The sequence below is a fragment of the Sceloporus undulatus genome, chromosome 3 (genome assembly GCF_019175285.1).
Source record: "Sceloporus undulatus isolate JIND9_A2432 ecotype Alabama chromosome 3, SceUnd_v1.1, whole genome shotgun sequence".
Classification (NCBI taxonomy): Eukaryota; Metazoa; Chordata; class Lepidosauria; order Squamata; family Phrynosomatidae; genus Sceloporus; species Sceloporus undulatus.
In genome coordinates, this window is record NC_056524.1 from 14055265 (window position 1) to 14127353 (window position 72089).

The window sequence follows — 72089 nt, forward strand, 5'->3', positions numbered from 1 at the left end:
TACACCTTTTCACTAATTGGCAAAACCCATCAATAAGCTCCCAATCTCATTGCTATTCCATTACTGCCTTGGTGAAATAGGTCTGATTTGCTGCAGTTCAACTTCTCAGGCAGTCATGTGGGGTAAGTGGCCATGATTCTGCTCCTCTCTTCCTCTCCCCCCTCCTCCTCATAGCAATCTCAGCTACCAACACCTTCCCATGTACACATTTACAAAGCAGCTGGGTTTGGGAAGTGGCTGGGTGCTGTGGTCACTTTCCCACTCCTCTTCCTCCCAGAAGGCAGAGTTTGACAATTCAGAAAACAGATCACACACAATGGACCACCAAAGCACTATCATGGGGAAAGTGTGATATGAAATCCCAAACCAGTATGCTTCCATTCTTAAACTAGCAGGATTTGGCAGGACAGCAGTCTGGTGTGATAATGTCTTTCACAATTGTTGTTGTTGTGTATCTTCAAGTTCTTTCCGATTTATGGTGATCCTGTAATGGAGTTTTCTTGGCAAGTTTCTCAAATCTCTGCAAATCTCAATGCAAACATGGTAATTAAAGTGGAACCATAGTTCTACAACTGCGCGGTGTGAAAGTTCCTGGTTTCAGCAGGGCATACTTTGCCGCAATATCTAAACAGAATAAGCTATAATTTGAATGCAGCTACTGAACATTTTCTAGCAGTGTTTTTCTGGTCCCCTCCCTAAAAGCTTCATATTTTACAGCTCATTATTTCATAAAATAAATTAGCACAATAATGAATGGATACAATACTAGTCAAACTAGGTACTATCAAATGTATAATTAACCTTTTCTTTTTCAGGTGACTACCTGAGGAAATCATGCCCACATCCATATATAATAAAAATAAATGCAGAGCTCTTTGAGCTAAAATTAATATGCTCTGTTTCAGTGCCTCGGTTTTTTTCCTTTTCTTTTGAATCATAGAATCATAGAATCATAGAGCTGGAAGAGACAGACTGTGAAGTCTGAATGCTGTAAAGGAAGTACAGGTTGTTGACATATCCTGTTTTAACTGAACGTCATTACACATGTATACTGAAAAGTAAACACAAAAGTATAATGAAACTATTCGCAGAAAAGTGTGCACAGGATTGCAGCCTGCTGGAGTCATTAATATTTCACTACTGTACTTTCAATAAAAGAAACAAAGTAAAGTTCTTGATTTGTTTGAATAGAATATTTAAATTACATTGTGTGCATTTTATTGACTTTCTGTATGAACATAATAATTTAACTCTATTAAATAGGTTTGATTAATTTTCCACCCTGATCAAACATTTCAGTTCAAATAACCCGAGCTACTGGGGGAAAGGTGCATTGCCTTAAACTGCCCCAAATTGGCAGGGAAAGTCCCAATTAATCATTTGCCATCCCACTTTTTCAGACTCTTTAAAAATATCCCAAGTTTTTCTCTCCTCTTCCCACATTCCCCTTTTGCCTTCAGCTTGCCTCAATTGCTGCAAAATTGAATTTATGCTGTTGTTAATTGCCTTTGAGTTGACCTCAATCCATGGCAACCTTATGTATGAGAAACCTCCAAGTCACCCTATCCTCAGTTGTCCTGCTCAGCCCTTGCAGGTTCATGGCCATGGCTTCTCTGAATCTATCCATCTGAAATGTGGTTTTCCTCTTTTCCTATTGCCCTCCACTTTAGAAAACATTCTAGTTGTTGTTGTTGTTGTTGATGATGTTGTGTGCTTTCAAGTCATTTCTGACTTATGTCAACCCTATCATGGGGTTTTCTTGGCAAGCTTTTTCAGATCGGGTTTGCTATGGCCATCTTCTGAGGTGAGAGAGTGTGACTTGCCCAAGGTCAGTGGGTTCCCAAACTGAGCGGGATTTCAACCCTGATCTCAAGAGTCACAATTCAAAGCTCAAGTCACTACGCTGTGCTGGCTCTCAGTCTTTTCTAATCAGTTCTTTTCCCCCCCCTCACAATGTGGTGAAAAGACGACAACCTCATTTTTATCATCTTTGCTTCCAGGGAAAGTTTCAGCCTGATCTGCTCTAGCATCCATCCATTGGTCTTTTTAGCAGTCCATGGTATTCTCAGAACACTTCTCCAGCACCACATCTCACATGAGTAGAAAATAGAATCATAGAGCTGGAAGAAACCCCAAGGGCCATCCAGTTCAACCCCCTGCCATGCAGGAAATCACAAACAAAGCACTTCAATACTCCTTTTCTGTTTCTGTTGATGACATTTCTATTCGACCAATCCAGGAAGCCCATAGTCTTGGTTTTATTTTTTATTTTTCTCTGCCATGTGTCCCCCACATCCAGGTCACAGCCAAGGCCTGGACATACCTTCTCTGCAAAGTTGCTAAAATCCGTCCATTTCTCTCAGCCTCTAATGCCAAGACCCTGGTCCACGCCCTGATGGTCTCGCAATTAGATTATTGTAACCTTCTTCTGGCAGGGCTTCCCCTCTCTCACCTCCATCCATTGATTTCTGTCCAGCATTCAGCTGCACACATTATTACATCCGCTTGCCTCTTTGACCATGTTTCTCCTTCATTATCATCCCTTCCCCTTCCTTATTCAGTATAAGCTCCTGTTGTTGACTTTTAAAGCCCTGCATGGGCTGGCCCCTCCTTATTTATCTGAACTTCTTTCTCTTCACATTCCCATTCGTACCCTCTGTTCTGGTAGTCAATGTCTGCTGTCCCAACCTAGGATTTCCTCTGCCCCGTCCTGGATTCGTCCCTTTACACTTGCTGCCCCTCACTCCTGGAACCTCCTTCTCCCACCAGCCTCATGGGGCATCACTTCTTTAACCGCTTTTCAAAACAGAGTTGAAGACTATATTGTTCAGGAAAGCATTCCCAGGCATTGTGTGATTGTTTATCCGATTGTTATCTGAGATCTGATATTTTATTTGATATTTGATCCTTTTAATTTGTTGTCTGCTTTTTAATCTAATTCTGTCTTGTATTATTATCTATTGTTTTATATGTATTTTCTAGAATGTACGCCATTGGTAGGTTTAATTTTTATCAATTTTATTGTTTGTTTGTACAGTGCTGTGTAAATCTACAGCACTATATAAATAAAGTATAATAATAATAATAACAATAACAACACCCCCAACAGATTGTCATCAAGACTCTGTTTAAAGACCTCCAAATAAGGAGACTCCACCACCTTCCAAGGGAGTGTGTTGCACTGTCAAACAGCTGTTAGAAAGTTCTTCCTAATGTTGAAGTGGAATCTCTTTTCCTGTACAGTAGTTTGAATCCATTACTCATGTCCTAGTCTCTGAAGCAGCAGAAAACAAACTTGCTCCACCATGAATATGACATGCCTTCAAATATTTAAACATGGGCCTGGAACAAACGATTCAAATGCACCATGCTGGCGCCGATTTTAGGGTTAGGTCCTTAACCCTAGTACATGCCAGTGGTGCAATAATGGCAGCGTCCTGTGTACACGGGCACCGCCATTTTGACATAATGGATGCATAGTGTCTGCACATCACGGCACATCCATTACATCATTCTTTTTACTCCGGAGTGATGGCATGTGGTTTGGGGGCTGTGCTGTCCCTCTGGAGTAAAAACAGGCACCTGCAGACCACCGTTTCTTGGCAGTCTGTACTCCCCCATGGCTACCATGTCACATCTCCTTAACCTTTCCTTCTCCATCCTAAACATGCCCAGCTCCCTAAGCTGATCCTCATAGGACATGGTTTCCAGGCATTTCACCATTTTGATCAGAACCGGACAATTTTCCAGATGACATCTGACCAAAGCAGAATAGAGTGGTACTATTACTTCCCTTGATCTAAACACTACATTCCTTTTGACGAAGCTGAGAATTGCATTGGCTTTCTTAGTTGCTGTCTCACATTGCTAACTTATGTTCAGCCTGTGGTCCACTAAGACTCCCAGATCCTTTGCATGTCAGGTGTCCCCCATCCTATATCAGTGCATTTCATTTTTTTCTACCTAAATGTAATACCTTGCATTTCATTGCAGAATGTCAAGATTTTCTACTAATAAAACAACTATCTTTAAGACATCTTCATACATGTTTATTCTTCTTCTTGGAATTCTATCCAGTCCTCCACAGTTTCTGCTTCACTTGCAAAATGTCAGCCTTCCAGGTGGTTTCTCCACAAAATACATTGCATTTAAATGTATATTTTAAAAAGAACAGTAAAGGGGAGCTTGGTAGCCATCAAGGGACAGGCAGACCTCAAAGGAGGACAAGGCACTGCAAAATGTAGGAGATATTAAAGAAAACTGTAGGACATTACAAAATAAAAGATAAAAACACTAATATAAATATAAACTTCATTTCATATGGTTTATTTACAGCTATATTACATATATTGTATTTTATTATATACTCAACCATATTTTTCTGATAAACTTATCTTCATTAAAATGCCTTGTTGGCTTGCAATATACTAATAAAACTCTGAGCAAGACAAATGCTTACAATTGTACTTTACTAGCAACAAACTCCTGACTATATTTAAATCATTGCTTTCATTTGTCTGTTGTGCTAGAATTAAGAAGGAAAATAAAACTTTCAACATTTGCATTGTGTCCTCAAGCAGCCATTGCCTGAAACATTTGCTGTCCTTTTCCCATCCAAGAAATCTCTGAGGTCTTATCTGCTTCTGTAGCTCCCAGGAAAAAGAAGAACCCAGCCTATTCCCCTATTTGCAGTGAGGACAGACAAATTTCTCAGAGGAGAATAGTAAATGTGACTTCTTAGTAATGCTCAAAATCAAGATCATTTTGGAATTCCTCCTAGACAGGTTGAAAGATAGGACATGAACTGGAAAAGGAGGACGTCTGGTCACCCTGTCGAGGGCAGTGTTCATGGGAACCATTTTGCAAACTCCAATAATGCTCCTCTGTTGTTATCAGGTACGAATGACAGATGGCTTTATAAATACTTCCAGTGAACAAAACACTTGGGTTGCCGACCCAATATAGTGCTGGAAGAATAAACTCTATTGAACACAATGGAGATTTACTTCTGAGGAAACATGCGTAGGATTGGGTTGTGTTCATGGGCCACCAATGCAGCCAACACTCCTCAAACTGCATTATCCCAGTGTTACTGTATTTAAACCTTTCCATATGTGTGAGATGCCTCATTTCTTCTCTCTGCTTGCTCGACAGGCCACGCTTCACCAGGTGGCACTGTTATGCATAATTTACTATTTGTAGTAACAACAAGATCATGACAAGTCTTTGGTAGAAAATGAAATGCAAAACTGTGTAAACAACAAGCCAAGAGTTCACTCACAGCTCCGAGAAGATGCTACTATGGAAGTGAGTCACCAAGTGAGTGGGAGTGGGGGAGGCGAAAAAGAGAGATGTTTAATTTCATGAATTTCTAGGGGGCTATCCATGCTGGTCTTTTGCATAAAAACAACAGTCTTGCAGTAGCTTAAGGACTATTACACTGATCATGGCAAACACTTCTGTGGATGCTATCCACTGTTAATCATGCATCTCATGAGCTCAGGGCTGCACCTCAGAGTCATCTCAGGCCCAGAAGTTTCTGGACCAAAACCTGAAACCTAGAAACCATCCCAGTGATTCCATTAAGCATTAATTCAGAGAAGGTAAGGGTATCCAAGAAGAATGAGGTACTATGAACAGTTAAATTTCATATTATATGTGAGCTTTACTAACATCACTGATTGGGGGCATAATCGCTTTGACTGCCAGATGCTGGAATGGCTCAGCAAGAAATGGCTGAGAGACAACAATGATTTTATTAAAACTCTGTTCATATCTAGTGAGGCAATTCCTATGGGCACAGTCAAACATTATTCTTAACTAGATCCTTGAAAGTGATAGGCCTTAAAAGAGCTGTTGATTCACAGTTCCATCCATTTCAATAGGTATCTTCTACACAGGATTAACACTAGAGTTAGCTGTCTGCTCTCAGAGGTGTAGTGGACTCCACAGAGAACAGTCTACAAGTCCAACATCCAACACAAGTTTTAGATCCTACCTTCCATTCTCCACCCCCACCCCCCATGTTTAAACAGAGGAAACAAGACAGTTCATATGGAGAACTCCCACAGCAACAAAGGAGGGCCTCTTTTATTTTAGAATCACATAAAAAATGAAAATACAGCAAGCCATATTCAGAATAGAAAGACGATAAAAAAGTGATTGTCAGGTGAACATTGACTTACCAGGTATTTTGCTCAACAAGAAAGATTCAGAAAGTTTCCCTTTTTAAAAAGGTCACAGTGCAATTATATTGTGTCCTTTATAACTGCATTATATTATACTTTCACATTCCTTCATTTTCCCTTTAAGGCACAGTAAGTTTAGAATTTAAAAAATCATATTAAAAATATTTCTGGCAGAAGTCAAGCATAAAAAGATTGTCCATGCAGTAAAGATCAACACTTATTGTTTATCCTAACTATCTACGAATAGTTGGATTGTAAACATCTGACCTATTTTGTACCTCACTTTCCTTTCATAAAACTCATGTTAAACACAAGATTACTCTATTTCATCACAAGCCATATTAGGTTAGTCTTAAACATTCAGTTCAAAATACACCAAACCAAATATGGCTGGAAATCCAAACCATGGTCTGAGTGTCTAAAGGCATGACATTGTTCAATGTATTTGATTTCATTTTCAATCTGCTCAGCCCTTTCCTTTCATGGCACAATAACCTCCAGAGATTGAACTAATGCAATTGTAATTTGTCTGTTCAGATACAATGCCAAAGAATAAGTATCACAGACCACACACCTGCCATGGCTTCCAACTCTGGCTTTTCAACCTGTCTCATAAAACTACAGTTAAGCCAGTTGAGTGTGATATTCACCCTGAATCACAGTGTCCAAGATCATCCTGCAAATGATATGCTCCAGCACCTGAATAATCAATGTCTATGGAGTCTTCCTCTATAGCTCTGTCAACAGCACCCTGCTTTTAATATCCCTTAGAGCGGTGATGCCCAAAGTGGGTGGTATTGCCCCCCTGGGGTTGCGGAAAGATACAGAGGATGGTAAAGGGGGGCAGCAGGGGAGTAGTGAGGAAAAAGGGGACAAGAGGTCTGTCAGTCAAAGTATTGATGCACAAGAAAGACTTGGGGAACCAGTGGCCTTTAGGACCATGGTGGGGATGAGGGTTGCATTAAACTTGTAGCAAAGGCTGGCATGGGTAAGAGGCAAAGAGGCTGCATGAAGAGGTAAAAGGTTGTATAAAACATGTGACAAAGTCCAACACATGGTTGTTGTTCAGCTGCTGCTTCCAGGGTGACTGGTTGCAAAGGGAGCAGTGACTGATCCCCCAGTTGAGCAGCGATTGAGAAGCCTGTTATCCATGCTGGTCTTTGCCACAAGGCAAGCAAAGCAAGAGATTTCTTGGTCACTGCTCAGCCAGCTACTGAATTAGTGCTTCCAAGATGACCGGGTGCAAAGGAAGAAGCAACCAAGATTTGTGGTTTTTAATTTGCAGTAGAAAGTAGACTGAATATCAAGAAATAGGTGTTGGGGGCACTAGGGTTCTTGCCCAAGAGGAAAGGGGGAGGTAGCCTTAAAATGTTTGGGGACCACTGCCTTAGAACATGCATAGTATATTTAATTTCCCTTGAAAGTTTTGATAAAAGCTCATTCTTTGAAGCTTTAAAAGCACTCAAGTTGCATTCTTTAAATTATAATCATAATTTGTTCCATTTTTTAAAAAAAATATGGACACTTGCTTCATGGGAATTTCCTATCAAATTCTTGCCAAAACTACATTTTAGAAATCGGAGTGGAAGCTACTGCTATGCTTTCAATGGCACATTCATCAGTGCCTCTACGGATCCGGAAGTAACCCTGCTCCCCCCAAGATGATCCCCAGCTGTTTTTCACTATCCAGAAGGGCTCCCCTGTATTTGGATCACTGTCATAACCCACCAGTAAAACAGCATGATTAGTCAATTCAAAAGGATTAAATGGATCCATCAATCCTGTGTGATGGTAGATCCCTTCTTTGTAATGCATGAAGTCATCATATACTTCAAATGAAATAGCCATCGGCCCATGCTTCACAAGTTCCAGTTTCATTAGAGCTTCGTTGCACCCACCATAAAACCCTCCAACATAGTAGTAGTCAGTGGCGTAGTAGTGGTAACAGCTGTGCTTAAAAGTGCAAGGAGAATCCGTGGCTGTGTACGGGAAGCACGCCTCTTCAACCACACCAAAATCCTGAGTGTATTTGCCAGCAATGAGGTAAGGGAAGCCTCCATCACAGCCTAAAAGAAAGACCCAGAAGTTAAGCAGAAGGAGAGGTGAGAAAAATCCTCATATCTCTCATGTGCAACTATGTTAGGGTAGGAGGGACACATTAGCCCCTTGGGAGACCTTAGAGGACTGCAACTCCCAAGGTGCACTTGCTTCCACACAAAATGTGGGGTCCTTTTGCTCCAAATGCCCCCAAACATGCTCTAGGGGGACATGGAGACACTTCATCATGTTTTGGGCATTCCTGGACAAGCCTTTTTTTTAAAGAACACGAAGTGAGAAGAAGTCACTTCATGTTCACTTCTTGGGGTTTTTTTTTTTTTGGTTTGTTTTATAAAGAAAAGATCTCCCAGGCCTAAACTGGCCAGGGATGGGAAATGTGGTGGAAATGTCTCTCACTTCATAGTAGGCATTTCATGGCAAATATATATATATATGGAGAGAGATAAAAATTGAGCAAAAATTAGTTTGACTTAGGGGCCACAAAAAAAGTCTGAGGGATTCATGCAGCCCATAGGCCGTATTTTGCCCATCCTTGTCCTAAAGAAATCAAGCTTTCCAAGGTCTGAGGTAGAGTTTATTGTATATCTGTGCCTCCAAGTCATTTCCAATTTATGGCAAACCTAAGGCCGATTTATGGCAACCTTATCATGGGGCTTTCTTGGCAAGATTTGTTCCAAAAAGATTTGCCATTGCCTTTCCCCAAGGCTGAGAGCAACTAACTTGCCCAGGGTCACCTTGTGGGTTTCATAACCAAGCAAAGAATTGAACCCTGGCCTCCTGAGCTGTAGTCCAACATTCAAACCACTACGCTGTGCTGGATCTCTGTTTCTGAGCTAGAGTACCCATTCTTTAAAACAAAACAGCGCTCTAGATATAAAGTTTAATAATAATAATAATAATAATAATAATAATAATAATAATAATAATAATAATAATAATAATAGGTGTGATCACTTACCTTGAGCATACTCACTGCATGAAACAACCTGCTGGGGGCTCAGTGTTGGAGTCTGTGAATTGTTAGTTTGGATGCGGATCCTAGCTTCCAACATGCCCATAGAAGCAAAGGCATAGCAACTGCCACAGGATGCTGAAAATAAGAGGGAGAATCGTATCAGCTGATGCATGTTCTAGACCCAACATTTCCCACCTCTCTGGGCAAGAACACAATGTTGTGATGGGAGGTAACTGATAGGGCATTTCATGAGAATGAGGAGGTTCACAGAGAGCCAGTGTTATTTAGCTGGGACCTGACAAATCTAGATTAGAGTCTTTACTCAGCCATAACTCTACCAGGTGACCTATGAATAGTCACTCTGTCTCTCAGCCTAACCTATTCTCATGGGCAAAATGTCAGCCAGGTATGCCATCTTGAGTTCCTTGGAGGAAACATGAGATACAAATGTACCTGATCCTTAGGGATGAAAGTAATATTTGCAATTTTTACTCTCCTTGATGGGAAAGGACCTCTTGATAATTTGTGTTACTGTGTCCCAAAAATGCTCAACCCAAGGAAATGCTTGCAATTCATGACCCTTTGTTTGTTTGGATGGGAAAACGTTTTTTGTGTTGAAAACAGTGGGGGTTTTGCACAAATGTATTGAGCTTTTTGCACAAATGTTGGGTTTGCACGATTTTTCTGCATATATGGCATTTTTGTCCAAAAGGCCCTAAATGCAAAGAAACAAAACAAAACAAAACAAAACACCAATAATCAAACCCAAACCCAAAGAAAAAAAGATGTGCAAAATCATCATTTGAAAAACAAAACCACAAACCCTTCAGTAATCGAACCCAGCAGGGAGAAAAAGTTCTTTATCCTTGCCTGACAGAAAGGAATGAACTAAGATTTACGTCCCTAAAAACTGAACAGTTTTTATTTTTTATTAATATTTTTAAGTTTTACAATACAAAATGTTACAGTTTCTTCATATCCAAATATGCTTTAGCACTTTACTTATTTTATACTAAAAACACCTCAGTGCACCCCTTCCCTGGAGCCATTCTCATCCATATAATCCAACCAAAATTTTAATTCATCTCGTGAAGGTAATTTTCTATCTTATTTTCTTAATACTTTTTCAATAATTTTTTTTCCATATTTCATCAAAATCATTTTGTTCCATGATCCTTTTTTCACTTTCAATTTCCATGTTAATTTATCATTAATTGCTATTTGCCAAACTTCTTTATACCAATCCTCCAGTTTGTGAAGTCGAAGGCTTTCATGGCCGGCATCCATAGTTTTTTGTGGTTTTTTCGGGCTATGTGGCCATGTTCTAGCAGAGTTTCTTCTGACGTTTCGCCAGCATCTGTGGCTGGCATCTTCAGAGAATACTTGCCTGGAAAAAGTGGGTCTATATATACTGTGTGAGCCTGGGAATGCAGGAGTGATTTGCATGTGTATTGTTCTGTGCTGATGGCTGGTCTCAGGCTGGGAGGCTAATGCAAAAGAGGATTAATGGCTGCTAATTGGTGATCATTATCTGCTGGGAAAGCCCTTGGAAACCCTTAAAGGAACAAATTTGGTTACTAAATTGGCCACATAATTTTTTATTGTGTTTTAATAGATATTAATGTAACTTGTTTAATCCGGTTTTTTTGGGGGGGGGGGGATTTGGGACATAATTTTGTAAATGCGGATTTTAATGTGTTGTGAGCCACTTTGATTGTCTTGTCACAGAAAAGTGGGATACAAATAAAAGTTTTATTATTTTATTTTATTTTACCAGTCCTGAGGAATAGCAAAATAAGGACTCAGCAAATGCAAATGGGAAACCACTCAGAGTCAGGGGCTTTCCCAGCAGATAATGATCACCAATTAGCAGACATTAATCCTCGTTTGCATTAGCCTGCCAGCCTGAGGCCTGCCATCAGCAACAGAACAATACACATGCAAATCACTCCTGCATTCCCAGGCTCACAGAGTATATATACAGTGGTGCCTCGGGTTACGAATTTAATTCGTTCCGCGGCCGCTTTCGTAACCCGAAAAGCCTTCGTAAGCCGAAATGCCATAGGCGCTAATGGGGAAAAAGCCGCGGCTCTGCCGCGGCTCCATTTAAAATAGCGCCGGAGTTTTTCGTAACCCGAAAAAACTTTCGTAACCCGAAACAATAATTCCCTATGGGATTTTTTCGTATCCCGAAAAATTCGTAACCTGGGTATTTCGTATCCCGAGGTACCACTGTACACCCAACTTTTTTCAGGCAAAGCATTCACTGGCGTTCAGTACCATTTCCAGATCACCTTATAATAATTTTCCTTAATTCGTACCGATAGATTTTTCAAATGTCCTTGTTCCCAAATTTTATTCCATTCATTTTCACAAAATTTACATCCCAATTCTTCTTTCCATATCTCTTTCCAAATATTTTGGTTTATTTTTTCCCTTTGTTCTCTATTAATATTTTATAAATTTTGCTAGTTATTCCTTTCAAATTTTCATTTTCCTTTAATTCCTTTCTGAATTATTTGTTCAAATTGCATATATTTTCCCTTTTCTATATTCTTTTTCTTCCAATTTTTAAACCATTGTTCTATTTGAATGCAATGAAACCATGACATTTTTATTCCTTTAAGTTTTTCTTTTATGTTTTCTCTTCCTATTTTTAATTCTATCCAATTTTCTATTTTATCTATCCTCCTTTCCTTTAATTCTTTATTTAATAGATTCCTTAAGTTCTTTGGGAATGACTTTACCGTTATTATTGGTGTTATTAATGGGTTTTCATTCAATAATTCTTTTTTATATTTGTTCCATATTTCTATTATATTTTTCATAAGTGGGTTCTCAATTTCCTTGATTTCTTTCCTACTAAATGCTTTAAAAAATATTCCCTATTTTAATATTTATTTTTTCTTTTCCTGTTTCTAACCAGTCCGGATCTAATATACACTGGTGCCTCGGGTTACGAAATTAATTCGTTCCGCCATTCCTTTCGTAACCCAAAAATTTTGTAACCCGAAAAGGCTTTCCGTTAGCACTGGAAAGCCTATAGCTGCACTTTGCAGCATTTGAATTTCGCGCCGAAATGAATTTCGTAACCCGAAACAGTTTTTGCCAATCCAACTTTTTCGTATCCCGGAAATTTCGTAACCCGATCATTTCGTATCCCGAGGCACCAGTGTACTTAACATACCTTCTATTACATATCTTAATTGATTAGCCTCATAATATCCCTTTATATTAGGGAGGCCTAACCCTCCCTTTCCCTGGGATCTGTACCAAAACTGTTAATTTATTCTAGTTCTTTTTTCTCCATTACAATATACATTTACTAATTGTTGCCACTTATTTAATTCAGCTTCTGATATTTTTAATGGTATTTTATTATTCTGTATTTTCCCAACATGAGACCCAAGGCTGCTTCTAAAGGCTAAAAACAAGCTTGATAATGAAAAAGTCAAAATACAATTAAGCATACACTATATTAAAAAGACTGATTTTTTTAAAAAAAATATAGAATTGTTTTAAAAACATAGCAATAAAGTTTTTAAAAATACAACACAAACATCTCATAAAAGGCTCCCTGACACCAAAGTCTCACTATCTCAGCCAGCCATTTGGACAATTTTCAATTTTGGAGTATTTCGGATTTCTGGATGAGAGATACTCAGTCTGTATTAGTGAAGAACTTCCAAGCTCTGGAGAAAACCAGGACAAAAGCATGGTGTTATGGAGAATGTGCCACATTGGGATGCCATGAGGGTGGGTTTGGTCCCAGGACTTGAGGTTCCTCATGCTTTAGCTAAGATGTTGGGAAGCTTATCTTTCCAGTGTATGTAGTTTCACTATGACTGCTTTGTAGACCGCTTGCCACCCACCTTACATATTACCAGCTTCTATAAATGTTTAATTTTAGACCCTTCATCCACCCACCATTCAGATTATTGGACTTTCTTCTCCTTTCTTAGCTTTCACTGCAAAGGAGTCTGCATAATTTTCTGACTTTTCAGAGAGACTTAATTTTTTAAAAAGTATCAACTGCTTAGGAACAAGGGAGGTGCATGTGCAACATTCTCCTACGCATGGCAACTTTACACCTACAAATGATCCATTTCGTTCCTCCTCTCTCGCTGTCAGAATTTCCTGTTCAGTAATTCAGCATGCACTTTGGAAAGCAAAAGTAGCACTGTGCATAAATGGGAAGGAGGCCTGCTGCCTAGAGGCAGTTTAATTCTACCTCTCTTTCATGAAAGTCCTATTTTTAAGTACCTTGACCATGGAAACCAAAGAAAAGGCATTGTGATGTTGAGGAGGCATTAAGGAGCCCAACTGCCTCTTGTCATGTCAAAGCAGGTGTAGGTGGCCAAGAATAAAGGTGTTTTTGTTTTAAAGAAACACCTAAAAGAAACATAGCTCAGCTATACAATTTTATTCTCAAAATCTTGCTTATGCAGGATAACAGAGGTGGGTACCATGCAGACTGCAAGCACATCCAGATCTGTCCAAACCCCTTATCTACATAAAGATTTTTAAAAAGTTGAAACACAGTACATTTTAGCCAAAAACATATCATGCCTAGATGTACTGTTTACACATAAATTGCTGTTTTTGTCAACCAGTTTCGTCAACCAATAGAGCAACTTTCCCAAACCCTGAGAAAACCTCAAGTTTCCCCCAACTGTCCAGGTTACCTTATCAATTGATCAAGTTTCAACTTGTACAGAGACACACAAATCCACATTGGTAAGATTTTCTCATATCAAAATAAATTGGTTTCTCAGCATGGCAGTATGCTTATTAACTAACTAGATAATATTGACATTTGGATAGTGGGAGGGGGAAAACAGAGTTATCAGTGGCGATCTAAGCTGATTTATAAAAGCAAAGGTTTTTCTGATGTTCCCTACAAATTCAATTGTGACCAAGTTTAAATTACATTAGAGACCACACGCTCCATGGCCAAACAAGATTGTTGAAAACCATAAAGACTGATTAAAAGGCATAAAGCACTGTTTGAAACAGATGATTCAGAAAGTCTATTCACCTTACAACCAGCTTTGTCTGCCAGAAGGATTCTCCAAGGCTCTATTAGTTACGGTGTGGTAGATCCCAAACAAGAGTTCTCAACAGAGCAAACAAATGCCAAGAAACAAACAAGAATTTACTTCCTCTACAGTAGTTACACAGGCCTGAATCTGCCTATGCTAAATCTGCTAAAGCAGACTTCTTGAATAGTGGATAAACATTTATGCAAACCTGACTGACTAAATGAGTAAGCCCATAGAATGCAGGTCTTATTATTCAATGGGCTTTCATATTATTCATCCTGTGTTCCACATTGTGTTGTTATGTGCCTTCAAGTCAACTTACTTATGGCAACTGTAGCATAGGTTTTCATGGCAAGACTTACACAGAGGATGTTTGCCTGATGCAGCCTGGAATCACACTGGCTTTTTAGCTGCTGCACCACACTGTTGACTCATGTTCAACTTGTGGTCTATTAGGACTCTTAGGTCCCTTTTGCACATAGTCTTGTTAATACAGGTGTCCCCCATCTATTTAGGGTGGCCAGAACAACAGTAACAAACACACTAGGAGAGCAAGCAATAAAATAGCCACTGAGATTCAATGTAAGAAAATGTTAAAAGATGCATACTGAAGCACATGATCTCAACTTCAAAGATATATTGATGGAATTTGAGCTGACAGCAACTGACCAAGAAAGGCTTCTTGCAGTTCTCTTAGAAAACTCTATGGAAATGTTGATGGCTTTAAAAGGGGGTTGGATAGGTTTGTGGAGGACAGAGCCTCCACCATCAGAGGCAAGGCACCTCTGTGTTTCAGTTGCTGGGAGCACAAAATGGAGTGTGCACCAGTTATTTTCATGTCCTCTTGGTGGACATCCCATAGTTCAGTGATGGTGAAACTTTTAGAGACCAAATGTCCATACTCAAAGGCATTCCCGCACGAGGTGTTACTCAGTGCTGGGGATGGGATTTCTGGCAGGAAGAGAGACGCAACTTCTGGGACTTCCACCTTCTGGGGGCACACACCTGTTCCTCCTCTTCCCCCCACCCTCCAGGGCCTTCAGTTACCTCTCCGGAGACAGTGAAAGGCACGGGGGAGCGGGGGGGGGGGGAGAGGAGGAATAGGCAAGTGTCTTTGCTCACCCTCCTGTCTCTCTGCGGGCCCTTAGAAATGGCCAAAGAGGGCACATGTGATATAGGTAATGGATTTGCAGCTATGTGAACAGAATGTTGGACTAGGTAGGCCCTTGGTCTGATTCAACATGGCTCTTCTTATGCTCTTTTTCTCTGTGGATATAAGATAAGTACAAATTATCATAAGACTTGTCCTAGGACATTTCCTTCTCCCAGCAAGAGAAAAGAGAGGAAATAGCCAATATGGTATTGTGAATTCAGTAGGGCTGGGCCACATGAGGTGCATGAGATACACATAGGCTCTACCTGTTTTTATGGCCCTGAATAATTGATCCATTATAGAATTTTGAATATCGGCTTTAAAAAAAAAGAAAAAAAGAAAGAAAGCCTTAAAACAAGGTGCATGAGAAAGGCGTGCCTTATTTACAAGGTGACTGGAGGTCCTGGAAGAGTTAATCAGCTTGTGTAAAAGCTGCATGCTCACTGCATGCATTGTTTTTCCAAGACAAATGCTGGAGGGCTTATTTTATTTTATTTACTACTGATACTGTTAATTTTTGGCAGCATGGGGGGAAAGCTACAGCTGTCTTTAAAACATGATTGGCTGGTTTATGGCATAGTTTAAATCAAACTGCTTTTTAAAAACCCACCCTAATTTTAAAAAATGATTATTTGTTTTTGTTTTTAAAAAAGCCTGTCTACGATTACTATTATCCAACCCTTTTATTGGAACAACAATGACTGTTTGAATTAAAACATTTTCACTTTAACAGTTTATTGGCAGCTGTTCATTGTTAGACCAGTATCCAGTGTCAGTTGCTTCTTTTTAATCACTTGATTTTATAGGGCATAAAAGGCCATTCAGAAACAAATCCTTCAATTAACCTACGTTCAACCAAAACAACTCACTTTAAAAGAGCACTTTTTTAAAAAATAGAGCAATTATCATTTAAGTTAGTGGCTGTAACATCTGAACTGCATTTCACTATTAAATTTTCTGATTTAATCCTATATCAGGCCTACATATTAATAAAAACAAACTAGTTTAAACAATTTTTAAAAGGAAAAAATTACTGGGTTTTTTTGTTTTGTTTTTTGCCAACCCTGCTTTAAAATAAGGTGGATGCTCCCTCGATGCCTTATGTAAGAGCAAATTGTGGCCTCTTTTTCAGTGCTGCCACACCCTGGTAAAATTACGAACAGCAGAAGGCATAGTCTCCAGTGGGTTGACCAGAGGAAGTTGCCTACCTAAGTGAATGTCAATCTAGAACTCGGAAGATCTGAGTGTAAAAACCCTTCATGGCTGTGAATATCAGTGAGTAGCCCTGAGCCAGACAAGCACATGATTTCTCACTGTAGTCTACCTCACAGCTTTGCTTTACTTATACACATCTTGATCAACATTCCCTTCTCCTTTTGTGTCGTGTCTTTTTAGATTGTAAGCCTGAGGGCAGGGAGCCATCTAATTAAAAAGATTGTATGTACAGCTGTGTAAATTTACAGCGCTATATAAATAAAGCTTAATAATAACAATGATAACAAAATCAATAAGAAACCTACCTTGGTTTCGTACTGGGCTGACGTAATTAACACTATTCACATTCCTCCAGTCCCAGGATTTAGGAAGACCAGAAACTTCACTGATCACATCAGCAGTCAAAGGGGCAGGCTTGATCCTACAAGGATAAACACATACAGGGTTTTGCATATTGAAAATCCCACCACCTGTCAAAGGGAACAGCTGGAAGACAGATTGACAGACATTGGCTGCATACTCCCTGCTCTGTACTTTTCCAGTATATATTCATCAGTTTTAAATATGCCAATAAATATGGAGTCTTCCTCCACCATTGTAGAAATGTGGATAAAGATTTGGTCAGTCCATCCATTGCCAGGAGGGCTCCGGCTGGAGGCTAAGGAGCTTTATTAACCGCCCAAGAGACCTTAAAAGGCTGCATACTTTTGCAGAAAAAACTCATACAGGTTGAATATCCCTTATCCAGAATTCCAAAATACTCCAAAATCCAAAATTTTCCACATGGGAGGCAAAGATAGTAACCTTTGCTTTGTGTCTGCTGCACAAAAGTATTCAAAATTGTGTATAAAGTGTAAAAAGTGTATAAAATTACCTTCAGTCTCTGTGTATAAGGTGTATACAAAACATAAATGAATCTGGCCTGAGCAGATGGAGCTCTGACAGTCTCCAGTTACAAGGCTGACAGCTGCTAATGTCAAAAGACTACCTGAGTCCATTCCACTTCAGTATTTATGACTGTGCAACTTTTAGCTTGGGATACCATGGCCAGCATCCTGTTAGCACTGCTTGCTAGTATAAGTCACCTGATACCTGTGTGTGTGTCCTTTTTGGTCACTGCAAAGGTTGGTATTCTCTTCCATGGACAACTCCTCCAGCACAGCCATTTGGTTCCTGGTAGAGAGTAGGGGTGGAGATTGGAGAAGCATCTGCCTATGCCCCTGTTGTCAGATGTGGAATGATTATATCATCTGCTGACACTTGAGAGCTGTGGCAGATCTCAGGAAATTATGGCGCGTTACAGACCGCCCCTTTGGGGCAGCCTGTAGGCGCTCCTTTCCCTGCCGGATCAGGGCCTCAGCTGACTCCTTTCCCTGCTGGATCAGGGCCTCAGCCTCTGGGGCCCCGATCCACCGCTTCAAGCCCCAAGGACACCCGGTGGCAGCAGGGAGGAGGAGAAAGGGGCCGCTTGGCCCCTTTCTCCCTTGCATCGCTGGCGCAGCCGTCTAAAAGCTGCACCAGCAATGCAAATCATGGAAGGAGCTCAGTTTCTAACGCCACAGAAAGGGCGCTCTAGGCACCCTCGCGTGGTACAAAAACGTCACATCCGCGCCACCTCATTTGGAGGCGGCGCATTTGTGACATCGTAATGGCAGCCCCCATGTGGAACGGGCACCACCATTTTGTACGGACTCGATCAGTACTAGGGTTAGGGGCGTCCAGAAGGGACACCCCTTTCTAACCCTAGTACGGACCCAGTCCGTACTATTACACCTGTGCGGAACGGGCCTATGTAATTATTTTGTGTCTCACTATGGGTACACAGCCAGATTCTGCTCTGATTACCCCCCTACCAGACACAAAATAGTTGTTGGGGGAAAGATACTGAAATGGATAAATATAGAGTTTGAGGTATGTATGTGCATTAAGAACAGATATTGTGTAGTACTGGAACTATTATGCTACTATTCCAGAACTATTATTTATCCAGAACTATTACACTAAGCTGTGGCACAACGGATCTCTGCTAATGGATTATTTTTCTTAGTGCTACTCTGGCTGAGTAGGAGAGGGATATTTTTCTTCTGTTAGATCTTAATGTAATATATGTTGTTTAATTTATTAACAATTGTACTGCATTTCAATTTTAAATCATGATTTGTGATAGCTACTGAATTATCTAGGAATGCTGCTAAAATTGACTGTGCAAATGCTTTTGTCACTGATGTAAACTACTCTGAGCATGGCTTTTTATTTTATATTTATTTGCATGTTTGTTTAATTTGTACCCAACCTTTCTTCTGTTGTGGGATTCACCATGGCTCCACCATGGAAAACCAGCATATAAGTAAACAAATGAAGATAATCCATGAACTCAGCCAGTATGCATCCAGTTATTGGGAAGAAACAATGGAAGAGTACTATTAACACCCACACTCTGCTTATAGACTTTTTAGAGGCATCGGATTGGCCACTGTAGGATACAGGTCATGGGATAGATGGGCTACTGATTTGGCCTTGCAGGTTTCATCTTAAAGAGGGCAAAGCTGGCACATAAAATGATCATACACATACCACCATGTAGCCTTTTCTTTACAGTATGAAATACAGGCAGTACAAATGACGATAGATAGAAAAAAAACCCCACAGAAAGCAACGTCTTCAGAGGCTTATTAAAAGCAGCTGGCCACACAGCACAGCTCCACTGCAGCTATTCATTGACTATATGGTACCCACTTAAGATGCTAATAAATATAGAAGGGAAGTAAAAAGTAAAGAAAAAGTAAAAAGACCTTGGGATTTTTTCAGTTTCCAACAGTTCACTATTCCTCAAATCTGTTCTGATCTCAGGCAAATAAATAATTCATTATGCCAGGGAAATAAAGCACACACAGAGAAATGTTGCAGCTTGTACATCACCATTCTCTGGCAATAATATTTCTGAGACTCAAGTAAGAGCTCCTCTGCAGAATAGGAGCAAACACCCTGTAGCAATCACGATGCCAGCCACAGGGGCTTCTTATTTAGCATTATACTTTGAGAGCTTAATAGGCTGCAGACTGTGGACCTCAACACAAAATTGATTTGGGCAGCAGATACAATTCAACTGCAGAGAGCACAGAATCCAAATTATATTTCATGCACCAGTCACAATAGCTAGGGAAAGAAGAACCACCTACCTCCAAGTTGCTGTTTCAGGAAAGAAAGTAACAGTGGTTAATGAGTTTGTAGAATGAGTTTGTCTTTGCCTGCTGATTGCTAAGTTGGCTTCCCTGTGTGCCTTGGGCTAAAATACACAATCCAGCATTTTACAGTTGATGAACTTTGCCATAATGTTTTCCCCCTCCCAATTTGTGACAGTCCTTCAACAAATTCATGTCCAAACTGCAAAGTGCATTTTACAGCCAGGCTCAATTCCTTGGCACTTTGATACAGGGATGTCAGAGATGAAGACAAATGGCCCCAATGCCAGGACATGATGAAAACTGGAACATGTCCAGAGAAGAGTGACCAAGACGATAAAAGAGCTGGAAAGCAAGCCTACTGAGGAACAACTTAGGCAGCTGGGTATGTTTAGCATGGAGAAGAAAAGACTGAGAGGTGACATAATAGTTATCTTTAAATATCTGAAGGGATGTCATGTAGAAGATGGAGTGAGCTTGTTTTCTGCTGCTCCAGAGACTAGGACAATATCCAATGGATTCAAATTACAAGAAAGGAGATTCTACCTAAACATTAGGAAGAAATTCTTGACTACAAGAAATGTTCAACAGTCTTGGAGGATAGGAGACTTTCCATTGACTTTAAGTAGCACTTAGGAGGGCTGTAATTGTGTATTCCTACATGGCAAGGGGTTGGAATAGGTGGCCTTTATGCTCCCTTCTAACATTCTATGATTCTAAGTATACACTGTTTGGAGGCAGGCAATTTCAAACCCCACATATCCCCCTTCAAGCCTGCCTGGGTGTTAAGATTTTGCAGGGAGCTCCATCTCGGTTCTACTTCCACCAGAGATATCTGAGTGGTAGGGACTGTCAGGGAGAGTCTTTTCAGCAGCGGCTTCCAGGCTCTGCAATTCCCTGTCAGGAGAAGTTAGTTTCTCTCCCCCTTGTAGTGAATTGAGTTTGTGGAAGATTAATGAGAAGTTTTTAGTAACTGCAACACCTGTCCATAAGTTATATTTGTGATAATTTATTTATTTAGAGTCCCATCCTGAGAGAAATATATAAAATAAATAAATACATATGCACCAGCTTGCTGTAAAGCCCATGTTTCATAGCTTTATTGTACTCTACTGGTGTTACTCAGTAAAGCTAAAAATAAACAGAGAAACAGTTGGCACATGACTATATTGATAAGATCCCCCCCCACTCCCCCTGACAGCAGGCATCTTCCAAGGGACTACATCACTTCCAAGCCTGTGTGTATCACCTTAAACCTCCTATCATAGAATCATAGAGTTGGTAAAGACCACAAGGACCCTGCCATGTAGGAAGACACAATCAAAGCACTCCTGACAGATGGCCATCCTGCCTCTGTTTAAAAACCTCCAAAGAAGGAGACACCACTACACTCTGAAGCAGCAAACGTATTCCACTGTCCAGCAGTTCGTACCATCAAGAAGTTCCACTTAATGTTTAGATGGAATCGATTTTACTGTAGCTTGATGACAGCTAGCCCCAAGTGGGATTCACTCACATACAGCCTCTAAACCTGGGATGTCTCCTATAGCTACCATGTCATCTAGTGGCTACTAAAACATTTTTCTTCCATCCATTAGTCTCAATGTGTATGTATCCACATCACACAGTTATAGCAGTTCAATACCACTTTAACCATCATAGCTCCATTCTATGGAATCTTGGGATGTGTAGCTTGGTGACAGATTTGAATTTCTCTATTAGAAAGCTCTAGTACTGCAGTTCAAGTGAATGGGCTAAAGCTCTCTAACACAGAATTGAAAGCACCTCACCAAACTATAATTACCAGGGGGTAGTCCAACCTGACAGTTATACCTCATACCTTTAGAGTCATCTTGAATGGAATGTAATTATCTCATATGAGCCCCATCTCAAACAGCACAATCCAGCCATTGGTTTCCTGCCAGGTGAGTTAATTTTTTTTAAAAAAATAATTTTTATTAAAGTTTGAGAATTATAGTAAAGGAGAAAGTGAGGAGAAGGGGAAAAGGAAAAGGGAAGGGAAAGAATGGATATATATTTACAAAATTAAATTTGTCTCTTTGTATACCAACATTGTTTGAATGTATAACATAATAAACCAGAAAATTTAGTAAATCATTCTTTTTTGTCATGGTATCTATATCTATAAATATATAATAAATGCTAGGTTTCTAAATAATAAAGTTCTTTGTAGTTATATACACATGTCCTTATCTAGTCTTTATTCCACATTTTTTTCAATCTTTTGCCATTTACTTTCAAATTCTTGGCTTGTTTTTCCTGTAGCATGCATAGTCAGTCTGTCCATAACAAAGTAGTCATATACCTGTTCTTTCCATTCTAAAAATGAAAAAAATAATAATACAGCATCATTTTACCTTGGAACTCTGGAACTCAACCCACCAGCTCTACGAACAATATCTTCTAAAGTAAGGGCTTCGTATTCCTTATAGGTTGTTGCCTTCCATGACTTCTGAGCAGTGTTGATGGCTTTCACAAAGTCAAAATTGGTGACATATGACTTCTGCAGAGATCTGTGGTGAAGCAGCAAAAAGCTTATCATGTTGCTTAGGCCAAGAACAGTTAAGAGGATAACACTCCAACTGCTCTCAAAATGCAGTCCTCCACAAAACACTTTAGTGACACAAAACGGCTATCAGCCTACATAGGGCTTTCCAGCTTTACATAAAGTCAAATTCCTGCAAACTGCAAACAAAAAATGTACCTGGGTTGAGGTTCAGTAAGTAGAAAAGCTATGAGTCTTGAAGCTGCTGACATTTACAGAAAGCAACTTCTCCAAGTTCTGCTGTTGTTAACTGCCACCAAGTTGACTTTGACTTAAGACGGCCCTATGAATGAGAGGCCTCCAAGTCACCTTGTTATCTCTAACCCTGCTTAGGTCTTGCAGACTCAGGGCTGTGCTTTTCTTGATTGGGTCTATCTACCTGTAATATGGTCTTCCACTTTTCCTACTGACTTCAGTCTCCAAGCTGTAGCCCTCCATGTGCTGAATGACACTGCCCATCACCCCAGTCCACATGACCATAGGTAGCTATGGAACCTGAGACCTGTTGTCTGATGCATCTAGAGGGCAACAAATTAGGGAAGGATGAATTTAAGCATTACGGATCTGAATACTGGCTGTATCTTAGATGATATCTGATTTTTATCTTCCGTGACCAGTAAGTTCAAAACATACATCATAATTAACCAGAGGATGCTCAGTATTCAGAAGATTTTTCAATTTCATTTACAATAATATGGGAATGTTGGATCATTTTGCTTACTTTCCATGTGGCTTCCCAAGAGGCAGCTGGTTTACGTGAACTCCAGAAGCTGAAGGAGAGATCTTATGTCCAGTGAAACATGCCCAGTTATGGCCTAACACATCATGGACCCATCCTGGTAGAGTCTCATGGCAGTAGCTGGTTACATTGGAGCCATCTTTTTTATACTGAAAGAGAAGTGGGGGGAAGAATGTGGTTCAAATTTTATTTAAAATACAAGTGACTGAACCCATGGTTGGCAGGCAAAATGTTCCTGGTTCAATCCTCTATCATCACTGGTGTCTGTATAATTCATGGCTAGGAATCATGTGGCCCTCCACATATTGGAGTAATACATAAGTGTGCATCAGGCACCATTATGTTTCTTTTTAAAAGAATCTGCCACTGCTTGAAATTCACACTTCTATATTGTCTGACGAGAGAGAAGAAGCTTCAGTCACCAAAATTATCATTCATCATGCCTGAGACCAGCAAGCAAATAAAAGGGCCTAAAACACAGAGGAGAGAAGCTGTCATGCTTTATGTGATTGCTTTCACTGTATGAAGTTCTAGGATGCCATTCCAAATCCATCAAGATCAACCAATGGCAACTAAGTTAAGCTTCAGGGCAAAGGATTTTAGAACATTTACACTTTAGAGCTGCGATGACCACTGGCATCATGTCTAGGAACTAAATTATAACCTTTACAAAGTATAAAAGCAACAGCAACCACCCTGAACACATTCCTCATGTCAACCAGGCAGAGTATTAGAGCTGCAGGCAAAAAATGTTGGAATCAAGTGGGAGAAAAATCTAAACTGGAACTTATGAATCTTCCTGAAGCAGCAAGACAGAACCCACCTGGGCACATAATAATGGATTGTGGCCACATTTCAAATCTGTTAGACCTCCAGTGCCCCTTTAAGTAGCATAAAGTGTACACAGATGACACTAAGGCCTCTGTTTTTACTTTCAAATCAAACACAGTTGTGTGTTGTATCTGAACTCAAAGAACCATAGTTTGCTCTAATCAAGGTTAGAAAGCAAACCAGGATCCAAAACCAAGGTTTAATTCTTGTTTGTTTTTGACATATGTTGATTACACTACACCACAATTTATCCTGTGTTTGGCTGGAATGCAGAAGACAGGCATGTTCTAAGCAGAGGATATTATCCAAGAATGGTGTAGTTCAATGGCAGAACAGTTTGGAAAAGTTAGTTTTGGACTACTATTCCCAATATCACTTAGTCTAATTAAAAGTAATAATTGTAAGCCGCTCTGATAGCTTTTAGGGCTGAAAATCGGGGTATTAATACCATAATAAATTAAAAAAAATAATAGTCAGCTACAAGATTCTGGGAGTAACTCCTTGTGGTGCTCGGAATCTTGAGTCAGCCAATCAGGAGCCAGAGATTCTGAACCAATCAGAGGCCGGCGGGGGCTATAAAAGATTCTGAGGCAGTTGAGAAGGGGGGTTTTGGAAGTCAGAGGGGGTTGGTTGAGTGAGGTTGGGAAAAGACTGGTCCCGAGGTGGGCTATAGTCTTGAAGTCCCTGAGGGGACAGGGTGTTAAAAGAGTAAAGTTGATCTTTTAGACCAAGGGAAGGTCTAAAGATTGGGAAAAGGGTGGAATCTGAAATAAGAGTTGATAGAAACCTCTACAATTGATTGATTGAGAAACAAGTTTACCACTGTTTATTATCGACAATATTTTATTCTGTTTTGTTTATAAAATAAACTGATTTTATTGATTTATAATCAATCTGCTTGGCCTAAGTGATGAGTTTTTGAACACGCTACCAACTATATATTTGGGGCTAGACATTTGAAAGTTTGTTGCCTCATCATATAGGAAGAAAGATTGTTACACTCCTCCCCCCCACACACAATTTCTCAAACTCTGAATAAGTAAAAAGCACTAATCCCCCTCCCCCCGGATTCTTTTTTCATCCCCAGGTGAGGCTGGGGGGGGGGGGCGGAATGACAAAAAAAATCTTCCATCTGATAACTTGGATACAGTCAGTGCAGTGTTCTAGGTAGTTTAATGTAGTGATTAAAAATAAGACAACTTCCCATGTGGAGTAGCTCAAATGGGGCAGAGTGGTAATTGTCCAAAAGATTGTATGATCACCTGATGTTTGGATATTTTAAAGAACTAACAGGAATGTTGCAATTCAGTATTAGTATTTTATAGATTGTCTCTTTGTATTTGTATTAGAATAATAGAATAATAGAGGTGGAAGAAACCACAAGGGCCATCCAGTCCAACCCCCTGCTATGCAGGAAATCCAAATCAAAGCATCCCCAACAGATGGCCATCCAGCCTCTGTTTAAAGACCTCCAAGGAGGGAAATTCCACTACACTCTGAGGGAGTGCATTAATTTAATGATGTAATCCCGCTTTGATCCTAGAGAGAGGTGGGAAATATAAATAAAAATTATTGTTATTTTTATTATTATTATCATCATCATATAAAGGAAAGGTGGAGAATACATGAGCCAAATTCAATCTCAGGTAAGTTCTCAGGGGCATAAATATTCCATTTGGAATTTAGACAAAAATTACCAGCATATTTTAGCTTGAAAGGTTTTACTCTCAGTTAACTAGGTCTTAGGAAAAAGATTTAAACTTCTCAGAATGGAAAAGAACTGATACATAAGGTGGTGAACCACCAAATAATGAAGGGTGTAGCAATGTGGGGGCTCTCAGAGAGACAGATGCTATGATAGCAAGGGGTCAGATTAAGCCCGAGTGCCTGATGTTCTTCACCTTTTTGGCAGCATCTCTAAGCTTAACAGTAGGGAAGCCCTAGCCATCAGTAGGAAAGCCATTTAAATTGGAGCTGTCAAGCTGACTGATAGGGAATAAGGAAAGTGAATACAATCTACAAGACCAAAAAGGCAACAGTCATCACAAAATCCTTCCCATCTTCTCACAGTTGGGGACTTGAGGTTGACCCTTAAAGAAGGCAGAAGACAGAGATGGATCATTTGGTCAGATGTGGAAGAGTAATTCAGGTACATCAATGCTGGGAGAGGGAGGAATTTGGATATGTTCATACCACCAGATGGAAAATACACATTCCTCATTTTTTTAGATATGGGGTGCAAGGGTGGAAACAAGGAATCTCACGGCCAGTATAACATTATCAACTGGGTCTTGACTCCTTGCTCTGCTGTTAAGAATGTGAAAGAAGAAAAATATGAGCGAAGGCTACATCTTCATGCCTGGAGGCACTGCAGGGGATGAACATCCTTATCTAGCTAGCAGGAAAATATGTGCTAATAACCACCAGCTTAGTCATATCTTCCAGCCAACTGTCAACTTATCATCAGGTCTTTTAGAACACTGGTGGGCCTCCAAAGTATGATAGTCATGTCACTGTCTCCAAATCAAAGTCATACTTAGATTAAACTCTTAACAGAAATTTCCTGGCATTACACTAAGATATAAAGAAACACAATCAACAGGTTTCTGAAAAATTAATCTATAAGACAGCAACCATCCCAACCTCTATGCATTGCAAAGCTTGGGAAAGTTATTTTTTCAGCTATAGCTCCCAGAATCCCCTAGCCAGCATGACCAGGAGCAGTAGATGGCTCCATGTCAGTAAGGTGATGAAATTTGTTCTACATTTTATTCTGGATCTTAAATCAAAGGTTCTGGGTGCTTTTTCTCAAATAGGTTCAGCACCTTGGACATCTCTTAAATATTTAGACTAAACCCCAGAGTGGATTCACCAGCCTACTGATAAGGAAGCTACAACTCACCACTAGATGTGCCATCTGGAGCATTCTAAGAAATAAAGTCCAAAAAATGGCTTGTAGAACACATGTAAAGGGAACTTGAAACAGGCCATCACTTTTCACTGCTCAACTTTATCAAGGATGCAGAAGAAGAAAAGCTGCCATGAAATATGTCAGTGCATCACAGAGGGAAACCCAAGATCACTTGTGCTATGGTACAGTTTTTAAGCACTTTCATATTTTGTAAACTGCATTTAATTCTTTTCATGAATGATGTGCTTTAATATTGTAATAGTTTAATTCTATTTTTATATATTATTTTAAATTTTAAGCTGTTTTGACTCCCAATTTTGAGGGGAAAGCAGGCTATAAGTAAATATAATAAAATATAATAATTCCTGAGCAAGATGTGAGCAGTCTAGCAGAACAAAGTAGAAAGAGAGAAGGGGCAGCCACAAGTGAGAAATCATTGAACAAACTAGGATTAGAAGACAGACTGGCAGTAACTCACCAGAGAGCATTTACATCGACTGCACCAATGTACTGGAATAAACTTCCAGAAGAGCTTTGTATTACCTCTTCACTGGATGCTTTTAAAAAGGCTCTAAAGACCCACCTCTTCCGATTAGCATTTCCTTTGGATTCTTTATAGAGAATGTCTCCTCTGATAGAAAAGGTTAACTGCAATCGATAGATTCCATGTTTGTTTTTATACGCTGTTTGGTTTTATTAGTTTTACTGTTAGATATTTTATGATGTGCATTTTTATGATGTATAATTTTTAAAGATCTGTGAACCGCTTTGATCGTTCCAGAATAATAATAATAATAATAATAATAATAATAATAATAATAATAATAATAGTTGTTGTTATTATAACAGTTTGATACCACTTTACATACATTTCACAGAATCCTGGGATTTGTAGGTTCATCAGATAGTTAGAATTCACTGATCGAGAACTACAACCTTAGAGTGGTCTAGCAAGGTATACTACCGTAAGTACTTTCCTGACCTACAAGTTGTAGGATAATTTAAATTTTCTAAGGCTCCAGCCTTTTTTAAGGAAGCAAAAATATTTAAATATCAAAACTGTCAAAGCTAAGCCTGCTAGGGTCTAGCTTTAAATTAGCAGAGTAGCAGAAATGTGTCTTCTTCTAACTATGCTTCCCTAAGCACTGTGACTGACTCAGAAACAACAAACACATGGCTTGTAATTTAAAACAAACATTTACTAATGGCTTTAATCTATATTTACATAGAAGCTGTATCCTAATCTAGCTAGTGAATAGTTCGGGTGGAGAAAAAGTCTTTATCTCACCAGTTTCCAAAGAAAGTTGAGAGAGGAAGAAGACCAAGATTTCAGTTGAAAATCTTGAAATCTTGAGAGAATGTTTGTTAGTGCCAAGTCATCTGGTTAGTTTGAAAGAGAGAGAGAGAGAGAGAGAGAGAGAGAGAGAGGAGTTTGCATGCAAGAAATCCCTATTTATTTAAAGAGGGGGAAAGAGAATGCAAAAATCTTCCATGCTAGAAGGTAGAATCATCCAAGCCATAGTATTTCCCATCACCATGTATGGATGCAAGAGCTGAACAGTGAAAAAGGCAGATAAGAGGAAAATCACCTCATATGAGATGTAGTGCTGGAGAACAGGGAAGATATCATGGAAGGCTGAAAAGACACCAATGGGTCCTTGAACAGATCAAGCATGAAATCTCTCTATAAGCCAAGATGACAAAACAGACTGCCATACTTTGGCCAGATCAATGAAAGGCATGACGCATTAGAAAATGTAATAATGCTAGGAAAGGTAGAAGGTAGCAGAAAGGGGGGAATACTGCATGTCAGATGCCTAGACTCAATGAGGGAGGTCCTGGGCTTGAATCTGCAGGACCTGAATAGAGCTGTGGAGGACAGAGAGTTTTGGAGATATCTCAACTATAGGGTCAAGAAGAGTCTGGGTTGACTTGAAGGCAGTTAATACCAACAATGCCATTAGCTGCATGCCAGTCTAGATGTATTATTAGCTTAATGGAGTAGAAAAGGACTAGAACATTGGGGGAAACTGACTCTCCCAATATTGTTGAACTTGGGTTCCCATCAGCCCCAGGTATGGTATGATGAAACTAGTAGTTCATCAACATTTGCAAGCCTAAATATTCCCAAGCCCACCCCTTGCCTAGAAAACCATCACAGGCAGTGAGCTCAAGCCCATTGCTATTGGAGACTGCTATTCTAAGTATGACTGCATTTTTGTTTTTATGATTTTTAATCAAATGCTGCAGTTTGCTCAGTGCTCATATAATGAATATTTATCTCAGGGTTTTTTTAATGGACTTTTTGTATGCCTGTTAGGAAAACAAACTTCTCTAAATAAGAACTAAAAAGCTTTGCTTCTGGAAAGTTTGTTTTCCGCCACCATTCTTGGCTATATGGGATCAATGAAGTTGCATTTCAAAAAATTTAGCAGTGTAACAAGTTTTCTAGTTCCTTTTCAAAGTTAATTTTAAAGGGAATTCTCACAGGAATTGATTAAGATTCATGTAATCCTATCAATCTTTATTGCCTCCACAAAAAAGGAACAGAAGTAACAAAAAGGTAACACATAATACAAGCAACAATGTAATGAGTTATTTTTTAATCACTTTAACAAGAATTGCTTTCTTCTTAAATACTATGGCCTAAATCCAACTGCTCCATTGTAAAACCAACTAAATATATACCAACTAAATCAGGGTTTCTCAACTATGGTTCCCTGGAACCCAAGGTTCCACAAGAAAGTGTGATGGAACCCTTCCTCCTTTTGAGCTATTGATATGATTTTTATGCTGGGGTTCTCTGAGACCTGCCAATTATTGCAAGGGTTCCTCCTGGGTGAAATGATTAAGAAAGGCTGCACTAGATCAACAGGAACTTAGTAACATATCACTTAATTTCCAGTAGACCCACTTTAAGTGGGAGTAACAATTTGACTAACAGTAGGGCCTAAATATCCTAAAGGAGGCACCAGATCCCTTCTGATCTTGAATGTTAAGCTGGGTCAGCCCTGGTCAGTATTTGGATGGGGGCTCTCCAATGAATACCAGATGTTGCAGGGTGTATTTTTGATACCACCTCTGAATATTCCTTGCCTAAGAAAACCCTATGAAATTCATAGGGTCGCCATAGGTTGAAAGGCAACTTGAAGGCTCACGCACACGATTGGATTTAGGCACATAATCAATGGCAGGAACTGATAACTTCAACAAAAGGAACTTTCCAAGCCTTAGCTGTCATCTTCAATTTAGAGACTGAAGCAGAAAGGCTGCCCTGGGCAGATTTTTATGGGTGTCAGGTCCTTTGTGTTTCTAGGGTGGGACCAGGATTGAGCCAAGCCAGAGAGTTAAGCAATTTATGAAGGGGAGAAGTGAAAACAGCAAAAATAGCAATAAACATATTTGTTCAGTTGTAAATTAACAGGGGTAAGTAGTACAGTTGTTTAGGCTTGTTGTTGTTACTGCTGACTGTTAACGGCTGTGAAGCTCATTTCAACTTCTTGCAACACACTGAACTAGAGACCTCCACAAGCCCCACCTTCAACGTCTTGCTCAGGTCTTGCAGAGTCAGGGCTGTGGTTTCCTTGACTGAGTCTATCCACCTGTTGTTATTACTATTATTAGATTTATTTATATCCTACCGTCCCCTCAGACCAGGCCTAAAGATGGCTTACAAAAGTTAAAACCAATAAAGATAAAAATTCTCACCACTATACAAGTTTATATATATATAAACACACAGACAGACACACGTTACAACAGAATTGAAAAGCAGGTTAAGCATTATTATTATATTATAAGACACACACACACAAACACACCAATGGTTCCCATACTTTGCTCTTCCAGATCTTTTAGACTTCAGTTCCCAGAATTTGATTGTTGGCAAACTGGCTGGGGTTTCTGGGAGTTGAAGTCCAAAATACCTGGAGGACCAAAATTTGGAGAACACAATGCAGCACTTTATAAAAGGCCCTTCCTCTTGAGTAATGGGCCCTCAAAAGCTTCCTGAAACAAACAATATTATCGATATTACCACAAATGCAAACTGCAACAAAATGTAGGAGCATGAATTCACATGTCCAGTCATTCTTGCCCATTCCATTGCCCCCAGTTCTGCCTCCAAAACCACAACCATCAGACAGCAAAAATAATACCCAACACCTAAATAATTTAATGCTGGTTTTGCAACACTATCTGCCAAGTGCAGCCTTTGGTTGAAAGTGCTATGACTATGTTTCTAACCACTTTAATTTCAAGGGCACTCGATGCTCCAATGATGAAGTGATCCAGATCTCTTGAGGAAGACAAATTCTAAACATGTGCAAATACTTTTGGAACATTTATGGGCCTTTGCATAAAACCTTTGCTTCAAGGTTTGAAAAATCATTTGTTCAAAGATATGTTTGCACTTCTGTTAGAAACTGCAGTCTAATAGCAGTTCACTTGTTAAGCAGAAGTGGAAGAATAAGAGACCTTTGGCTGACCAGGAAAGACACTCAGCAAAAGGAATGCTCATTCTGGAATCTTAAGTGTCTGTTCTGACAATCCCAATACCAGCTGATCTGCAAAGGGAAACAGTAGATTACATGCTGCTAATTCAGCCGCAGCTCCCAAATATGTGAAAAATGCCATCATGATGTAGGGGTCAAAAATTAAGAACTGCTCAAGCTTATACACCATGCTTACTAGTGAGCAATAAATCAGAGCACCAAATATTTCTTTATTTGAGCAATAACTGCTAGAGTCAGTGTGCTCAGTGGAAGTCTGAAAACTGCAGTTCAAAAAAGTAATTGATTTTAAAATTATTTTAAAATTTTATTGATATGTTTTTAGCTAATTTATTGTTTGGGAGCTGCCTTGGGTCCCACTACACTGAGAGAAAGGTGGCATATAACTGCAATAAATAAACACACATTGTGTCATTGAGTTCCACAATTTAATGTGCTGTGGGAATGTGTCCAGAATCACCCATTATTTGCTGAGAAAGGATGAATTATAAGATGGACCTCCCCAGCCTGTTACCATTGAGAGGCACTGGACTACAACTGTCATCATCCCCAGTCATCATGTCAGTGGCTATATTAACTAAGGATGGTGGGAGTTGTAATCCAGTATATGCAGAGAGCACAAGGTGGAGGAAGACTGCTGCAAGCTGATTTAATTATGCCACTGCCAACCTCTGAAGTTGTCCAATTAAGCACAGAAACATCCAGTCTGGAAAAAAAATGTAATTTATTTTTCTTATTATTGCCCAATACAGTTAGCCCCGGAACACCCTAAAGATTAAATGCCAATTATTTATGCACTGTTCTTGATTGCTTGCCTACATTTTTAATATGAACAAATAAATATTTTAAAGGATTAAGCACCAATTGCTCCTCAGCTTGCTCCTCAAATACAACTGACAGCTATGTCTTATGACTCAATCGTAGGCCCCATTCATACTGGGGTAAAAGACATGGAGGGAACTGGGATGATCCGGATGCCCCTCCCCCGAATCGCTCCGTTAGCAAGTGCCCACTACAAATTGAAATCGAATGCATTTTGACAGAAATCGAATGCATTCTGTAGATTGGCCGCTGCCAATCAAGCTGTCGTCATGGTGACGTTTGCAGGGCATCGGGAGAAGTGTCCTCCCTTTTTAAAGAGCCAGGCACGGGTTTCAGTGGCTGAAGCAGGGAGAGAGATGCCTCTCTCTCTCTCTCTCTTTTTTAATAAACCTGTGGGCTTTTGGGTCAGATCTGCCCCTGTCCCAGGCAGAGGATGGGATTGCCATGCTTTTTTTTTTTTGCTTTTAAAAGCAACATTAGCTTTCCCTTTGCTTCCCTTGCTGTATCTGCTCAAGAAGACAAATCATTCGCATGTTCGCTCAAAAAAATTGGTAAAAATGTAACATTGATTGTTTGCAACATTTGTAGCTTCTCCCTCTGCAGAAAGCAAGTGCAAGCCTGGCTCCATCTGCCTCTGGAATATAAACCATGCGCATGTGCGCTCAAAAAAAAATGGTTAAAAATGAAACATACATTCTGGAATAGAAACCATGCGCAGGTGCACTCAAAAAAATGGTAAAAAATTAAACATACATTCTGGAATAGAAATTGTTTGCATTTGAAAAGGGGGGGGTTTGCCTGACATGAGCTCCGTTCATCCTCCTGCAAGGGAAGGAATGCCCAGCGACAGAGGACTTTGGGCAGGGGATGCAGGGAAAAGAGGCTCCTAAAGAATGCCTTCCCTTGCTCCCTTCTGCCCAGGGCTCTTTCCTCCTCCCCCTCCCCTCCGATGAGGGGAGGAAATGCCTTGCCCTTTGCCCACCCTCTGACCTAAATCCCTCCCTCAATTTGCCTCGATCGTGATCGAGGCCAAAGTTCTCATTCCCAGGACCCGGGGTTTTTTTTAAAAAGAAACGGTATTTGTGCCGATTTCAAAAGACCCGCGTTAGGGGCCATTTACCACAGAACGGGTGTGCAAGCCCCGGATTCACTTGTGTGAGATTCGGGGTGAGTAGGAACTTCACGTGATTGAATCGGTTTCAAAACCGATTTTTTTTGTAATGTGAATGAGCCCGTAGAGAGAAAGCAGAAATTGCTCTGCAGCCATGTTCAGCAAGAATTTAAATGCAGAAGCTGTATTTTAACCCCACCATAATCTGGAGGAAAATGGTGCAGAGAATGGATAGGTGAAGAAATGCCTTTTTACCTTAAAAAATGCAAACCACTTGTAGTTGTTCAACACAACCTCGAAGCCTTGGTTGTAAATTATTGTGAAGAAGCCATGGTTCCCTTGATCATCCTGTGCAACATCGAGCTTTTGAAGGGTCACAACTACTTGCTTTTCCACAGGCCCTGAAGAGAAGGAGCAAAGGAAAGGTTAGGCAGCCATGGCAAACTGAGCAAGAATGGCTATAGTGTTAAGAATATGCATTATACATTAAACATGATCTGAGTCCAAAGGAAGTACTTTCAAATGTGGTTGTTAATTTTTGTTTTGGTGCATGCTCCATAGTCTACTCACAAGGAAGTTTTTGTCCAATGGCAGCTGAAACCTCTTGGATTGAAATCAAAGTAAAAGTACATCCCCCATACATTAAGGTCCCTGGTAGTTTTCAGGAAAAGCAGATAAAAAGAACATTGGAAGGTCCACACTGAAATTAAAATATTTACCAGCATTCCAGTTCTGACTGGAAATAAACATATTTTCTTAATTATCTTATTTCTCAATTAAAAATTGCTTGAAATACAGAGCCAAGTACCAGACAAAGGAGAGGTAGTCAACTATGGCTTTCCAGATGTTGTTTGATTGCATATCCTATCAGCCCTACTCATCTTAGACAGCACTGAAGGATGAGGGGACTTGTACTCCAGCAACCTCTAGGACTAGGACATGGATGATTCAAGTACAAGTCCCCACTGGGTTATGTAATGCAGAATGACCTTAGCCCAGTCCCCCCCTCTCTCTTTCCTGAACCTATCTCACAGGGCTGCAATGAGGATAAAATAGAAAAGAAAGAGAATAATGTATAGTGGGTTCTTGGTATCCATTGGGTTTTGGTCCTAGGACACACCCACAGATACCAAAATCTGTGGATGCTCCAGTCCCATTATATACAATGGCATAATAAAATGGAGTCCTTTAGATAAAATTGAAAAATCAAAGTTTGCTTTTTGGATGATGATGATGATTTTAATATTTGCAAGCCATGGATGGTGGAATCCATGGATGCAGAATCAGTGGATATGGAAGGCCAACTGCATACCATTTTGAACTCACTGAAGGAAAGGTAGAAAATAAATATAACAAACCCATAAACCTTTGTTAATGTTCTTTTACAACATTTTTAAATTGTTCCTCCTCTGAATAACTTTACAAGTGGGCTGAGGAATACTGATTGACCTTTTAGCCCACAGTTTATTCCCCAAAACAATTCCGTGATATATGTTTGGCTGAGAAACTGTGATTTGATCAAGGTTGGTCCATGCACTTCAATAAAGCATTTGAATCCAGGATTCCCCTCGACAAATATTGAGATATGGAGAGAAAAATTAACCCCATTTCTTAGTATCACTAGTATCAAAGGGAATATGAGAATTTGGAACATTATTTCTACATCTAACAGTGTAATTCAGAGCATGGATCCAAAAGGTATTTCCACTTCTGCTGCATAAAGTTACAGGATTCAGAACCACCATTTTAAAACAGTGGTTTTTTGCATGAATGACTTGATGACTCCCATCATGTGAGAGCCTCGAGGTGGAGAAATTCCACTGTTTGCTCTTTCTAGCATAATCTGCTGAACTCGTGACTACAGTCATAGAAAGGGAAGTGCTGGTGTTTGATGAGAAAAGAGAAAGAAAGAAAAAAAATCACAGTTCCTCAGACCAAACCTCTGTTCTCCACCCCGACACAAATCTTCCTTTGGCAACTGGGTCTGCCTTTCTGTCCGCTTCCTCCTTTGCACTTGAGTCTCAGGAGCTAAGATCACAAAGGAAAAGTCTTGCAAATGCTGATTTATTCACTCAGTTGAGCCAATCAATGTTACTAGAGCTCCCAATGTTTTTCTTCTCCTGCTAGAGCTCTTGTACAATGGACAACAGCAACATAGGAAATAATTTAAAGATAAAATAAAATAAATCCTTTTATCTTGGAATGACATTGTTGCGACAAGAAAAGATTCATCACATTCACCACATACTGCTAGACAAACAGCTGCTAAGCCTGAGAATTGGGCCACCCCATCAGTAGCCTGTATGGCTAGAACAACACCCATACCCACCCAACACACACACACACTATGCTGGCTTTTATAGTGATTCTTTGCATGAATCAGATTGCACAACCTCCCAGATTTTTAGTGTTTCATATAGCATCAGTACGCCGAAACACTAATAAAGCCTTCGAGCATGGACAAAGCATGACCACCACTCCATAACACTAAAAATATCCACTCTGCTTTTATAAGCAGGCCTTTTACTCCCAGGCAGTGTCAAGAGGGAGTAGCATTATCTGTCTAAGACAAATTCACTTGTACAGAAATCCACTTGAATGACCAAACTGGACCAGTGGAGAGCATTTGTGTAAAAATAAATGGAAAAAGAAATAAAAATGACATTGTTGTAGGAGTTGACTACAGACTACCAAAAACAAGATGTTTTGAATGATACTTTTCCGAAACAAATCTCAGAAATCTCTTAGAAGCAAGCATTGGTAGATATAGGAAACTTCAGTTATCTTGATTTCTGCTGGGAGACTAGGGACCAATATAGACCAGCACTTTATGCTGGCCCGTACGCGGACTAGGGCTAGATAAGGGCTGAGCTTTTACATGCTCAGGAACCCTAGTCTGCTGCCCGGGCACCAACTTGGCATGCCAAATGGTGCTGCGCATGAGGGCGTCATAAGGCCGCACCATGACCCTTATGGCACCCCTTCTAGGGCGCAAATAGCAGCCGAATTTTGCGGCTTCTGTTTGCACAGGATTGGTGGCATGGCGTGTGGCTGCCACATCCTCAATCCAGTGCTTGCAGGGGTGGCACAGAGCCTCCCCTGAATGGGCTGTTTGTGCAGCCCCTAGCTCTGCTAAGCATAGGCTCTACAACAAATTCTTCTCGTGCGTTGCAGAGAATGTCCTCTTTCAAAAGGGATCCACAATCTTGGATTTGATTCTAATAAGGAGGATTTGGTCAATGCAATGAAAGCAGCTTCTACTCTAAGGGTGAAGTGACCATGTAATACTAGAATTCATGATTGTGACACAGAATCCAAATGCATCTGAGGAAGTAGACTTGAGTCTACAAAAATTCATGCTACTACTCTCTTTCTTTCAGTTAGTCTCAAAGGTGCTACAAGATCTCTGTATGGCAGTTGTCCTCAAACTGTGCCATTTAAGAGATTTTGGACTTCCGCCAACAGAAGCCTCAGCCATGTTGGCCAATAGTCTGGGATTTTGGAGCTAAAATCCAAAATCACTTAAAGAGCACAGTTTCGGGACCACTGCACTACAGGCTGATTCTACAGACAAACATGGCTATATCTTTGAATATCTGGGATAGTTATTATTATTTTGCCCTGTATGGTGCCAAAATATGGCAGTTTTGCTCCTGAAAACCAAACCTCCAATAAAATAAAATAAAAATGGAAAGAAACGGTTTTAAAAAGTTGTAGAGAAGCTAAAAATGAAAGTGAGGTGTGGTGTCATAGCATTTCTGGTTTTTATTTTGGGTAGCAATGCGGCGGTGGGGGACAAGGGGGGGGGGGGAGGAATGAGATTGGCACAGTTGCTCAAAATGGACTATGATAAATCGTGTGCAACATTAAACCACAAAGATTTCAGAAACATGTAGGACTAGAAATATGTCTGGAAAGGAACAGATTTTGCCTTGACACCACTTCCTTCTTATCATGTGTATTATTATTATTATTATTATTGCAGATTGAGTCTCTTTTATCTGGAATTCCAAAATCCAAAATACTCTAAAACTCCAAACTTTTGTTTTTCATGTCTGACTGAGATAGTGAAACTTTTGTTTTCTGATGATTCAGTGAACACAAACTTTGCTTCATAGGCAACATTATTAAAATTATGGTATAAAATTACCTTCAGGCTTTGTGTATATGGTGCATATGAAACATAAATGAATTTTGTGCTTAAACTTGGATCCCATCTGTAAGCTATCACATTATATATGTATATACAAATACTGTACAGGCATTCCAGAATTATAATACTAATAGCAGCAGCAACAACCCAAAATCCAAAAGACTTCTGGTCCCAAGTATTTCAGAGAAGGGAGAGTCAAACTGTATCATCATCATTAGTAGTAGTAATAGTAGCAGTAGTAATAGTAGCAGCAGCAGTATTGCTGCAGCTGCTGCTGCTACTATTACTAACTGCTGTAGTCCTAGTGGGATATAAATCACATATAAATAAATAAGTATGGATCATTGTTTAGCAGGCATTTTATATGGTCAGCAAAGCCAGTCCTACCATTAAGGAGAATGAGGCTGCCATATCAAGCAGTATATGTTGGAGGGAGGAAGGGACAGTAAACCAACCATTCCTCCTGAAAAAAACCCATTAGGATCACCAGAAGTCAGAAATGGGTCGAAGGTGCACAACACAAACACACAGATAATTCAAAGACATAGTTGTGTCAGTCTGTAAAAGTCTGATTTTCCAGACCCAGACAAGACATTAAGGAGATTGGGAGTTTATCCCATGAATATCCCAGAAAAGTCACATTATTACACAAAACGATTTCCCATGACATCGCACAAAACCAGCCTAATGCATCTTTTTACTTTCGGGATTTCAGTGACAATGCATTTCTGATATCACTTTATTTGTGCAATTGCGTGTGATAATCCTTCATGCAATTATTCACCATTTCCGGGTTTTTTGCAGGATGCTTTAAATGGGCTTTAATCTCTCTTTAATGCTGAAATTAGCCCCAGTGTGATAAACCCCTAACACATAGCTGTGATAAAACTGGAAAATCAGTATGCAAAGGGATCTTGCAGCAGCTTTCAGACTGACTGAAAGATAGAACTTGGTACCATGAGCTTTGGTCTGCCAGATGTTTTTTTTGGACTTCAGCTCCCAGAATTCCTGACTAATGACTAAGCTGTCTGGAGCTTCTGAGAGCTGAAGCCCAAAAAGACCTGGCAGATCAAAGTTTGTGAATCACTGGGACCCAAGTCTCTGAAAGCTCATGCTACCAACTTTTTTCAGTTAGTCTCAAAAATGCTACAAGATCCCTTTGTGTACTGATTACCATAAAATTTTACAAAATTAGATATAGAATTTTTTAGATACAGATATGAACTGCTGTTATTAGTTACTGGGTCAGCAATGAGGTAGGTACTGAATATAATGTAAGTTGCCAGGCAACATGACGCCACATAGACACAAAGCATTTGCGGAGCAGCCATTTCTTGAATAATGGGAACTTCCGTTATTCAAGAAATGGCTGGTCCGTGAATGCTTTGATGACGGGAGGGAAGCAGGATGCCTCAATGACGATTTAGAAGTGTGACCGGCTATCACACCTTCGCAATGTGAGGTGCTCTTTGAGCTAAGATTGGGCTACAGATAGTGGTCTTTTGGGCCCAGACACCCACTTTGGAGGTATGCTGTATAAATGCTGCATGCCTCTTAAGAGGCTGGAAGCCATGCCAAAGCCATGCTCCAGTCCTAGGAACTGGAGTGCAGCTTTGGCACAGCTTCCAGCATACCTCCAAAGTGACCCAAAGCAGCTTTATTTTGGCCTGTCTGTTCAGGCCCTTTTATTACTCTCTCTATTTCTGGGAGGGAACTAAGACTTGAAAAATTAAAAATCAATTTCTCCTGGCCATCACAAGAATTGAAACAGCCAAGAACTGGAAGATGGGCAGTTGAACAATGGACACCTGGCGGCATAGGCTATGGGACAGTTTACCAATGGAAAAGTTGTACGACAGGATGGACGTTTGTGCTTATGAAGTCAAAAGCGTTCATGGCCAGCATCCGTATTTTTTGTGGGTTTTCTAGGCTATGTGGCCATGTTCTAGAAGAGTTTATTCCTGACATTTCACCAGCATTTGAAACATTGCCAGCATTCGAAACATGCTTAAGCATTCTCTGAAGATGGCAGCCACAGATGCTGGTGAAACGTCAGAAATTAACTCTTCTAGAACATAGCCACATAGCCCAGAAAACCCACAAAAACTATTGTGCTTCTTTTGAGGAGGCCTGTTACAGACAGGCCAAAATAAAGCTGCTTCGAAACACTTTGGAGGTATGGATTTCAATGATGCATGCGTCAAGAGTCCAAAAGCCAACACAAGCCCGCGCCTGTCCTAAGGACTGGAGTGAAGCTTTGGTGTGGCTTTGGACCCTTAGGACTCATGCATCATTGAAATACCATACCTCCAAAGTGACTCGAAGCAGCTTTAATTTTGGCCTTCCTGTAACAGGCCATGGTGTCCTTTTGGAGTATATTAAAATCACTCAAATCAGCCAAAACCACCAGGTCAGCCTTTGAATTTCGGGAAGGGGACCTATGGAAGTCCTAAGGACAACAATGACTATACTATATGGTTGTTGGTTGTCGACCCTCATGTATCCCTCCTTAGTGGTATTTTTGCCTTTATCTCACTCTGTCTGCGCTGTTGCAATTTTGCAAATTACCATAAAGAATTATTTTTTTAACAAAGTGACATGATAGCCCAGTTTAAATATCTGAAGGGATGACATAGTGAGGAGGGAGCAAGCTTGTTTTCTGGCTGCTCAGAGAATAGAGCCTGGAGCAAGGATTCAAGCTCCAGGAAAGAGATTCAACTTTAAAATTAGGAGGAACTTCCTGACAGTTATGCTGTTGGACAGTGGAACAGGCTGCCTTGGAGTGTGTCTGGCCTCCTCCTTTGGAGATTTTCAAACAACAGTGTCACAGTGCTTTGACTGGGAGCTCCTGCATGGCACAGAGTTGGATTGGATGGCCCTGTGGGTCTCTTCCCAATGCTATGATTCTTGAATGTGGGTGCATGAACCTAAGCCTTTTCTATGTCTGCAGGTTAAGAGCCTGTTTGACAGCACATTGTATGTGTTCTTTGTACTCCCTCCTTGTCTATTCTCTTTTTTTTTGCTATAAATCTCAGCAAATTTTGTGGATGTTTAACATCTAATTGGTCATTAAAGAGGAAGAAGTAAGGTTGAGTGAAATGGGCAGAGATTTATTTGTAGACTTTCAGACTGCAGCTAAATATCGCTTGTGACTATTTTTAATGCAAATAGAAAACACAGTTTCTATTGTATCTCACACCTGGTTTCCAAGTCTGTGATTCTGTGACTTCTGAGAGTCTGGAAACTATGGCCTAAGGCAGTGATCCCCAAAGGGAGTCCTTTAAGAGCTTCTGGACTTGGCTGCCAGAAGCCTCAGCCAGCTCACTGTAGTCTTTATTTGGTATATTTGGAGAGATTTTAATTGCGTCGTGTTGTTGTCGTTGTTGTTTTAGATTGTACGCGCTTGGCAGGTTTTTACTCTTTGTTTTATTTTTATGACCTTTGCTATGTAAAGCCCTGGCAAACTTTACAGCGCTCTATGAATAATGTTAAAATAATGAATGATAAAATCAAATAATGTTGGACAATTGGTCTGGGATTCTGAGAACTGAAGTCAAAGTCCCTTAAAGAGCACAGTTTTGGGGGACCACTGCCCGGAGCAGCTCTGGTCCTTCCAGGTAATTTTGGACTCCACTCCAGAAGCCTCAGCCATGTGGCCAATAGTCAGGAATTCTGGGAGTTGAAGTCCAAAACAAAAACATTAGAGGCCCAAAGTTTGGGAGCCTGCCCTGGGCTTGGAGCACAGAGCAACAGCACTGGAACAGACTGAAAAGGTTACAGAGGTCAAACAATGTTCCAGGTCAAAAGAACGGAACACAGTTTAAAGCTGTCTAAGACACTTTCCAAAACAATGTAAGGCAAATGTGTTTCCAGGACTGCCATGGTAGCACTGCTAGTGGTGAGAAGGGGTCCTGAGGGGGGGAGTTTCCATCCCGGCGGGAGACTTTGCTTGTAACTGGAAAGGCAAAGGGAGCGCCTTCTTCCTGGTCCAACTCACCCGGGTTGGAGCAGTCAAGGTGCCGGTCGGGGGCTCCCTGGCCGGGCCACTTGGAAGACCCAGCTGCCCGGCAGCTCCCCGAAGGAGAGTTGGCCGGCGTGTCAGCGCCCCCCGGGCGGACCAGCGGGAGGACTAGGGGCAGGAGACACATGAGAGGGCTCCCGGCAGCCCCATCCTCCTCACCCCCCTGAAGGCAGAGCAGCTCGGAGGCTGGCAGAAAAAGAAAGCAGCAGCAGCACGCCTTTGCCCCGGAACAACGGGGAAACCCGCTCTTTGCTGCGCGTCACGTGTGAATGCGGCCAAACGGAGCTTCCTGGCTCCAAAGGGCGCTCGCCCTCCTCTTTTATACAGTCTTTCCCCAAAGGCGTGTCAAAGGCGTCCGGGGATGATCTACTTTGCGGAAACCTTGGTCCCAGACCCACTCCAGTCCAGAAACAATTTAGGCTGTATCCACACAAGAGGTATAACCCGGTTTGGCACCGCTTTAAACTCTTTTTCTGCCCTCAAGGCTATGGAATTCGGGAGTGGAGTTTTGTTCCACTGTCGAGCAGCCCTTACTGTCAGAAGTTCCCTCATGTTGGGGTGGAATCGCTTTCCCTGGAGTTCCTGGACATATTGAGGAGGGAGCACCTTGTTTCGGCTGCTCCAGAGAAAGGACCCAGAGCAATGGAGGCAAGCTGCAGGAAAAGAGATTCCAGCTCAACATTAGGAGGAACTTCCTGACAGTGAGGGCTGTTCGACAGCTGAAGACCCCCCTCGGATGTAGTGGAGTCTCCTTCCTTGGAGGTCTTCAAGCAGAGGCTGGATGGCCATCGGTCAATGGGGATGCTTTGATTGAGAGTTCCTTCCTGCATGGAATAATGGGGTTGGACTAGATGGCCCTTGGGGGTCTCTAGTGGCTCTAGGGCGAACCATGGATAAAGAATCGGTGGATATAGGTTGCCATAAGTGAGGACCTCCAAACCAAGAGACAAATGTAGGGCAACATTTTCAAATGCAGGAGCACATTTTTATAAAAATGGAGGACGCGCAAAAATTGATGTTTTTAAAAAATGTTAATATAAATGCATGTTTTTAGGCATGATCAAAATGGAGGACATTCTGGCATTATTCCTAGACAGATGGCAGAAATGTACTTGCCCTCGGGTTCAACTTTAACTTCTCACAAGTGTTACTTGATCAAGGGACTGTGGTTTTTTCTTCACGCGCATGAGTTTGTAAAACAAAGCAAGTTACATAAGCAAGTTACATTGGCCGTGCCTCAGAGGCTTGTTGAAAATCACTATCACAATCATCATCATCATCACATCATCATCATCATCATCATCACTATAATTGGCCAAGAAAGGCAGACTTGTTAGCATTCAAAGCACAATAAATACACAAAAAATGCCTTGCATATATTTAATAATAAAAAATAATGAAAAAATAAATAAAAAACAAGGCAGGGTGTATATATTTGATAATAAAATAATGTAATAAAATAAAAAACAAGCAATAATAAAAATAATAAAAACAAAAACAAGCAATAAAAAATGGATGAAATAAAACAAAGCAAGCAATAAAAAATTAATGAAATAAAATAAAACACAATAAAAAATTAATAGAACAAAACAAAAACAAGCAATAATAAAAATTAATAAAAAAAAAATAAAATAAGTATTTTATATTTTTAATATAATTAAAAAACCCAAAATACCAAGGCAGACCTATGGCCACTGACTCAGCTTTCCTCCTCTCCCCTCCTCGGGCCCAATTGTGCCCTGGCCTTCAGTCACCCCTTCCCAGCTCCTTCCTCCTCCTCCTCCTCCCCTAGAAGTGGGGCAGGCACGCGTGCGCGCGGAGGAAAGTCAGGCAGGGCAGTGCACGCGCGCGGAGGGAACCGGAGCGTGCAGGCGCGCACGGAGGAAAGTGGGGCAGGCGCGCGTGCTGCCACTGGCCCCTGCTGAGGCCTGGGCGGCGCGCAAGCCCTCACGTGGGGGCGCGGTGGCAGCGGCGCTTCTGCCACACAAAGGAAGATGTGGAAGGCGGAGCCGGAGGAGGAGGTGGGTTGGTGCCGCAGCAGCCGCATAGCAGCAGTGGCAATGGATGGAGTGGGCCCCCAAACTGGGAACAAGGCACTGTGGGGCCCAAACCGACCGGACCGGGAGGGGGGCCCCCGAAACCGTGATTGGCACGGGGCCGCCGGGTTATGACAACCCTAGGTGGATATGGGAGCACCTACTGTAGTCCCAGCAGTGTGCTTCATGAGTTGGCAAGAAGAGGAGACAAGAACGGTATTTTTCTAGTCTAAGCTAGCATTTGGAACTACACAACACCAGCTGGCATACCACCAGTGGGCATCCATAGCATTGGTGGGCACCTGAGTTCCTGAGCCTGGCAGGGGATCGGGGGGGTGGCAGCACCCTGCCCTACCCTGCCCTGCTGCCCTTGCTCTTTTCCCTGACTCCCTCCACAAGCCACCTCCCACAGCCACCCATTCGGATGCCCACCCAGGCTGCCAGGGGCTGGGCAGGGGCTAGGCAGGTGAGGCAGCAGGAGGGCATAGAAGGAGCAAGCGCTGCCTCCTTTCCTGGTGCCTTAGCTCCTTCGTCAGAAGGGTGGGAAGAGGACCCAACCAGTGTCACATCTCTTTGGAGCTACAAGTTATTAGGGTTCCTGGTGGTGCAGTGGTAAATGCAGCCACAGGTTGTGAGTTCGATCCCGAGGGTTCCAGGTTGACTCAGCCTCCATCCTTTCGTAGGTCGGTAAAATGAGTACAAGTTGGTTGGGAGCAGCCATTGTTGTTGCTATTTTATCCTAAATTTTAACAGGGTTTCCTTTTAGTGCAGTTAGTTCCTAAGGGACACAGAATGTTTTGCTCATACACTTGATCATTGCTAAGTTGCTGATATTTGAAATACGGCTGTAAGTATAACCAAAGTTAGGTCACTGAAAGAGTGGGTGATAGCTTTCGCAGCCCTTGAGACTGGAACAAAACAAAAAAATGCTACATGCTGTAACAGTCAAGCAGACCTGTCCTCAGAGCGTGATGGGGAAGGAGGGAGGAGGGAAGGTCTGATGTTTACAAATTCTTGCTTAAGCTAAAAAGTTCATAATGCTCAGTGTTAAAATAAAGTGGCCATCTTGACCACTCTGAGCTCTTGGTAGGTCTAGGAGCCTCAGTGGCCAGGATTGGGAATGCCTTGACCAACACTCTTTGTGTATGTTTCATCCAAACAGATTTAGGACTCATCCCTGCTTGTGTCTTTACCTGGGTCGACATGGTAAGCTAATATTTTTGGTGTTTCCCAACACTGTCCCTGCTGCGTTATACATCATCCGCATCCTCTAAATGACCACCCCCTCCTACCACTCTACATGAAAGCCAGTACACAATCAGGTCCACTTTCAGAGGAATGCAAGAGAGATGGTCCCAAGGAGGACAGGCCTCCTGGTGGGATCTTGTAGTCATCTGATGGGACTACTTTGGAAACAGAATGCTGGACTAGACAGCCTCTGGTCTGATCCAGAATTCCTTATGGCTTGTATTTTTTACATGCAATGCACACTTTTTGTCCTGGATCATGCCTTGATCCTCCCAAGCACAAACTACTCCGTCTGTCAGCCTTACTAAAGTATTGCCTCCTCCCCCGGCATCCCTTCTGCCACAATTTTATCCAACTGGATAGAGAGCAAAATTTTCTCATGAATTTGCTGATTGCCAAAGGCTGCAAAATGATCACAAGCTGAATACTGATTGGAAAGTTAGCATTTCCAGCTCAAGTAAGAAGCAGCCGGACAGCAAACAACAGCAGCAATAACAACCCCTGATGATAATTAAAACTGATGTACAAATTCCATTATCTCAGAAACCACTAGCCTCTCTCTATATAGAGAGAGAAACTAGGAGGAGCAAAGATCACTCACTCGGCATGGTTTTTGTTAGAAGACTAGGAAAGCGATAAGTATACTTTCTTAATGTTTTGTATTGTTTTTAAATTGTACTGTTTTAAATTTGCTGTTAGCCATCTCGAGTCCCTCTATTTGGAAAAAGATGGGATATATAAAATATATATAAGTAAACTAACTTCAATAAATGAGGACTGTTTTATAAAGTTGGGCAATGGGCCGACTGAATTCTTGGATGTTTTAAAAAGAAGCAGCTACGTTTTCTTTAGCGGCCTGACAAATGTATGACCTGCGAGGAATGCTTCCTGGCAACCCACACAGCCTTTGCCTTTCTTTTTTTATTATTTTTTGTCGTTTGTTCTAAATAAGACTATAGAAAGCTCAAATAAGATGTATAATAACCTTTTCATAACATAGAGATACACATTAACGTGGTGGTGCCAATTTTTGCTTCTGTCCATTCAAAGATAGCTGTAGTGGCCCGCTGAATAGCGGAAGTTCTGCTGAACAGTCGAAGATGTATAGTAGGGCTTGCCAGATATTTGGCAATCCTCGGTGCCTTAAATAAGGTGCACAAAATCCACAAATGGAACCTTTTTATGCATAGAGGTACACATTAGTCCCTGCAGCCTCCTCCAGCCACTGAATGGCCATGGGGGAGCGGTGGCAGTTAAATTGGACTGGATGGCCCTTGCGGTATCTTCCAGCTCTATGATTTATGTTGAAATGGCAGGGTGACCAGACAAGCCTTCTTTTCCCAGGAAATAATAATAATATATAATAATAATATAAATAATATAATAATAATTATTTATATTTCCCACTTCTCCCTTCAGATTGAAGCGAGATTCAAGCAGTAAAAACATCATAAAATACACATAATTCTAAAACACCAATCAAAGAAATAAAAAATAAAGGGAAAGGAGAAAGTTGTTACAGTGTTGCTCAGTCATAAGGATTGAGTCATATATTCGGAGGTACAAATCAGATTAGAGGAGATCAGTTGGATAGGCCCGCTGGAAGAGACCATCTTCAGTGCCTTTTTGAAGGCTTCCAAGGAGTGAAAGACGGATCTCTTCCGGTAAATTGTCCAAAGTCTAGGGACCATGCAGAAAATGTTCACAAGAGGTAGTTTTCAACCTGGTTTGGGGTGTTCCAATATTTTTGTGCCAGATGTTTGAGAGGTGGGGGCGGATTATGTAGGGAGAGGCGTTCCTTTAAGCTGCAGTTCTCTGCTTTCAATCTTCTGTCCAGGGGGGATTCCAAAATGCCTCCACTTTGAGTATGACTATGAAGCATGAATGTAACATTTTATTTTATTTATTTATTTACGGTATTTATACCTGCCCTTCAGCCCTAAAGGCTCTTGTGAATGTACATTAGATTAGTTTTGAGCTTTATTTTGAATAGCCTACTTTTCCTGAGTGTACTACAGTTTGCAATGCCTTGTCCCCTATGTGGGCAATGACATCTGGTCACCATGGTTAAATTGTGAGTACGGGGGCTGAGATTTGTTTTTTTGTAGAGGAAAGAAGAGAATGCCAGGAGTGCTTGGTACCAACTTCGTTGATACACCAACTGAGCCCCTACCTGGACCAAAAGGACCTGGCAGTGGTACATGCACTGAAATCTCTCATTTAAGATTTCTGTAATGCACTCTACTTGGAGCTACCGTGTAACAAGTTTGGAAGCTTCAACTAATCCAAATTGCAGCAGCCAGATTGGTCACCAGTACTTCTGGGTTTGATCATATAACACCAGGGTTAAAAGCTCTACAATGGCTGCCATTAGCTTCCAGGCTCAATGCAAGGTGTGGGTATTACCTTTAAAGCCTACATGGCTTGGGCCCAAGTTACTTGCGGAATGCCTCCTCCCACAAATCTCGCCCTGCCACTCAGAACATCAGGGAAGAATTTGTTGGAATACTGTAATTCCGTCCCGGTTAACTACAATCGCTCCCACGAGCATTACTGCTGCAGCCCCTAACACTAGGGAATAGTCTGCCAGAGAGATTCATCTCATTACCACCTTAGATGCCTTTAAGAAGGCACTAAGACGATCTCTTCGGCGGGCTTTCCCATCGGATTTGGTATAGAGACAATGAGTAAGACCCACCCTAATCATGATGGTATATAATTTGATTGTGGAGATTAACAAACAACTAATAGGGATGTATAATAAGTATTAGTATTTTATTGATCACTAAACTGTATTGTATGATTTTTAATGTTGTAATCCCACTTCGATCCTTGGAATAGGCAGGATGATACCATAAATATTATTATTATATATTATTATGATTATTATTATTATTTATTATATTCAGACAAAAAAGATATGCACAGCTTAAGACATACCCTTAGGGAGCCCTGGTGGTGCAGTCGTTAAAATGCCATTATTGCAGCCATAAGGTTGTGAGTTCGATCCCAGGGCTCCAAGGTTGACACAGCCTTCCATCCTTTCGTAGGTCAGTAAAATGAGCACCCAGCTGGTTGGGGACAATTGGCTTACAGATTGTAAACCACTTCGGGAGTGCTGAGTTCACTGATAAGCAGTATAGAAATGCTATTGCTATTGCATATCACTAAACTGAATGCCAGCTTGTGCACCCACAGTGTAGGTTCATAGCCATTGTTACTGGAAAATTCAATTTTCATTCCCCCCCCCCCTCACCCCAGCCAGGTAGGATTGCAGCTCAACCCAATGGGAATAAGGTTAAAAACAACAACAACATAGATATTGGACATCAGCAGAGCAATCCTAAAACCCTCCAAAGGCCAGGTGAAGGTGATTAGAAATGTGGAGAAAAGCTCAGATGTTGGGGCAACACAGCCACCCCAAAGAGTGCTAGTATTCAGTTGTCAATTTAGAGAAGATATTCATTATAATAGTCTACACAGCCAGCATCCCAAGAGTTGTATCTCTTTTGAATTGTATCAATGGTCCTGTTTTTTTAAAAAATTGTTTTAACTGGTTTTGTGTTTCAGTGCCATTTTTTGTTGTGAATATAGGCTGGTTTCTGAGTGCTCTGGCCTCTCACAAGTGCAAACATTGTCCCTGCACTTAGTTCATCCCTTGTTTAAATATCTACCCACATCTCAGTTGTTTTTTTTAAATACTTTAAAAAAATACAGAAGCAGCTTAAAAAAAATCTTGCATGCTCATTCAAGTATGTAACAGAACTGAGAATAATAGAATCATAGAGTTGGAAGAGACCACAAGGACCATCCAGTCCAACCCCCTGCCATGCAGGAACTCAAAATCAAAGCATCTCCAACATAAGGCCATCCAGCCTCTGTTTAAAAACTTCCAAAGAAGAAGACTCCCCCACAGCCCCAGAGAGCATGTTCCACTGTTGAGCAGTTCTCACTGTCAGGAAGTTTTTCCTAATGTTTAGGTGGAATCTCTTTTCCTGACGTTTGCATCCATTGCTCCATGTCCAATTCTCTGCAGCAGCAGAAAACAAGCTTGTTCCATCCTCAATATGACATACCTAAACCTATCACCTCTTAAGTGTCTCTTCTCCAGGCTAAACAGCTCCCTAAGTCTTTCCTCCAGACCCTTCACCATTTTTGTTGCCCTCCTTGGACATGCTCCACCTTCTCAGCATCCTTTTTTGAATTGTGGTGCCCAGAACTTTCTCGGGGTCTGTTTAAAGGCCAGTATGGATTAAACTGAGTGAACTCGCATAGTGTAGGTAGTGGTTTGAGCACTGAATCTCCTCTCAGCCATGAAAACCCTCTTTCAGGCTCAGGGGATAGCAATGGCAAGCCCACGCTAAAGAAATTTGCCAAGAAAATCCTGCGATAGGTCTGCCTTTGAGACGCCATAAGTTGAAAATGACTTGGAAGCACACAACAACATATTTCTTTCCATTACACTAATTTAGATTATTTACTACTGTCATAGTACTTTAATTTACCACACAGATAACCCACTCTGAGACTGTTCAGGATTTTAAAGGTAAAAGCAAGCACTTTAGATCAAGCCTGGAAATGAATTGGCAGCCAATATAACTGGTACAGTATTGGCATCATGTGTCCCAAATGTCTGACTGCCTCACCTCAAAATACCTAAGCAGTTGCATGCTGTACCAGCTGAAATTTTCTGAACCACACTTAAAGCCTCACAGAAGCTGCATCCACACTGCAGAAATAATCCACCTTGACACCACCTTAACTGCCATGGCTCAGTGCTCTAGAATTCTGGGAACTGTAGCTTGTTGTGGCACCAGAGCGCTCTGAAAGAGAAGGCTAAATGTCTCAAAAAACCACAACCCAGCATTCCATAGCACTGAGCCATGGCAGTTAAAAGTGGTGCCAAACTGGATTACTTCTGCAGTGCTGGTGCAGGTAGTTTAGCCTACCTGAAACTGCAGCAAATATAAGTGTAGCACACAACAAGTGATTCCTCTCCCTTCCCTTCCTATTGTGTCTTATTTAGATTGTAAGCCTGAAGGCAGAAAGAATTACATTGTTTATCTTACAAGGCACTCTGGGAGCCTTTTTTGGCTAAAGAGCAGGAGGTGATATTTTTCCAAGGGGCAGGGACGTGACATACTTCAGATTTTGAATTGTCAATTTCAAGATTTTGCTCTGCAGAAGTTAAATTTAGAACAGGCTCCCCCGAGGTGCAGGAAGGAGAATGCATTCAAATACTTGTTTCGGTTGTCAAAAGAGGAGTCTGGAACAGTGTGCAGCTAATGAACGTAACAGGTACAATTAGGTGGTATCAGAGTTTGCTGTTTCTTGCAAATCCCATGGCATAGTAATTAGACTAATTAGAGTAAACACAGCTAAATTAAACAAGTTGGTGGGAGAGATGGTTGGATTTTGAGGTAAATCACTCTGTACCAGCAGGGATTTTACAAGAAATGCTAGGGGAAATTTTCATGCAGGTACATGATGCTAGTGGCATTCCTGATGCTGTTATCTCTCCATGTGTCCCCTCCAAACACACTGTTGCAAATGGCTGATGATAAAAGAAACTCTAAGCCGCTGCTAGTGATATTAAAGGTGGACAATAAAAAAGTATAAAATATAACCTGGCATCACTTGTACAGTGTATGATATATAGCATAAGGACTCCTTCAAGCAATTTGCTTTTTGCAAGAGAAGCCTTCCTTCATTTCTGAAAAAAACAATTTTGGTTTCAATCTGGGAAAACGGCCAGATATTTTGCAGAATGTAAAGAGTAGAAGCTGACCAGAAATAACCCTGCTAGTAGGACACTAGATGACAGGCAGTGAAAAGACTTCTAGGCACACCCTGGACATTAAATTAAGACATCTGTTGTGTATTTGACATGTAGATAAAGATCATGGTTTTAACTGGCTAACTGATTAGTTATGTGAGCTTCGGAAAAACTGAAAAAAGAGCTGATAGAGTCTTTATCAGGCTCTTTGCATTATCAGTTGTGCTGTTTCTGCTCAAACTGATAGACCGTTTACTGCCCATAAATGCTGATATATGCTTTATGGAGGAAAAGTATTTTTAACGGTTTAAAAAGTATTTTTTAAATGGTTAAAAAACATGTTTTTGAGAGTGTTGAGAAACTGGGAAGCTAAGAATACTGGACTGATGAGAATCTTTGCAGTTCAAGATTTATTCTGTGCAAAATTCACATGTGTTTGGTTTGCTCTCCCTCTGCTCAGTTAATTTTGCACTTTGAACTCAGTTTGCAGCAACTGAAGTAAGCTGGGGTTGAAGGGGAAAGTTGGGAGGAAGAGACAGAAACTGGGATACTTTAAAAGCAACTGGAAAAATGGAAAGACAGAAGATTAATTGGGAGAATGGGCATTCATGGTCTCCCAAGAAGGATACATACCTGAAGATATATTTAGCTGCTTTTGATCAACTGTGTTCTGCAAGCCTTATCATCTCCACCCAGCACTCTTTTGACATCATGTTAGCAGAGTTCACTGGCACTTAAAAAGTAGTGCTTTTCATTATCAGATTTTAAGAATAGTTTTCACCATTAGTTCAGTTCTGTCAGTTCTGGTTTGGTGTACAGTACCATTATGCCTCAAGGACTGAACCAATGTATCTTCAGTCAGTGTCTCAGTGAAGCTGTCCCTTTCTGCAATGCACTGCATGGCTGCGTTAGTTTATATCATGCTCAGCAGACTGAGCAGAAATGCCTCCCTGGTATTGTTCCTCTGACCTCTTCTGCAATAGGAAAAAAAAGAAGAGGAAGAAATTTTGGTAAATCCTATAAGGTTAAATTAGCCCTATATACTGTACAGGCTGTCGTACTTTGGACACATCATGAGAAGGCATGAATCATTCGAAAAAACAGTAATGTTAGGAAAGGTAGAGGGAAGTAGAAAGAGAGGAAGGCTGCATGCAAGATGGATGGACTCTATTAAAGCGACCACAAATATGAGCTTGCACAGGGACGTAGCCAGGATTTTGGGAATGGAGGGGAGGGGTCTGACTAAGTGCCACTATTATAATGGGGGTTGGGCACGGTGGAGCGCACCATTCATTATATCTAATGGAAGGGGGGTTTGGACCCCATGGACCCCCCCCCCCCCCTACGTCCCCGAAGCTTAACGGAGTTGAGCAGAGCTGTGGAGGACAGAGGGCCTTGGAGATGTCTCCTCAGCAGGGTCACCATAGGCTGAGATCGACTCAAGGGCAGTTAACAACAACAACAAACTGTGTATACTCACATATAAATCTAAGTTGGCCTATCCAAGGGTCACTGTAAGTACAGCACTTTAACTCTTATCTAGAAAGGAACCATTCCCTGGTGAAAGGCAAGAGTGCAATCTGTCCTGGAAGCACTGACCCCCCCCCCCCGCTCTCCCATCCAGCCAGCCTTTAGGGTGAGCACCAACAGGTATTCCTGCTGGAATTTTGTACATATTTTGGCATTGTTTTCCTTTGCTTCAACATTTAGGTCCTTTATTGCATGTCCCTACATTTTACCTTCAACTTATCCATGGATTATATAAACATCCATAATTTTGGCCCCATAACTTGCCCTTTCCGTATACATGAGTTGTTGTTTACCTTGCCTGTTGAACACAGACAAACACTGCTATGGTAGGATTGATGAGAGAGAGATAGACAAGGATTGGCTAGAACAGACTCCTTCTCTTTCCCAGCTCAGACTCTGTTTATTGCATTATTTATTGCAGACATGCTGTTGCAATCTGATATTTAAAATCTGTGTTTCTCCAGCCATCTTTCATCATCCTGCCAGAGCTGATGCTGTTAAAAAATTTCAAGCTAGACAGAGCATAAGGAGGAAAAGGCAGCCTGAGTGGGTATAAAAGGACTTTGTAAAAAGGAACACCACTATCAAACATTTTGTTAACCAAGATATGACTATACAGTGGTCCCTCCACATTTGCACAGGTTAGGGGTGAAGGACCCCTATGAATGTGGGGAAAAATACAAACAAAAAAACCACTATTCTTTTTACCTAAGAGAACACCTCTAGGAATCTCCAGGTCCTCCAGTGCAGCTTTATGGTCAACATTGGCAAGAAGTTGATCATAGAATCTTGCCCAAGGACCTACAAATGCCTTGAGAAGTGTTTTCACTAGGAATGGTTCTCCAACACAATTCTATGGTCAATTTTTTGGCACAATTGTGCTGGAGAACCTGGATATTCCTGGAGAGAACATATTAATCAAAACTGCAAATACTGTATATACTCGACTATAAGTTGGCCTCATGTATAAGTCGAGGGCAGGTTTTGGGGGCAAAATTATGGATTTTGACATGACTCTTGGATAAGCTGAAGGTAAAAATTAGGGACATGAAACAAATGATCTAAATGATGAAGCAAAGGAAAACAATGACATTCTAAAAAATCATGGCAGGCATAACTGTGTTAGGTCACACTAAAGGCTGGATAGAAGAGAGAGTAAATGGAAGTCACTGCTTCCAGGACAGATTCCACTCTTGCCTTTCACCAGAGGACGGTTCACTTTTTCATAAGAGTTAAAGTATAGTATTTACATTGGCCCATGGATAAGTAGACCTAGGTTTTTCGGGTCAGTTTCTTGAATAAAATTGCTAGATTTATACATGAGTACAGTGGACCGTTCAAGCCCCCCCAAACTCCGCGTAAGGCGAATTCCGCCTATGCTGGAGCCCCATTCACTTGATGGGACTTATGTGCGCGGAGGCATGCGTGAGCCACAGGCGCACACCCCATTCATCTGAATGGGACGCACCACCCCTTGCACCCACGCACTCCCTGCAGCTTGAGCGTGTAAGCCATACAGCAATAAAATTTGCAAATGTCAAAGCTGCAAATGTAAAGGACCAACTGTATTTATTCATCTTGTTAGTTATATTTCTTGTCCACATTTCCACCACTGAGCTTAAAATGGATATGTGTGGTTTCTGAGTTAGAGAGAAGCTCACTGACCCAAATTCAGATACTAACTTTCATGAGACCCAATGAAGACAAGAGCCTCTTTTTTACAAGTCCAAGTCTGGCAGCCTGGCTGCTATACCACTGTGGATCTTCCCAAGTGTGATTTTGGGAGGGAATCAATCCCCATGTTGTTGCTGTTCTAGTGAATCAATTTGTTACTGACTGAGCATATCAGCCGAGCGGAGTGGATACATCATTTGATGCAGATCATAAAAGGAGACAGCACTGGAAAAGGAAAACAACCACCAAAATGTCATAAAAGTGCATGACTGCAAAACACGTGAAATAAATTATTTGATTACAAAATTATAACTAAAACCAAGGCCTCAAAGACCTCTAAATAAACTCAAAAACCTCTAACTGAACACAAAATTATATACACAAGTGTGAAAATGAGAGATGGTCAAACAATGATGGGGAGAAATGCTTCAAAACCAGAATGACCAAGGGGAAGAAGAAAAGACTAGACTCTGAAATACCAAAAAGCTATAACCTACAAACCACCAGTTTGAAACTAGGACACTTTAAAAGCAGTTGAAAACATGGGACAACAAATAATCAGGACTGTAACCTTCAAACCACCAGTTTGAAAGCTATAAGCTTTGGTGTTCCATAGTCTGAAGGGGGTCGAACATCCCCCCCCCCATGATTTGCAGGAAGAATTTCTTTAAACCAGTACTGAGTCTAGAAGAATTTTCAAAACAGGATACTATCTAGATGTCCTGTTTAACCTACCTACAAAACGGCTCAGTAGAAATTTGTGAAAATCAGAAAACCGTTTTCTGAAATGCATATCACACAGAGAAGTAGGCCAAGAAGGAATTGTTCTGTGAGCTTGCAGCTAGAGAATCGATTCGAAGCTCTTTCCCTTATCAAGGAGGACGAGGAAGAGCAGCATGGACAGAGCAGGGGAGCTTGAGAGTCCCACTCGAGGGAACAGTCGCTGCTAAACCTCGTAGGAGGCATGTGGTCATAGTGGGGGACTCTTTGCTGAGGGGTACAGAGCAGTGATTTGTAGGCCTGACAAGATGTCTCGAGAGGTGTGCTGTCTCCCCGGGGCAAAGATCTGTGATGTGACAGAGAGGCTGACAAGACTGGTCAAGCCTACTGACCAATACCCCTTCCTTTTGGTCCACATGGGAACCAACGATACTGCAAGACACAGCCTGCAGAACATCAAAAGGGATTACGAGGCACTTGGTAGGAAGCTGAAAGGAATGGATGCACAGGTTGTCATCTTGTCTGTTCTGCCAGTTGAAGGGCACAGTCCAGGAAGGGAGAGGTAAATAGCGGATGTGAACAACTGACTCCGCAGATGGTGCTGCAGAGAACAATTTGGATTCTTCGATCATGGGCTACGGTTCCATGAGGAGGGACTTCTTGCAACAGACGGGTTGCATCTCACACCAGTTGGAAGAAATGTTTTTGCCAACAGTCTTAAGAACTTAATCAGGAGGGCTTTAAACAGAGTTTCGTGGGGGAGGGAGACAATATTAAGGAAGGCGAAAGGGCTGGAGAAAATAGTCAAGCAGACATAGAGGAAACAAGACAAATAGTGCAAGGACCCAATGGTGGGAGGCAAAAATCTTGCACAGGCAGCAAGTAAAGGGGACCCTTGGTCTGTGATGTCTACACTAATGCACAGAGCAAGGGAAATAAGCAAGATGAACTGGAACTCCTAGTACAACAAAGCAAATATGATATAACAGGCATCACTGAAACCTGATGGGATGAGTCTCATAAGTGGAATGTAGAAATAGAGGGGTATAACCTTTTAAAGAGAAATAGGCCAAACAGGAAAGGAGGAGGACTAGCACTGTATGTCAGAGATATTTACACAGTGAAGAGATCCAGGACATCAATCATGGAAGCCAGGTGGAGAGCATCTGGATAAAAATTAAAGGCAAGGGAAACAACAAGGATCTTATGGTGGGAGTCTACTACCGACCCCCCCCACCCCAGTCAGATGGAGGAATTGGATGATGCCTTTCTAGAACAGATGACCACACACTCAGAAAGGAGAGATGTAGTAGTGATGGGTGACTTCAACTATCCTGATATTCGCTGGAATTCAAATTCAGCCAAATCCTCAAGGTCTAGCAAATTCCTCACTTGCTTGGAAGACAATTTCATTGTCCAAAAGGTGGAAGAGGCAACAATGGGGTCAGCTATTTTGGATCTGATCCTAACCAACAAGGATGACTTGGTTAATGGGGTGCAAGTGGTGGGATCATTAGGTGAAAGTGACCATGTTCTCCTGGAGTTTGTTATACGATGGAAAGGAGAAGACAGACATAGTCAAACACGCATTCCAGACTTTAGGAGAGCGGATTTCAGTAAACTTAGAAAAGTATCGAGGGTGATCCCGTGGTCAGAAATACTAAACGGGAAGGGAGTTCAGGATGGATGGGAGTTTCTCAAAAGAGAGAAACTGAAGGCACAGTTTCAAATAGTTCCAGTGAGAAAGAAAAACGGGAGGTGTCTCAAGAAACCAGGATGGATGACTAAGGAACTTTCAACTGAGGTAAGTTTGAAATGGAACATGTATAAGAAATGGAAAAAGGGGGAAACCACGAAAAAGGAATTCAAAGAAATAGCAGGCATGTGTAGGGATAAAGTCAGAAAAGCTAAAGTGCAGAATGAACTCAGACTTGCTAGAGAGGTAAAGAACAATAAAAAGGGCTTTTTTTTGTATATGTCCACAGCAAAAGGAAGAAGAAGGAAATAATAGGGCCACTGCGTGGAGAAGATGGCAAAATGTTAACAGGGGACAGAGAAAAGGCAGAATTACTCAACACTTTCTTTGCCTCAGTCTTCTCAGAAAAGGCAAAGGGTGCTCAATCTGAGCATAATGGAGCAGAGGACAGAATAGGGGAATTTCAGCACAGAATAAGTAAAGAGATAGTAGAGGAATACCTTGTTAATCTAAATGAATTTAAGTCTCCAGGACTAAATGAACTACATCCAAGGGTATTAAAAGAACTGGCAAATGTAATATTGGAGCCATTGGCAATAGTCTTTGAGAACTCCTGGAGAACAGGAGAAGTCCCAGCAGACTGGAGGAGGGCAAACATTGTCCCCATCTTCAAAAAGGGGGGATGAAGGTGCTCAACAATGGCTTCTTTTCATCCTGGAGAGAAGTGACCAGTGGGGTCCCATAGGGGTCTGTCCTGGGCCCAGTGCTATTTAACATCTTTATCAATTATTTGGATGACAGAATTGGGGGCATACTTATCAAATTTGCAGATGACACCAAATTAGGAGAAATAGCTAATACTTCAGAGGACAGGATCAACATTCAAAATGATTTGAATAGACTAGAAAGCTGGGCCAAAGCTAACAAAATGAAATTCAACGCAGAGAAATGTAAAGTACTGAACTTAGGGCAGAAAAATAAAATGCACAGATACAGGATGGGGGACACCTGGCTTAAGGAGACTACATGTGAAAGGGATCTGGGAGTCCAAGTAGACCACAAGTTGAACATGAGTGAACAGTGCGATGTGGCAGCTAAAAAGGCCAATGCAATTTTAGGCTGCATCAATAAAAGTATAGTGTCTAGATCGAGAGAAGTAATAGTGTCACTATATTCTGCTCTGGTCAGGCCTAACCTGGAATATTGTGTCCAGTTCTGGGCACCACAATTCAAAAAAGACATTGAGAAACTGGAGTGTGTCCAAAGGAGGGCAACTAAAATGGTGAAGGGTCTGGAAACCATGTCTTATGAGGAACGACTTAGGGAGCTGGAGATATTTAGCCTGGAAAAAAGAAGATAAAGAGGTGATATGATAGCTCTGTTTAAATATGTGAAGGGATGTCATATTGAGGAGGGAGCAAGCTTATTTTCTGCTGCTCCAGAGACTAGGGCCCGGAGCAATGGATGCAAGCTGCAGGAAAAGAGATTCCACCTCAACATTAGGAGGAAGTTCCTGACAGTAAGGGCTGTTCGACAGTGGAACACACTTCCTCGGAGTGTAGTGGAGTCTCCTTCTTTGGAGGTCTTTAAGCAGAGGCTGGATGGCCATCTGTTGGGGATGCTTTGATGGAGAGTTCCTGCATGGCAGGGGGTTGGACTGGATGGCCCTTGCGGTCTCCTCCAACTCTATGATTCTATGATTCTATGATGTTTTAACTGTTTGTACTACAACTGGCCCCATTTGGCAGGGACCATCCTGATTAATCCTTTGTTGTCCCATATTTTCAGCTGCTTTTAAAATGTCTCAGCTTGTTTCTCCTTCTCCCTCTTTCCCCCTTTGTCCTCAGCTTACTTCAAATTTCAGTTGCTGCAAACTGAATCCAAAGTCCAAAAGCTGTTTTCATTTAATTAACAAGCAAGAAGGTAGATAAGAGGAGAAAGAAATCTTTCCCACCCCAAAAATCTCAGGCAAAAGCAAACTGCTGCAGCCTCTCCTAATTTGTGTGTTCTTCCTCATTAATAACTTTTGCCATCTTGACTACACTGTGATGTCGCTTGGTCATGTGTCTGGGATTTTGTCTGTGAAATAGCGGAGAGTATGGTAATGCCATATGGGACTGGGTGTGGTGTGATCATTATGAAGGGGCAGAGGGAGGATGGAAGCGAGGGAAGGAAGGAAAGAGACTTGAGATATTTTGAAAAAGAGACCGGATGCAAAACCATGAATCAAAACAAAAAGAATCGCAAAGTCTGAGTACTTTCTGAGATTATTGTTAACCCAACTGAAGGAACCCAAAAAATGAGATGGATTCATTGCTCACCTGCAGGCACAGGATGAGGAAAGGTTTAGATAATCTTCATATATAAGCATCATGGTTCTATGATTTTTTCCCCTCACTCTTTGAGTGCTGTTGTTGAATTCACCCAAAGCTGTATGTAATCTGATGCTTTCTTTAGCAGATAAACTGGAATCTCTCTTGTCAAAACACATGCTGGGGTTCTTTTGTTATGCACCTGTTTCGTTGAGGCAAGAAATGAAATCATTTGAGTTTCTTATTTTTACACTGTTGCAAGAAAGGCATTTACGGTGGACCCTTGTTTTATGTGGGGGATCCATTCCGGACTTAAGTCTACAAAAGCTCATGCTGCCAACTTTTTCTTTAGTTAGTCTCAAAGGTGCTACAAGATCTCTCTACATATTGGTCACATAGGTTCCAATTTTTATCTCTAAAATGTGGGAGTGTGTGGCTGTAATGCAAACACTGTGTAGCTACATCAGTGTTGATTTGCCCTACACTAACACAACCTGGGATCTTAGCTCAGAAATGTTGATATGTGACCAGATACTTGGTTTGCCATCCTTACCAACCCACACTCACATGGCAGGATTTGGTACAGTGGCATGCAGCGTTAAAACAAATCTGAGCTGCCAAAAACAGCTTGGAGGAACTGGGCAAAGGACTCAGTGGTGTTTTGGGAGGTACAGCCTGCTTGACTGCAGAGGGAAATTGTCAGGGAGGAGAGCTAAGCAACAATTTACCCTCTGAAACACCCACTGCTCCTTAGGAGTTCTCTTGCAAGTCATTGGTTTGCGAGAAGCTGCCATTATCGCCCAGCAGTCAACCGGGACAGAGTTCTATTAAGTGAGTATTTTCTGCTTGTGTGGGTGGTCACATGGAGGGCTATGGATCTTTTGTTATTACTGCACAGTGACAAGCTTGCTAAGAATCAGATTAATTTCAGCAACTGCCCCCTCCCCCATGACCTTCACTGCACATTTGCAAAGGTCTAGGGAGAGAAGGAAGTGTCCAAAACAATATTATTTTCCCCAACCTCTCAATTGCTTTGAACAAATCCTTCCCACCATTTTTGCTGTGGAGTGTGTCTTGGTAGGGTGTTCAATCAAAGGCAGTCCCTAGGAGACAATTGGAAGGGAAAGCATTTTTCAATTCAGGAAATTGTGGGGGCAGAGGGTTGGTAGTACTGTAGCAGTGAAGCTGAGGACATGGAGGAGCAGAAAGATATTGACATTGAAGGGAAGCTAGCAAAACACTAGAGGTGCGACAGCTAGACATACCACTCAAGACTGAAATTTCCCTTGCTGCATGTAGGGAAGTATGATGAAACATGAAAAGGAGCTTCTTGGTGGGAAGTCATGTTTGACAATGGAATGGATTGCTTTGAAAAATGGTAGATTGTTCTTCACTGGAAGTTTTCCAAGTTAGTCAACTCTCAAACATGTTTTACTTGTGGATTTCTGTACTGGCGGACAGGACTATATGGCTCTTGGTGTACTTTCTAAATCAATGATTATAGGGCAAGTATGGGGATTTTCACCCATATTCCACCACACTGCCATCAAGTGTGAGGATTCCTCTCAGGCAATCCCACTCATTGGTGCCAAATGTGGTGCTTCTAACCTTTGACCCACCAAAAATGAACACTACTACGGTGCTCACTGAAATGAGCAAGAGTGAGGACTTCCCCTGATTCTCATTTCTACAACGATGAAAGGATTCCTCCTGTCCCCCTTGTGTGACACCAACTGTGAGGATCATCCTAATGCCCTCAAAGTACCCATGAAGATTTACGCAACTACTATCCTCAATGTACACCATTATATTCAATACTGCCACCATAGATGTCTTAGCTGACTCCACATTACAGAAATAATCCAGTTTGACACCACTTTAACTGCCATGGTTCAATGATATGGAATTCTGGGAAGTGTAGTTTATTGTGGTACCAGAGCTCTCTGACAGAGAAGGCTAAATGTCTCACAAAACTACAACTCCTAGCATGCCATAGCATTCCATGGCAGTTAAAATGGTGTCAAACGGTCATCCTTCGGCCTAGAGGGAATGAATAGGCTGGCCCAGCTCCATCAGGGGCTAATCTGAAGATAGAGGCTCCTCCCTCCATAACTGTCATCCTTTGCCCTAGAAGGAGTGAATAGGCTGGCCCAGCTCCATCAGGGGCTAGCCTGAAGATAGAGGCTCCTCCCTCCATAACTGTCATCTTTAGGCCTGGGAGGAAGTGAATAGACTGGCCCAGCTCCATCAGGGCTAACCTGCAGATAGAGGCTCCTCCCTCCATAGCTGTCATCCTTCGGCCTGGGAGGGAGTGAATAGGCTGGCCCAGCTCCATCAGGGCTAGACTGAAGAAGAAGAGCCCTCCCTCCAGTCCATCTGCCTTGGTCCAGGCATCAGAGGGAGAGAAGAACCACTGGACCTCATCCCCTTCCCCACCACCATTTCCTTCTCCTTTTGTGTCGTGTCTTTTCAGATTGTTAGCCTGAGGGCAGGGAATCGTCTTATTAAAAATAATAATTGTAAGCTGCTCTGAGAGTCATTAGGGCTGAAGGACGGGGTACAAACAAACAAACAAACAAACTAACAAATTGGATTATTTATACAGTGCAGATCCAGCCTCAGTCTGAATTGAAGCTCTCAGGCTGGCAGTCTTTCTGGAGGCCAAATGTATATAAAAATAAAAACAAATATTAATAGAAGTTAAATTTAACACAGGACATTTGTTTATTACATTTAATACATCTCTCTGTGTGTTTCAGTCTTCTTAAGCTAACTCAGACTTTAACAATCATTCACTCAAATTCACGTCTCTTAGTCCAACTTTAGTCTTAACTCAAACCCCTTCAGATTCTTTTCTAACTACCATACATTCATCTCAAATCCCACTCAAACTGAAGTGCCAACTGTCATTCACCATACTCCTTCCCCCCAACAGCTCTTCATCTCATATTCTAATATGCCATCAATAAATTGAGAGTTCCTGCATGGCAGGGAGTTGGACTGGATGGCCCTTGTGGTCTCTTCCAACTCTATGATTCTATGATTCTGTGAAATCAAACATTTTCAAATGTAAACTCATGACATTACTGCAGGCAATCTAGAGACACCCTTTTATCATCTTGTATGTTTTTTTAAATTAACATTAAATGGAATTGATTGATCGATTGGTTGTATTGCCTTTGGAATTAAAAAAAAAGTTTTCAGGTCAGTTTACAAAAGAGCAGAACTTGGAAATATTATTTTTGGACTATGGTTCCCCAAATCCCCCAGCTAGTACAGATTACAGGCCTGCTAGCTGTGGAATAATGGGAACCGTTGACAAAAACATAACCCAACAGTTGCAAAACAACTTCCAGAAATCTCCATTTATTTGCTGCTGGAACTTCGTTCAGCTTTCCCACAGGGAACAGATATAATAAATAGGCTGATGTTTCCTTTCCAGACACTTCAGCATTTCTTCTTTCTTTCAGAATTAAAGAAAACATCCACAAAAACAAAAGACAGCATTCCCATCCTTTTGGTGTTCTTTTTTCTATCTATAGATCTCCTTCAGTCTAAACAAGATCTAGACAACAGATGCATCAAAACATGGAAATAAGTTTTTATAAATATCCCCAGGCTTGATCTATAGTTCATTCTCTCTTTTTTTTTACATGATGCTAGTTGGGATTGCACTCTGGTCTGGGCCCTTCTACTTTTCTAGTCACCATTTAACTTCTGAGCCCAAGGGAAAAAATGTACTCACTCAGTGAGCGGAAGTGCTGATATAGACACACTTATCAGATCTGAATGAAGGTGTGGGAGATGAAGAGAAAGAAGAAAATAAAAAGAAAGAGGAGGAAGAATAAGGTATGAGATCTAATATTTTCCATTAACAGATATCTGGTCCCAGATGTGTTTTGTCAATGGTGCTTTCTTAAGACAACAAAAGAGAAGAAATGCATTCTCCTTTGAAGAGTGACAATGTCCTTTTGAACCATTGTTGTGCTGTAAACATGATCTAAACAAGCTCACTTGGATCTAAAGAGCTGTGCTTTCTTGTCCCTCAATGCTGCCTCCTTCCCACAAAATTGATTTTGTATGCTGCTTTCTCCTTTCCTCGAATCCTCCTTCCATGCTGGGTTATGGAACGTGCCCTGTAATCATGATCAGGCTGACTGTGAATTTCGCACCATAAAATATTTGTCATTTAATGAAACAGCCGAAGCCACAGCTAAAGCCTACAACTCAGTGGCTTCTGAACTCACCAAGGCTAACTATACACTAAACAGAAAGCTGTTTTCCCTAACAAAACAATGCCATTGGCATTCTAAGCCTGTGATCTTATTCCTATTTCTCTGCGAGTAAACCCCATTAAACATAGAGGCTTATTGTATATATTATTAAACCGGCTTACCTCTATCCCATTTAAGGATTAATTTGGGTGGCACCCTGATCTTATCATACACTTTTTACCACCAAAATTGTTGCCCGAATACATCCCTGGGACATTCCTGATTGCGAAGCCACTCCGACGGCCATTTTCTTAAATCAGAAATCTTCGGATGTGAAGAGTCAGGAGGAGTAGCTCTGCAAATGGGGATGGCCCCAGGCAGCAATTTCAGTGGTAAAAAGTGTGTTATAAAATCAGAGTGCTGCCCAAATTAACCCTTTAACCAGATAGAGATAAGCCAGTTTAATAATTCATGTGATAAGCCTCATAGTGGGGCTTGCCTATGAGCAGTTCTATACCCACTATTACCCAAAGAATAGGTGTTGGGACTAGGGTGCATGGTGGGGGTACAGATGTTGGGGAAATTAGCCTAGCAAGAGGCTTGGGTAACCTTTGAAATGTTTGCATCATTGTATACCAGTACTAACTGGGAGTTCTCCAGGTTTGGAGTGAATTAAGAAGGTTTTATTTTAAAAAATGCAGAGTGGAATTTCTCACCCCAACATGCACACACAAAAATAGCAATTGAAACAAACAAGAGTTAACTGAAATGGGAAATGGAAAAGGGATAGCAGAATTTCAAGGGGTTTGCAGTGGGGTTAGAAGACTTTTGGAAAGCAGGAATGGCTCAGACTGGGTGTTCTGAAGGTGACACATAACGTACGCAGAGTGCATGAGCGTATGCAGGCTGGGTTGTGTGCACAGAGGCTGGATTTTGAAATCATATTTATACCTTAAAACTAGCTCTAGGCAATGGGCTATCTGACCAGGTAACAAAGGCTGAAAGATTTGTCCCATGAATTGACAATCAGATTCCAACCTGGTTGATGGTTTTAACAAAAACAATGATTGGATCAGGATATCCCTGAGATGGATGGATGGAGGAGTTTGGCTGGAAAAATGATAGGGAGTAGACAGAGAGATATTGGTTTAAAGATTTAGGTGTGAAAAGATCTTTTGTTTCAGGGTTCGGGAGGAAATGAAGATTACTTGGGGCAAGGAAGGAGCACTTTAGGTTTGATGGTTTGATTTGTCTGGATGTACACATGCCTCGGGGAAAACAATCCTTTTTTCCTGGGAACTTGACCTCGTGTTCCTGAAAGGTCATTGATTTATCAAAAACTTGATAAATTTCCAGTTATGAGATATAAAAATATGAGGACCCCAAAATACAGTGCAGGTTATGCAAAGGTTTTTAACACCACAAACATTTCACAGATGGAAACTGGGACATATGTGGCCAAGCAGTATGACTAAAGCATTGTAGTCATGATGACAAAATGAATGCCATGTTGTTTCTGAGGAAAAATAAGCAAACTAGCGGAAGTTGCAGCAGTTTGCTTTCTCTAGGCCTGCTGGGAAGGGCAAGACCTTACTCCAGTGATGGCGAACCTATGGCACGCGTGCCAGAGGTGGCACTCAGAGCCCTCTCTGTGGGCACACACACCATTGCCCCAGCACAGAGTTTGTCAGAGTTTGTTACTAGAAAGCCAGAGGGAAATGGCACTTTGCAATAAATAAGTGGGTTTTGGGTTGCAGTTTGGGCACTCAGCCTCTAAAAAGTTCACCATCACTGCCTTACTCTCTTCTTTCCTCTTCAACCTGCCAAGTTAATTGCCCTGCAAATACAGTTTGCACCACTGAAAATAAGACAAGGACAAAGGGGGAAAGTGGGAGGAGAAGAAAGAAACTGGGACATTTTAACAGCAGTTGAAAAAGTGAGATGACTCAAGGGCTATATTTCAGTAGAGAACAGAGGACAGAAAGAGAGAACCAAAAATATTAGCATATTTTTGATTACAGATCTTACTGCTGGTCACTAAGCCTTACAAAATGGCATCTTAGTCTAGGGAACCTCATAGCATAATTATGTGCAGTGTCCAGTACTGATGCCTGACCACACACCTTAATTTCCTGGTTTTGGTTTAGCAGTCTGAGTAGCCCTAGATTTAAGCATCGTTTTATTTTTCCCACAATGCCACCAGTTTAGCACTGTTAGATGTAAACTTATTTCAACAGGGAGCTTATCAACCATGCCACACCTTATCAACCTTACTTTGCTCCTTTGCAATGCCAGGTCGGTCAAGAATAAGACCCATATCATCCATGATCTTCTTGTGGATGAGGAAGCCGACCTGGCTTGCTTCACAGAGACCTGGCTGGGAGACGACAGTGCCATTACATGGACTCAAGCTCTTCCAGCTGGGTACTCGGTTAGCGAGCAAGTAAGGGGAAGTGGGCGAGGGGGTGGAATGGCCCTGGTCTATAGAGAAAATCTCACTTTGACCAGGATACCTGTCTGGAAAACAGACCACTTCGAGTGTATGTACCTAAGCCTAAAGACTATGGATAGATTAGGGATTCTGTTGGTATACCATCCACCCCATTGCTTAACAGACTCCCTTTTTGATCTGACAAAACTGGTCTTAGAGTTGGTGCTGGAGTCACCCAAACTTCTAATTCTTGGTGACTTAAACATCCCATTCAAGACCAGTTTGACCAACTTAACAGGTGTGACTCAGGAGTTGATGGAATCCAGGACAAACATGGGCCTATCCCAATTAGTCACTGGGCCAACACATTGTGTGGGTCATAACCTTGATGCGGTCTTTTATACGGAACAGGAATATCCTTGGCCAGAGCACATCACCACCACCACACTGTCATGGATGGATCATGGTTGAACTAAAGGCCACTGTTCATCCCATCGGGGGTGGAGGACCCATTAAAATGGTCCGCATTCGAAGGCTAATGGAACCAGTTGGTTTCCAAAAAGCCCTAGAGGGTTTAATAGTTAATTTATATTTCATACACATCTTATACACATAGCCTGAGGGTAATTTTATACAATATTTTAAAAATAATTTTGTGCACGAAACAAACTTTGTGTACACTGAACCATTAGAAAGCAAAGTTGTCACTTTCTCAGCCACTCATGAAAAAGGTTTGATTTTTGGAATATTTCAGATTATGACATTCTGGATAAGGAAGTCTCGGACCTGTAGTGCATTAGAGATATCAACCTTACCTAAAATACATATCTTTTTAAACAAGGCACTAAGGATATTATTTTTGAAAAGTAATTTAATGACCTTGAACAATGTCCCTTCCCCCCCACAAAGAGTAACATTAACACATTACTTTATAAATGTTACTTTTTAGGAAGGAATTTGAGGTGATTTGAAAGATCTGGATTCATCTTATTCTTTTAAACAAGTTTTATTAAAGGATTAAAATGTACATGAACATAATACATTATGATGGCCAAAGTCAGGGGTAATGATTTTGCATTTACAATAAGCGGTGTGTTTATTTTTATTTTATTTTATTTATTTTATTTTATTTAAAGGATTTACATCCTGCCTTTTCCCCAAAATAGGATTCAAGGAGGCTTTTTACAGCAATTGTTCATTCATTTATTTAGTTAAAAATACATTGTTTTGCACTTTGCCATCTTGTCATTTCTCCCCTCCCTCCAATTTGGGAGCAATTACTGTTTTTTCAAAATGTTTGAACCATGTTATTGTGTTCTGCTTGTTGCCTTTATCTGTTTGTATCAATTATCTAATGAGTTTTGATTTTTCTTTTTTTTAAAGGAAAAGATTTCCATTGGAAGTTATCCACATGGAATGGCTGGATGCAATATTAGTAAAACACCCAAAGTGCTGTAGAACACAGATAATTAAAAAGCACTCAAGGACAACAACAGGAGAGACAAATCTCAGCAGGACTAGCTGTGAGTTCAGCTTAGTAAGGGAAGCCAAGTTTGTATGCAGATGTAGATGAAAATTAAACAGATACCGACTTCAGCAAATAGGATTTGAAGCGAACCATGCCCTATAGAGAATTAGCAGGATGCTATGGGGGAAATCACACATGAAAAATAGTGAACTCTCTAAGTGATCACCCTTCTTTCACTTCATAGGACAGAGTCTGAGTTGCTCATGGTTGTTAAGTACCCCCAACAGATTTTGGAAGAGTTCCTTTATTAAAACTACAACTCTTAGCATCCCCCATCTATCTTGGCCACTGAAAATGCTGAATCCTGGGAACTACAAGTCAAAACTCATTTTTCCAAGATCTGATCCAGAACATTTGATTTAGTAAGGTCTAAGAAATATTGCTGAAATTTATTTTTCTTTTCCTTGTGTGAGTGTAATGTGTGCATTGCTAGATGCACATGAGAAATTTCCTTGTATGTCAATGCATTCACAAGTTTGCATCACAATCACACAGACAACCCCCCAAGAAATATCTGTTAAAAGGAATCATACCTTTAAAAGGGCCTTTTTTTTCTGGGTGGGGGAAGATCTCCTGATCCAGGGTAGACTTATTGATGGCAGATGAAAGTGATTAATCTAATTGTGATCAATCTCGTATGCTAAACTCAGGAACTCCTGTGTTCCTGATCACTGACAGGCAAAGGACAAAGAATACCTAAAGCCCACCAACAGACCACCCAAAATTGGAATTAAAGCAGAATTGATTTATTGCACTACACACTGCACTACATCACAGAAGCAGGAAAGGAGGTCATTCATCAAAGTTGTGCTTGAATGAAAAGATACACCTGCCAAATGGTCTCCCACCATCATGTGACAAGTCCCAACAAGAAACACTATTAAGCAGCTGTTATTGTGGTTTATTGCTTCCTGTGATAAAGTCCTGAGACAAGGAAAGTGCAAGCATGAAAACACTAAATAATATCCTCCAGTGTAAAGACATACCATTAAATATGTCAGAATCATCCAGTATTTGCACTCGAACTATGGATATAAAACCTGGACAGTGTAGAAAGCTGATAGGAAGAAAATGAATTCACAAGAAATGTAGTGTTGGAGAAGAATTCTACAGGTAATGTGGACTGCTAAAAAGACAAACAAATGGGTCCTAGAGCATATCAAGCCCAAACTCTTATTAGAAGTCAAAATGACTAAATGGAAACTGTTGTACTTTGGACATATTACGAGATGAAGAGTTTGTCTACACTGAGGAAAAATGCTGGACTCACCCTGAAGCTGGTGCTGGTAGTCTTCATGATGTACTGCTTCTTCTGGGGAGATATCACTGTTTCTGGCCCTTGACCCGACTTTGCTCCAAACTAAGCAAAGTCAGGGAAAAGCTTGGAGTTCTTCTGATTCCCCGGAATAACCTTGGATTCTTTTGTCATGTGGATTGCTGAATTTGGTCAAATTCAGCCAAATCCATTTTCCACATGCCAAGAGCTGCACGATCCCCCCTTCCCTGCATTGAACAGCCCTGGGAAAGGAGATGGCCCATTTTTGGAGCCACTGCTTCCTTACAGACAGCAGCTCCTTGTGAAGCCCTGCCTGGCACCCCATTGTGGCACTCTTGTGATCAAGGAAGAGATGGTAGACTGACGCCCTCTTTGTTGATAACATGGTAGAGCACCCCATTAACTTTGTAGTTGTTGTTGGTAACTGCTCTCGAGTTGATCCCAACTCATGGTGACCCTGCAGATGAGACATCTCCAGAACTCTCTGACCTTCTCTGCTCTTCCCATTCTGCAAACTTATGCCCATGACTTCTATGATTGAGTCTATTCATCTTCCTTTCCTTCTACTGCCCTCTACTTTTCCTAGCGTTATTGTCTTTTCTAGTGAATCATGCTTTCTCATGGTGTGTCTAAAGAATAACAGTCTCAATTTGGTCATCATGGCTTCCAGGGAGAGTTCAGCCTTGATCTGTTCTAGGACTCATTTGTTTGTGTTTTTGGCCAACCACAGTATCCTCAGCACTATTTTCCAGTATCACATCTGAAATACATTTATTTCCTTCCTATTCGCTTTCTTCACTGTCCAGCTCTCACATCCAAACATGATAATGGAAAATGCAATGCCCTGGACGATTCTTACTTTAGTGCTCAGTTGTATATCTTTACTCCTCAGGATCTTTTGTAGTTCTTTCATTAACGTTAGCCTTCCTATTTTGTGGGAATATTCGGAGGACAAAGTGGTGTGTGCGGGGAGAACCAGCCATGGTGCATTTATCTTCTTGAGGGATGAATGTAATAACAAAGTACTACTTGGCCACTGAGTATCTAAGGATAAACAATGGATTTTCACATACAGTATATTTGCAGCAGGAAACATTGGTGGTGCCACAGCATGTATAACTACTGAATGAAAAGCCTGTATGTGTTGAATAAAGAAAGGAGTCGGTAAGATTTTTTTTTTAATGCTTTAAAGACCCATGTTCCTTGATATATTTCGGGAGAATATTATCCTTATCTTCTATAGAGGACCATACTTCTCTGTGCTTTTTTCCAGGCTTCTCCTCTGATATGCCTTTGCTGTCACTGTGACCTTGAGAAAGCACTGCTATAGAAGAACACAACATAAAAGGGAGCAGATGAATTTGAAAAAGAGAGACATAATACCCTGAGCGCTTTATTGTCTTTCCCACTGTCTCACACTCTGTAGGCTCCCTATCAGCCAAGCAAATAATATTTGGCCCTTTTCTTATTTAAAAACAGCCAGAGGCTGGCATTCTGTTGATGTTTCTCAAATAGAGTTGACCTGTTCAGGCAGTTGTTGAATGAAAGGCCAACACATAGATAAACCTAATTTATTTAACGGGTTTACTCTAGTCAGGACTAAAAGAGGATTTAGGCCAGAGAGTATTTTTATACAACACAGTTATAGCAGTTTTATACCACTTCTGTGGCTCCATCCTTCTGAATGCTGGGATTTGTAATTTGGTGAAGTCTTTAAAGTGTACTAGTAAACTCCTTTGAACCATCCTTAGGGCTTTGTAGCTTTGAATTCAAAATCCCCCACTAATCTGCCAGTCCCAAAATAGCATAGGATGGAGCCTGTGCTCCATGGATGGAGTTAAAAGATGCATTCATAACACAGTTTGACTTCACTTTAAGTGCTGTAGCTCCAGCCAGTGGAATCCTGAGACTTGTAGTTTTACAAAGTCTTTAGCATTTATCATCCAAGATCTTTATCACTCCAGCAGTCTTGCATGATATAAAGGATCTAGACCCATTTCAAACCAGCTTCAGAGCAGGATACAGAGTTAAGACTGCTATGGTTGCCTTAGTGGATGATCTTCACCTGAGCATTGACAGGGGGTGCATGTCCCTGCTGCTGCTTTTGAACCTCTCAGTGGTGTTCAATACCACTGGCCATGGTTTTCTTCTGGAACACCTGAAGGATACAGGAATTGGAGGCACTGTGCTTCAGTGGTTCTGCTTCTATCTCTTGGGCAGATCCAGATGGTGGTGCTTGGGGACAGCTGCTCCTTTAAAAAGGGGGCTGTTATAATGGCATACCACAAGGTGCCATTCTATCCCCAATGCTATTCAACATATACATGAAACCAGTGGGAGAGATCATCCAAAGGCATGGGGCAGGCTGCTACCAGTATGCTGATGACATTCAAATATATTTCTTCTTGACTTAAAAAAAACAAACCCAACAAAACAAAAAAAGCCTCAGCTAAGGATAGTATGTAAAGGGCTTGATGAGGAAAAACAAACTGAAGCTGAATCTGAATCCAGAGAAGATAGAGGTGCTTACTGTCTTCCAACTGGGTTTGGATGTGTGTCAACCAGCCCTGAGTGTGGTTACACATTCCCTGAAACAATGTGTTTTCAGTTTGTGGGTAATTCTGGATCCATTGCTCCAAATGACAGCTCAGATAGATGAGGCAGCCAGGATTACATACTATCAGCTTTGGCTAATGCGCTAGCTGTGCCGCTACCTAAAGCTGGAGGTGCTGAAAATGGTAGTGTATGCACTGGTAACTTCAAAAGTGGACTTCTGCAATGTGCTGTACATTGGGCTACCTTTATACCAAGTTTAGAGACTTCAGTTAGTCCAAAATACAGCAGCCAGATGGATTACTAGGACATCCAGGGGAGATCACATTACATCATTATTAAAATCACTCCATTGGCTGCCAATTAGTTTCTGGGCAAGGTACAAAGTGTTGGTTATTACCTTTAAAGCTCTACATGATTTGGGTCCAAGTTACTTACAGGATCGCCTCCTCCCATATATTCCACCCCATACACTCAGGTCTTCTGGTGGACATTTACTCCAGTCAGCCATGACTAGGTTGGCAACTGTCAGCTTCAGGACTTTTTAAACAGCCACTCTTAGACTATGGAATACACTGTCTGAGTTTTAAAAAGCATTAAAATCAATCTCTTCTGGCAGGCTTATCCAGACGGTTTTAAATTGTGAACTTTAAATAATGGATTTTACATGTGGATTGTTTTAAGATGTGTATATCTTAGGCACGTTACAGACGCGCCAAAACGGCGTAGTAGTCCTAATATGGACCGAGTCCGTACAAAATGGTGGTGCCCGTTCCACACGAGTGCCACCATCTTGACGTAGCGGGCGCATTGCATCCACATGTTGTGCGGCGCATATGATGCCACGAGTGTGCCATTGGCACCTCGCAACATCATAATTGCGCCGCAAAGAGAAGCACCATATTGGCGCTTCTTATTTGCAGTGCGGAGGAGCCGCGCGGTTTGGACACTGGGGCTCCTCCACGCTGCAAATGACGGTGGCAGCAGACCCCCTGTTTTGGGCGGTCTGTAACGCGCCTAATTTATCTTTTTAAAGTGATGTGTGTTTTAACTAATGTTGTATGTTGTTTTCCCTTGCCTCAATCCATGGGGAGAGGTGGATAAGAAATAATAATAATAATAATAATAATAATAATAATAATAATAATTTAGCCTTATCTGACAAAGAGTGCTGGTGCCTCACAAAACTTCAAATCCCAGGATTCTGTTGAATGGAGCCATAGCAGTTTAAGTATGTCAAACTGCATTATTTCAACAGTACATAGGCACCCAAAGAAATATCAAATGTATATATCTGTATAGTGTAGTAGATATACACACACAGGACATAGAATTCCAGTTGTGACCTAAACTGTGATGCAGGCATGGTCCAAGAAATTTTGCTACCTGAAGATAAAGGGGTGAGACCCATGCTCCAGTCCACATGTAGAAGCTAATGGAACTGCCAAATGAATCTTAAAACACATTAGTCATCCTCAACAGAGGAAACAGTTGTTTTACAGCTGTATACAGGTACATAGCCAGAAGCTTCTGTGACACCACCCCCGGCTTATCACCATACATAGAATGGTCAATTGGGGGGGGGGGCTGGATAGACTAGAATACTCTTGCATCATCCTGGAGTATTCTGCCCCCCA

General features: G+C 41.2%; 1 protein-coding gene across 1 annotated transcript; it reads right to left on the bottom strand.

Moving 5' to 3' along the window:
* Positions 1-6053: 6053 nt before the first annotated feature.
* Positions 6054-45350, bottom strand: CTSC (cathepsin C). Its single transcript, XM_042456994.1, is given in 10 exon segments — positions 6054-8254; positions 9205-9336; positions 16917-17032; positions 22172-22327; positions 23081-23247; positions 33540-33685; positions 41435-41478; positions 41480-41522; positions 41525-41644; positions 45344-45350. Coding segments are annotated over 10 exon segments (1434 nt in total). The 3' UTR covers positions 6054-7751.
* Between the last annotated feature and the right edge of the window lie 26739 nt (positions 45351-72089).